This window comes from Mustela erminea, chromosome 10 (assembly GCF_009829155.1).
Source record: "Mustela erminea isolate mMusErm1 chromosome 10, mMusErm1.Pri, whole genome shotgun sequence".
Classification (NCBI taxonomy): domain Eukaryota; kingdom Metazoa; phylum Chordata; class Mammalia; order Carnivora; family Mustelidae; genus Mustela; species Mustela erminea.
Window position 1 is genome coordinate 22,595,919 of NC_045623.1, and position 72,089 is coordinate 22,668,007.

Genomic DNA, 72,089 nt, shown 5'->3' on the forward strand with positions numbered 1-72,089 from the left:
GAGCAGTGGGCAGAAGGAGAGGGAGAGGCACTGAACAGAGCCAAATACCGGGCTCGATTCCAGGACCCTGGGATCATGACCTGAGCCAAAGGCAGAGGTTCAACCTAGTGAACCATCCAGGTGACCCTATGCCTATGATTCATTTTGACTTAATTTTGGTATATGCTGCAATGTAGGTATTGAAGTTTCATTTCGTTAATAATATCTGATTGATCCAGTATATTTTGTTGGAAAAAACTATCCTTTACTCATTGAATTGTATGTGCACCATTGTCGAAGATCAACTACGTGTGTGTGTGTGTGTGTGTGTGTGTGTGTGTGTCTGGACTTTCTATTTTGCTTTATTGGTATATTTGTATATCTTGATGCCTTTAACAAATTTTTCTGATTACTGTATCTTTCTAATAAATGTTGAAGGCAGATAATACAAAATCCTCCAAATTTATTTTTTGTATTTCAAAGTTATTCTGCCTAATTATGACTTTTGCATTTTCATATGAAACTTAGGAGCAGCTTGGCAATTTGTGCAAAAATTTAAAAAGGACTAATTTTTATTACAAATATAGATCAGTTTATGGAGAATTAAGATCTTAACAATGTTGAAACTTTTGATAAGGTGTATATGTCTATTTATTTTGGGATTCTTTAATTTCTCTTAGGAATGATTTACAGTATTAATGTATAAGCCTTACAAGTCACTCATGAGATTTGTCCCTGTGTTTCATATTTTTGCAGTACTTAGTATATATTTTTTTTAAATTTCTGATTGTGTCTTGCTAGAAACAAAAATAAAATTGAGTTTTTGTATCATGCAAATTTGCTGAACTCATTAATTAGTTTTTGTAGATTTTCGGAGATTAAACATTTTTTATGTCAGTGATTTATGTAATCTGGAAATAACAGTTTTCATTCTTTATTTCCAAAATGGATACCTTTTATTTCTTTTTCTTTCCTTCTTCCATTCATTCAAACTTCAGTAAAGTGGGAAATAAAAGTGGCAAAAGTTGATATCTTTGCCTTTTTATTAATATTAATTGGAAATTACTCAGTTTTGATCTTCAGTTGTATCATTAACTGTAGTTTCCCATAAATGTCTTTAATTAATAGAAGGAAGCTTTTTTATATTCCTCCTTTGTCAAAAGGTTTTGTCATGAGTGGCTTTTTTTGGTCAAATGTCTTTTTTACATCTGTTAAAGTTGTTATGCATTTATATTTTTTTCAGTGTATGGAAAATTACTCTGTTTGCTTTTTAAATATTAAAGCAACCTGGATTCCTGGCATAAACCCAATGTGGTCATGATTAATGATTCTGTTATGTATGTTGGATTCAATTTACTAAATTTAAAAAAATTAGTTTGGCAACAATGTTTAAGAGACATATTGCTCTGAAGTTTTCTTTTAATGACTTTTTCTGGTTTGAGTAAAAGAATAATATGGATTTCATAGAATGAATTGGGAAATATTTTCTCCTCTTCAATTTCCCAAGATAATTTGTATAGAATTAGCATAATTTCGTTCATGAAAGTTCTCTTGGATTCACAAGGGAAAACACGTGAGCATGAATTCTTCTTTGTAAAAACGTTCCTAACTAAATTTTATTATAGTATTTATTTATTCACATTAGTGACAATGTATTCATAATTCATTACTATTATTTCCTGAGTTGGGCAGTTTCTATCTTTTATAGAATGTATCCACTAAACCCAAATTGTCAAATTTGTTGACATAAAGCTTTTAATAACATTACCTTATTATTCTTTTAATACTGGTGAATCTCCAGTGATATCTTCTTTCCCATTTCTGATATTGGTGGGATTTGTATTTTCTCCTTTCATCTACAGTAGTATAGTTACACTGTAATCAGGAGAACATACTTGTATGATTTAAATTGTATTAATATATTGAGACATTTTTATAGCTCAGAATATGATTTCCTCGGTAAATAATCCATGTGCATTTGATAAGTGTGTGTATTCTGATGGTGCTGACTGTAATGTTTTATACATGCGAATTAGGTCAAGCTTGTTGGTAGAATTTAAAAGAACTCTGTATACTTATTGATTTTCTGTCTACTTGCTTTATCAATTATTAACAGAGGTTGCTGAAGTCTTCAACTATAATAGTCAATTTATATCTTCTTGCAATTTTAACTAGTCATCTTATCTTCCCCAGTCTTCCAGATCCATCTCTACCAGTTTCTCTCTTTTTACAGCATTTCATAATTCTTTATTAGCTTTCCCTTGAGTTATTTCCTTGGTTGATTATTATAATTAGTGAGAAAGATCAGGGAGAAGCAGGTCTATGCCACCTTTTTGACTGGAATTCAGAATCAACTTTGAAAGTGAGTTCAGGCTAAGCAGCCCACAAAATCACATCCCTTATAGAATGATATTTGAGGAATGATTATTTCCATTACTCTTTGCAGTAATGGAGCAGAACAGAACAACATATTTCAAGAGTGAGATACACAAGAGAAAGTAAAAAAAAAAAAATAAAAATAATGACAAGAAAGGTGTAAAGTAGCAATGTAAGTCAGAAAGTTGACTTACTTAATAGTGGTACTTGTGATAGAAACTTGGAACTCCCAACCTCACCTGATGACGGAAGCATGAATTTCTTGACTTTAGTACAATTTTCTCAAAGCTTGAGAGGACAATATACAACCCAGAGTTAGGACAGATGCATTTTTAAGTATGAAAGTGCATTTGTTACATGAAGAGAGTTTGCTGGAATCCTCATATCAGTGGAGGTGGAAAAATAAATCAAAATTTGTTTTTGTTTTTGTTTTTATATGAATTTGGTCAGTTTTCCAGAAAACTGAGTTATTCTTTTTTGTCAAAATAAGGCTAACTGTGTACTCCCAGAATATCTTCAGATACTGGCATTTTTTCCCCCTGAACTCCTGACCTTTTCTCCTGGGAAGACTAGTTCAAAATCTAAGAAATCCCAGGCCAAATCACCATTAACTGCTGGTCACAATCAAGTCTTTGCTATTTGGTAGGAAAATTGAGTACACAGTTAATCCTCTCAAGCATTCTTTATTTACTCACATTTAACTAAAAGTAGAATTTTTGTTCCCACGGTAGTTTGGGTGTCAGAAATAATAGAATGTTCAGGTATATTTCTGCTTTGCACCCGTAGATAAATTAGCAAAACAAAATAATCAAACGAAACTGATAGAACATGACCATAAGCCAACAGAAAGCTGTGACGTTAAAAATCAGTATTTTAAAATTGCTGTAAACTAGAAATAATGACATTGGACTATCGGGAAATTATTGTTTAGTTGTTGAAGGCCAGATGTGGATACAAATTAAAAAAATCAGAACACTGTTCTTTACATGTTAAGAATTTTTTGTGAAGAAGTTGAGCTTAGATAATCTAAATAACTAAATGATAAGCTCCCTTCTTTGGAATCTTCCCAAGTACACTCAAAAGTACTTCTTATTCAAATATAGTATGTTATGTGGCAAGACATCTGTTCAAAGCTGGCATCAGGAAAAATGATGTATGAATAAGTATGCTAATTCATAAGTCTCCCTCCCTGTTCTTGATGTGACAGTGGGCCTTTGGCTCAGTGAATGAGGCTTTTTTAACACCTAATTTCCTGAATTAGAGTAAACAGCAGGAGGGAAAAATCAAGAACGTTCTTATGTTTCCACATGGATGCTCCCAGTTGTGAAGTTTTTCTTTCATTTCAAGAGTCATAGCAGTTCACACAAAACAATGAGTGACGCATCAGTGTAACTGGCCATTGTTATTCATTAGAAATGTGTTGAAAAGCTCATTTGAGTAGTGTAAAATATCAAGACTTCTGCTCGAATAGTTAAGGCAATCCTGCATTCCTTGACTTTTAGTAGTCCATTATGACTATATCATGTGATGCACTGTTCATGTAAGTCAGTCTTTCACACTGAAAAAAAAAAAGAAAAAGTTGGGTCACCCGAGTGTTATTTTTAAACACAGATATAAATAAAGAACATTATGTAATTTTTATTATTCCTATGTGTAGAAGACAGACCCTAAGGTGATCCACATTAATTTCTACCTCCTGATTCTGTGTAATTGTTTCTTTTTGTGTATGCGAACTTTGATTTTTTCCTAACCATAGAATATAGCAAAGATGATAGAATGTCTTCCCATCATTGTACTAGTATATGTGTAATCCATCCTCCTACTTGACTCACATTCTCTTTCCCTATATTTTTTTTTTAACTCTGCTAACTTTTAAAAAAGTAAGATGTCATGAGGTAAGGAGTACCCATGAGTAGATGCTTACATGGCAACAAAGGTTAAGGAATCTCCAGGTCTTGAGGGTGACCTCCAGAACAAAGCTGAGACCCCTAGTCCTGCAACCATAAGAAAATGAATTCTGTCAACAACGAGGGAGCTTGGAAACATCTTTGCTCAGTTGAGCCTCTGATGACACTGCAGCCCCAGTGCCAACTGAATTGCTATAATTCTCCATTATTTGCTTTTTTTATTTTTTTCTTGAACATGTTGAAGGTTATTTTAGGATAGATCTCATATCTTTATGAGATTTATGGTCTTTGTATTTGTTTTCTTGGATTTTATGTCATAGGTTGGAATTACACTAACCTTTTAAGACTGTAAAATAGGGGCACAAGGATGGCTGGGTTGGGCCTCTGCCTTCGGCTCAGGTCATGATCTCGGTATCCTGGGATCAAGCCCTGCATCGGGCTCTCTGCTCAGTGGGGAGCCTGCTTCCCTCTCTCTCTGGCCTGCCTCTCTGCCTACTTGTGATCTCTCTGTCAAATAAATAAATAAAATCTTTATTTTTTTTTAAAGATTTTATTTATTCATTTGACACAGAGAGATCACAAGTAGGCAGAGAGGCAGGCAGAGAGAGAGAGGAGGAAGCAGGCTCCCCGCGGAGCAGAGAGCCCGATGCGGGACTCGATCCCAGGACCCTGAGATCATGACCTGAGCCGAAGGCAGCGGCTTAACCCACTGAGCCACCCAGGCGCCCAATAAATAAAATCTTTAAAAAATATATAACTGTAAAATATTGTTTATAAAACAAATAAAATACTGTAGGAGGGTCTAGATGATGTTATCCTCTACCACAAAGAGTCCAGCATTTTTTCTAGTAGTCAGAGAAATGGGAACCTGGTTATTTTCATCCAGATATGGATTGATATGAGTTAAGCCTGTTAGAATATTAGTAAATTCATTCCACCTTCTGTTAGATTCTGCTCCTAAGATGTAGCCCTCTATAACTGTGGAAAGAACCATGATCTTATTGTCACCAGGAATCCTTCCCCTATGAAGACTTGAGCATTATTATCTTCTCTGCCTTCTGAGAACTCTATTCTGTTTGAAATGCCTTCTGCTGTGTTTCAGACATTTGCTTCATTTAGCTTCAAAATTCAAATATATATTGATGGAAAAAACAGGCACAGATTTGAGGGCTCTTAAGTTTCCAACTTTGTATGTCCAGCTCGTCCTGGCGAACATTAAAAGCTCTGCTGATTTCCTTGTCATTCTAGAAATGGCCTTTGTTTCTGTATATTCTGGAATTGAAAATTCTTGGTTCTCAGTATTCTGTCATGTGTGCAGAAATGGAAATTTTTCCTAGGGAAAAGTGTCTACACAGTGGCAGTTTAACTTTCATGTTCTTTCCTCTCCAGACTCTTGGCCCATTCTTTCTTTATGTTTTGGAATCTTTCTGATGCCTTTAAAGCAGATAAATAGTATTTTCCTATCTTTTTCCATTTATTCTAAGTGGATGCATTGGTTTGATGTAAGCCACTCCAAAGTGCCTAAAAATAAATCACTTTCACATTTATTTTCATTTCCTAATAAATAGATGAGATTGAGAGACACAGACAGACAGAGAGACAGAAGAGAGAGATAGAGATTTTTCTTGCAGACATGAATTTATGAGATTATTTTCTTAAATGTTGTACTGGTACTTAATAATTACTCATAAATTCTTCAGTGAATTTATGACATACTTACAAATCATTTTTCAAAACACTTATGTTTTTGACTTCTTTTACTTCCATTTATATTCCTAAGAAACAGTTACACAGCATGACATCCTATAGATTTTTCATACTTTCTTACTACATTTCTTAAGAGATATTTTGTCACATTGTTTTAAGTTTTTTCATTTTTTTCCTGTGATCTGGATATTTCTTATACCCTTTTTTATTTTGCTAGTAATTATATATCTGAAAGCATATGCTTTTCTCTGGTGTCTAAAATAAAATACTAAAAACAAGAATAAACAAATAAGTAAATTACTAAGATAAAATAGTTTGTATTACTTTTTGTTTTTCTTGGAAAACCTTATGACTTTAGATATAGATTATTATCATCAATTTGTTTTTAAAAAAATTTGTACCTTAAAATAAATGATAATTCTTAAAATATGTTCTATTTATGATCTCATTACAGAGAATGACTTACATATTAACTCTTAAATTTTTTTATTCCCCACCATTTCTTTTAAACTTACATTTCTTATTCTTGCATTCTTTATGTGATTTCTTTCTCAAAATATTAGAATATTTATCTGACATTTTTACTGATCAGAAATATAATACTTTTTACTCCTTATATTAACTTCTTTCACAAGTACCTATTAGTCTGGCTGAATATATCTTTTTTTCACAATATTTTTTGGGGGTTAGGGGAAGAACTGCTGTAGATATATGGTTCTGTTGTGTTCCCTAACCACCACTCACCATCCTGATTCTCTGCACACTTGAGAAGTATATTACTTTCTCTGAAACGCTAATAGTGGTACAAAACAGCAATGGTTTCTAATGTTAAATTTTTTTTTAAGTATTTTATTCATTTATTTGAGAGAGAGAGAGCACACAAGCAAGGAGAAGCACAGAGAGAGAGAAGCAGACTCCCTGCTCAACAGGGAGCCAGACACAGGGCTTGATCCCAGGATGCTGGGACCATGACCTGAAGTCAGATACTTAAACAACTGAGCCACCCAGGCACTCTAATGCTTAATTTTTACATAAAGGAGAATTCATTAGATATCATGGGGGATTTGAGATTAGTAAAATTTCCTGGGAGTTTCACTATGTCTCCTCTTTGATACTTAAAAAAGAAAAAAGTCATTGTCGTGGCTTATTGATTCCGATTCTTTTGCTTACAAAGGAGAAATTCTGGATGAGGGACATTACATGTTATTTTTGGCATGTGGGAGAGGAGAGTTGCACATTATTTTCTGCTTGGATCCTTAGGGAGTTTCTCTTTCTGGAAAAAAAAAAAAGTAATAATACAGCTGTGTTTAAAACATGTTGAATGATCATTTGTGACTCTTTTTGAGCTTTTTCATATTGGAGACATTTTCTTTTATAGCTTCTTTAGCAACTGCTTCTCTCTCTCTCTCTCTTTTTTTTTTTTTTTTAAAGATTTTATTTATTCATTTGTCAGAGAAACAGAGAGAAAGCACAGGCAGAGAGAAGCAGGCTTCCCACTGAGCAGGGAGCCTGATATTGGACTCAGTCCCAGGACCCCGGAATCATGAATTAAGTCAAGGGCAGATGCTTAAGTGACCAAGCCACCTAGGTGTCCCTAACAACTGTTTCTTTTATGTGGCTATATTTTCTTATTGTTTAAGTATTTTTATAAGTAGCAGAGTTTTCTTGACTTTCCCCATATATTTAAATTTTTGCATGTCATTTTAATCTCTCTATGCTTTCCCACTAAATATTTATTGAACATGTTTTATAAATTACTGCTTTCTTCTATGTAACATCTACCTGATTTATATAATATTATTTATTGTAGTTTATTCTCTCAATAAATATGTATTATGTGATCTTTCTTTAAAAAGAGTATGTGATCTTACTTTAAAAAGAGCCATTACTCAAGTTTGAAATCCTTAGTAAGACTTTTTGGCTACCCCTTCATGCTATGTGAGTGTAGTATAGGGGATGGTGTCAGCAGGCAACTACAGGGTGTACAAGCAACGGTACAGACACGGATGATGTTTGCTTTACCTGTCATCACATATCCTTATTTAAGCATTGGCTTATCCACATTTCTCAGAGCCTACAGTTGCAGTAGTGGTACCAGTGGAGGGGTGAGGGGTAGTTCTCTTTAGGAGAAGTCTCATCTTCTCAACTCCCAGGCAAGTTTTTCTTTAGCAAGTGACGCGTTAGTAATTTCATACTGAGTTCCATTTGAACTGAATATGAATGTCTCCAAGTTTCTGGCATAGTCAGTCGTTTTTCACTTTCCGCTCTAGATTGAACTTGAAGTAACTAGAATCAAATGTGTAGGTTCATATACAAACCTCAAAATCTAAGGGTATGCTTTGTTTGTTTGTTTTGTTTAGATTTGATGTTAATAGATATACCAGCATCTCGTACTAATACAAAGATGAATAGCCATGTCCTTTCCATTTACATTTATGAAAAGGCAGAAAATAAATACATGGCTTTCAAAGGAGTAAAGAAAAGGAATAGTGTTTTGTTTTGTTTTGTTTTGTTTTGTTTTTCCCACAAGGAGGATTGTTGTAAGGATTATGAGGTAGTTAGAAAGTGAGAGTAAAAAAGAAAAAAACAAAGAAAATCACTAGGTTTTAACTTGAGTAACTGATTGTGAAAGAGACTGAAAAGGAAGCATGAAGGCATGGGAAAGCAATGAAAGAATTAACTTTGCAGGGACACCTGGTTGGCTCAGTCAGTTAAGCGACTGCCTTGGGCTCAGGTCATCTGTCCTGAGATTGAGTCCCACACTGGGCTCCCTACTTGGAGGGGTGGGGGTTGCTTCTCACGAGCAAGGACTTTTGTGTGCTCTCTCTCTCTCTTCCTTTCTCTGACTAATAAACAAACAAACAAATAAATAAATAAGCAAATCTAAATAAAAAAATTCATTTGTAGCCATTAACATTAATATGATGGTCAAAATTACAGGACAGTTGTCAGGGTGCTACTAGATCAAGGACTGGAGTCATGGTATAAATTGGTGTAAATGCATGGCACTGTTTGAGATTCTCAAGGGGTAGTATGTAACAGAGAGAGAGAGAGAAACAGGTCTAGATAGAATTCCTTAATTTGGAATATTATCTTAAGGGTAGTATAGGCAATGTATTCTGAGTATTAGCTGAAATTAATCAAATTGCTATTGATCTAACATTTTGTGATCCTGTTTCTTACACAAAAAGGATTACTAAAATATATAGAAAGAGTACCATGTGCCCGATGGCATTCTAAATGGTTTATTTGAACTAAGCCAAGTTCTGTGGTTAAATTCTAAAATTAACTCTGTTTAAAGGATGGAACAACCCAGGCTAAAGACAGATAATCCTTTCAAATATGCTCTACTGGTAGCTGGTAGAACCAACACTAGAATCCAGGCAGTTTGACACTGGAGCTCACGACCTTATTTTACCTCAAAAGTCATTATGTTTGCTTAGTATGTACATTGTGCTTATCCTTCCAGAGGCCTAGCAGTAAATTTCCTGGAGACAGGAGGATTTTTGGTGAATTAGTTAAGAATCTGGCCCCAATTGTCTACCTATATCCATGTCTGTTGAAATGTGATTTTATAGTTCAGTTCCTCACATCAAGAGGTGGTTTCTATTTACCCCTACCCTTTGAAACTGTGAAACCCATGCAAAATACTTTGGCTAGCACAATTTAAATAGAAAATGACTTTTGAAATAGGATCACAAATATTAGGTCAATGTCAGTTTGATTGATTTCAGATCCTACTCAGAATTCATTGTGCCTATAGGCTTTTAATATAGCATTTCAAATTAAAGAAAGGTATATAGGGAAAGATGAAGTTAGAATTACTTAGGATCAGGACATATTTTGAGATTAGTCCTGATTTGCTGTTCATGTGGAGACTTTTGGGATTAACTAATATAGAAAACAGAAGAATAAACAGATTTGAAAGGTATGAATTTGTGAATCTGGGTCCTACTTTGGGTTTGTTTTGGCATATAGAATCAATTTTCTGAAAGATATTTGGGTGTATGAGCCTAAACATTATAAGAGATGCCATAGCTAGAGAAAAATATTTAGGAGTCATCTTACTTAGATGGATATATAGATAGAATAGTCAGAAAGAAAGGATAATGAAACATCCTAATTTTTAATGTCATTAGTTGAAGAAAAAACAATTTACTACTCATACTAAAAAAGAACTATTTGAATAGTGAGAGAAAATGGATAAGATGTATAATAGCAGAGTCTCACCAAAAGGGTTTGACAGTTAAGACATGGTGTTGGTTCTTCTTAGAAATGTTTCAGCGCAGGGGTGGGAGGAAAGTTGGATCGGCTTGTAGACCTGGATTAAGGAATGGATTGGAAGCAAAGAAATTGAGATCGAAAAATGTAAAAGTAATGAAAATGAAAAAATTGAGATTGTATATATATATATATATATGACTTATAATGCATATTTAATAATTTCAAATTCTACATTTTCCTTATATTTCTATTTATTTTGTGTGTGTGTGTATGTGTGTGTGTGTGTGTGTGTGTGTGCACTACTTTGTTTCCAAAAGGTAGACTGAAAAGAGGAAAATGGGAAGCTGGAAGGGAAGGTAAGATTATAATATATTTTTTTCAATTGGGAATGTCATGGATATATTTATAGATTGATTTAAAAACAATGTCAGTAAGGACAAATTGTTAAAAATAAAAAAGAAACAGATGTAACTGATAAACCAGATACTTGAAGAAGATGGGAGCAGGTGGGGTAAAATCACCCATTAAAGAAAGTGTTAGTTGCGGTCAATATTGAATATGTGCCAAGAGATAAGCATGGAGTTTTCTTACTTATCTGATGCTCACAGAACTATGATACTAATTTTAGATGTACGGATTTTTAAAAAGCAAGTTTTATTGTGGCTAAATAATGTATTGAAGATCAGAGAGTTATGTAATGATAGAGCTTGCATTACAACTTGATCCTTTTTTCTATGTGCTCTTCTCTTTTATCAATTAAGTAATCTAATTCAGATATCTGGTGGAAAGTAAACTATTATTGAAATAATTTCAATTTACCTTGGTCCATTCATAATTGCTTATTTCCTGGGAGCCCAATACAAAATGACAAAAGAACAAGAAGAGTATCATTCTGAAAGGCGTAGAAGTGTTGTCTTAAAATATTTTTTTTCTAATTCCTTCTGCTTCACTCCTGGATTTCTTCTGTTTTGCTAAGGTTACTGCCTTTTTGTCCAAGTAAAGAAGAGATTTCAGAAAAGTAAGACCAAAAAAGAGAGAGACAGAGAGAGAATAAGGGCTCATTTTCTAAGAAACAGCTTTTAAATGTTAAAACAACAGAAAAGAAAAAAAGATTATATGTATTTCAAGAAGTAGGTAAAGAATGGCCCATGCAGTAGACACAATTAAAGCATTTTAAAGAAACTGTCCCTGTCCCTGTCCTTGCTAGACAGGAAAGTAACAAAACTGCTTTGTAGGAATTTCACTAACATTATTAGCAATCAAGTCTTAATCTATTAGTATAAGATTCTTAAATCTTCCTCTATAGTTTGGCTCTTCTGAATACAATCCCTGTTGATCATTGTGGGCTTTATAATGGACAGATGAGTTTCTCATACTGTTTGCATCATTAAAAAAGAAAATGTTCCTACCTCAAAGGGCTGTAAACCACTGCAAAGTAAATAAAAACCTGAAAGTTTTCTTTCCCCAAAAGCCTTACCATCTGCAGCAACATATTACAGTGTTATGTGCAGCTCTTTCTGGAGGCAGGAAATACCTGAAATGTACTTACTAAAAGCTACAGTTTCATGGATATAAATGAACCTATACGTTACTATGGTAGGATGGAAAGAAAATTTTAAAATGGTAGTGCCTCAAATTTAAAGAATAAAGACAACAAGTAAACACTGTAACTGATAAAACTGTACTCATATTAGGGGAAAGTAAATAATTTTTAGCTACTAGGCACTTAATTTAGATTGTTTGTTAAGATAAATAATACTAATAAGACCATTTAAATCACTGAAGCCCTAACTTTTTAAGAAGTTCTTGCCATATACCCAGCTTAAGAAAGTTGAAAATTATAAAATCTCTTTCAGATACATATGATAAAAAAAAATTACAGCTTGTTTTTTAGAGGGGCAGTGTGTGTATAAGTAGTAGGGGAAGGGCAGAGGAAAGGGAGAAAGGATCTTAAGCAGGTTCCAAGTCCAGTGCAGAACCAGATGCTGGGCTCAATCTTACAACCATGAGATAATGACCTGAACCAAAATCAAGAGTCAGTTGTTTACCTGACTGAGCCACCCAGGTGCCCATACAGTTACTTTTAAAAAGGTAATCAAAATAAATTCCTTTTGATTCCATGTGCCTTTTTGAGATGATATGGACTGCGTTATAAGTCAATAGCGATCAATCGCACATAATGTGGAGGTAGTACTGACATTCTCAAATTCTCATCTTAATGTATTTAATATGTAGCTTGGAAAATCAGTAATCTGGCATGGAGCAGATTATTTGCACATATCATAACACAGAACAGAGCTATAATTTTCTAAAAAATGATAGATCCTCGTATTGACAAAAGATCTCAATTGTTAGAAAACAGTGAACATTGACCCTGAACAAAAATCAATGAATTAGTATTTTTGTATTCTTTGGGTAAATCCCTAGTAGGGCAATTGCTGGATTGTAGGATAGTTCTATTTTTAACTTTTTGAGGAACCTCCATACTTTTATCCAGAGAGGCTGTACCAGTTTGCATTGCCACCAAAATTGCAAGAGGGTTGCGTGTTCTCCACAGTCTCACTAACACCCGTTGTTTCTTGCATTGCTGATTTTAGCCATCCTAATAGGTAGAGGTGATATCTCATCGTAGTTTTGATTTGTATTTCCCTAATGATGAGTGATGGTGAGCATCTTTTCATGTATCTATTGTATGTCTTCTTTGGAAAAATGTCTGTTCACATCTTCTGCCCATTTTTTAACTGGATTGTTTGTTTTAGGGGGTGTTGAGTTTTAGAAGTTCTTTATATCTTTTATATACTAACCCTTTATCAGATATATCATTTGCAAATATCTTCCCCATTTCATAGGTTGCCTTTTAGTTTTGTTGATTGTTTCTTTCACTGTGCATAAGCATTATCTATAATAGCCAAGTTACGAAACAGCCCAAGTGTCTATCAACTGATAAATAGATAAAAATGAAGTGGGGTGTGTGTGTGTGTGTGTGTGTGTGTACATATATAAAACAAAACAAACAAGCAGAGGAGACAAAAGCAGGGGGAGGGGTGACAAACCAAGAAAGAGACTCTTAACTATAGAGAACAAACTGATGGTTACCAGAGGGGAGGTGGGGGAGGGCATGGGTCAAATAGGTGATGAGGATTAAGGGTGCACCTATGATGGGCACTGAGCAATGCATAGAATTGTTGAATCACTATATTGTACACCTGAAATTAATATTACTCTGTATGTTGACTAACGAATTTAAATAAAAAACTTTTAAAAATTATTGGGATCCTCAAAATATTATAGCCAGTGGCCTAGAGTATGTAATGTTTTATTTTGTTTTGTTTAGTGATCTGAAAACAAAGAACCTCTAGCTTTGTGTTTCAGTTATGCTTCTAAATAATCAAACAGTAATTCTCAGTCTCTGAGCTGGAGCTTTAGGAACAAGTCTTAGGCAATGGAATGGATAGACCTGTGGAATTCAGAACACAGGACAGCTCTTTGGTGTGCTCCAAAAGGAGAGTTATCATGCAGGTAATACATTTGGTCATGATTAACATTTGACTAGTCAGATGCTCCTCTTTCCCTTGCTGAATCTCAAAGTCCCTCAGAACCATCCTCACTGACTGAATGATTATTTGTGGTAACCCTGCATCAGCCACATGTAAAGTGAATTCCTGAAATGATATAATTTCATATGAATGTTTTTTGTAGTTGCCTAAAGTTGAGATCATACTGAAAATAATTTCTATTCCTGCTAGTTTCCCAATAGTCACATATTTCTTTAAAATATTAAAAAAATTAATCTAGTTTTACTTATTTGTCAGAGAGAGCGAGAGTGAGCACAGGCAGACAGAGAGGCAGGCAGAGTCAGAGGGAGAAGCAGGCTCCCTGCAGAGCAAGGAGCCCGATGTGGGACTCGATCCCAGGACACCGGGATCATGACCTGAGCCGAAGGCAGAAGAAGCAACAATGTCAACTGCTTTCCAAATTAATGTCCTTGTTCCAGACATTTGAACAGAGCACCCACCCATCTAACAATTACTACTGCAAAGCTGCCACTAAAATGATGAAATCAATTACTAATCACTCATAGAGTGTTTAACTATGGTTTAAATGGACCTGAAATTATTCTCAACACTTTGGCAATATACATTACACGCACACACAGGCTTATGCAAATTAATTAAATTACTATAAACTTCTTAATATTAAGGATTTCTTTATTGCAGTTTGTAGATTTCCACATGCTACAAAATTTTACAAATGAAAAGGCTTTGGTATTTATAAAAAGTAAAAAAAAAATGACAAAATATAGACCAATTAAAAGAAGAAAAGGTACATGTAACAGAAAGCACTGCATTTTGCTGTGACTTCCTGACAGATAATGGGAACTCACAGATTTCTCTAGTTCACATTTTATTGCCATTGTACAGAAATTCTTTAGTATGGACATTTTTTGTGGCATAAAAGAAGTTAATCTTAAGTATTTTAACTTTTATAGGTAAAACTTCTCCAGAAACAATTATCAAATAAAAGCAAATCTGGACTGAGTAGGCACTTTATTCAAAAGAAGGAAAAGGGATTCTTGGAATGGGAAGAATACTGTGAAAGCCTCTGAAAAGTTAAGAGTATTTTTGGTTTTTTGGTTTTGTTCTCTTGTTTAAAGTTTTAATAGAGAGAATTAAGGCTAGAAAGAAACAGATGTGAAGAATAAAGCAATGGAGGGATTGGATAGTCCATGAGAGAATTTTTACCCAGAGACTGGCCTTTTCTTAGGAGGGCTGTATGCTAGCTTAAATCCAGGAATTTATGGGAAGAAGAAAAGCCTAAGGGTAATTCAATTAACAAGTGTTTTCTTCCCATTGATCAATGGGGACAAGAAATTCAGCTAATCATTCATGATGCAAAGATTGGGAATTTGAAGTCTTAGTCAAGAAAGGCCATCTGTGATTCTTATCTAACTCTGTTGGGGGAAGGGCAGATCTTGGCAGTAAACTATTTCCCAGAATACAAAGGGTGGGGGGCTTTCTTAACATTTGTGGTCTTCTAGGATCATGAGGCCTGGGTAACCTTCAACATTCTCACATTGTAACACTCTTTTTTTTTTTTTAAAGATTTTTTTATATTTATTTGATGGACAGAGATCACAGGTAGGCAGAGAGGCAGGCAGAGAGAGGAAGGGAAGCAGGCTCCCTGCTGAGCAGAGGGCCTGGTAGGGGGCTCAATCCCAGGACCTTGGGATCATGACCTGAGCCGAAGGCAGAGACTTTAACTCACTGAGCCACCCACATTGTAACACTCTTCAAATGACAATTCTTTTAGTGATAGTGTAAAAGTTGACAATATTCATTTTAATTTTAATAAAATGTTTCTGATAAAAAGTAAATGCACTGGGTAGGAGAAGAATAAATGAAACAAGATGGGATTGGGAGGGAGACAAACCATAAGTGACTCTTAATCTCACAAAACAAACTGAGGGTTGCTGGGCGGAGGGGGGTTGGAAGGAGGGGGGTGGGGTTATGGACATTGGGGAGGGTATGTGCTTTGGTGAGTGCTGTGAAGTGTGTAAACCTGGCGATTCACAGACCTGTACCCCTGGGGATAAAAATATATGTTTATAAAAAATAAAAAATTTTAAAAAAAAGTAAATGCACTGTAATCTAAGTACTTTCTTTTTTATTTAATAAAGAGATTTGGTTAATCTAGAGAAATAACCAGTTAACATGTTGTAATGTTCTGAATGTTTGTGTCTTCCCAAAAGTGGTTTGTTGAAATCTAAAAGCCCAAGGTGATGGTATTAGGAGGTGGGGTTTTGGGAGGTGTTTAGGTTAAGAGGGTGGAGCCATCGTTAAGAGAATTAGAGCTGTTATAAAAGAGCTATCACAGAGACTGATTTTACCATGTGCGGTCCTATAAAGAAGGCGATGGCTGTGAACCAGGAACAAAGGCCTCACCAGAATGCAATCCTGCTGCGGCCTTGACTAGTGTGAAACTTGAACTGTGTGAAAAAACTCTGTTGTTTATAAGCTACTCAGTTGGTGGTATTTTGTTAGAGCAGCCCAAACAAAGACATATGTTTATCATAATCTCTATCTCAAATATCAAATTAGCTCAAATAAACATTTGGCAAATGCTAGGTTGATTAAATCAATGGTTGAGTTCTCTGAAAAACATTTGAAATGCTGGAGATCTGTGCTTTTGACTGGCAAGAATTTTGTACATTTATGTCCCATATTAAGAGAAATAAGGTTTTATTTAATTAATACTAATTAAGTGTTTGATATATGTCAGAAAATATGTTGAGGCAATGTTCTTTTGTTCAAAAAGTCATCACTTATGTTTTCTAAGTAGGAGAGTAGTATTGTTAAATTGGATTTAAAAAATAAAAACAATAGTGTGGAATTTATATTGTAATAAAATGATCAGTGTGACGTTGATCCACATAAGGATACTCTCATTTACAAACATTGGCCAGCAATGCCTAGGTGGCTCAGTCAATTAAGCATGTGACTCTTGATTTCAGTCCAGGACATGAACTCAGGATTGTGAGATCAAGTCCCACTTCAGGCTTCACACCCAGCACTTAAGATTCTCTCTCTCTCTCCCTCTGTCCCTCTTCCTGACTCTCATTCTCTAAAAATAAATAAATAAATAAATACAAATAAAATAAGGTAAAATAAAAATGACCAATAAAAACACCTTTCTGCTCCTCTCAGATAAATAAATATAATTTTTCTCACATATTTGTACACATGTTTAATTGGAATTTCAGAATTCAGTGTCTTATGAAATGGATTTTTTTTTTTTTGGCTAGAAAAATAATAAAAACCTTCAAGTGCCTTAAAATAATCTTGGCATGGACTCAATAGTATGCCTAATTTTTCCAGGGCTGGCATATTGATGAGCCTTAAACAATCTACTTCACAGTCTTTTATTGAACATGTATATATCATTCATGGGAGATGCTGGTGAATTATTTACTTCTTAAAAAAATGGCCAAGTAAGTGTGGGACAGGGAGGTAATAATAGAAATGTTAACAGGGATAAATCGTTTTCTGTTTAGAATCAACAAGATATACAACCAAGCAGATGGAATACAGTTAGGACATCCGTAATATGGCTGAATTAGATGTCCATTGCTTATATCCACTTCAATGACAACAGCTTGACACCCGTTGAAGGACAAAAGTGACTTTGTGCAATTTAGGGATCCTAAATTGAAACTGTCCTGTGAAAACTCAGGACAGCCCAAGACCTAGGAAAGCCATATAAGGAGCACAGCCTCATATCCAGGCTGCTGACACACCAGCTGTGGATTCTGCTATAGACCCCAAAATAGTTCGATATCCCTGAGGACTCAGCTACAGATCCGGCTTGGTTCTGTCACCAGCATCATATATCGAAGGACTTGGGGGCAGCCGTGCTCATTCATGCATCAGGAGACAAACATAAAAAATTCAAGCTGCAGACCCTGAAGTGGTTTGTGAGCTGGCTTCAGCCCCTCTTGGCCACTGTGCCTGGAGGCAAGCACAATTTCAGCTAGACTGTAAATCCTGACAGTTCCCTGCAATAGGACTCCTGTCCCAGCTACCATCCATAAATAGGTTTGCTGGTACAGAGTCCCTAAGGGGACAGTACTATATGACCCTGGAGATCCTGAAAGGGCTCTATATGGGGTTCCAGCTTCCTCACTGCCACAGTTTACCAATCTGCCAGCAGTCCTCAGGGCCCAGGGTCTCAATGGGAGACATACACTCAATTCCAGGATCTTCTTAGTCATAGCCCATGAAGAGGCCTGCTGGCACCAGGACCCAGCAAGAAAGACTCCTGCCTGAACTCCCAGAATGTTAAAAAGGCTGTATACAAATGCACGGCTCTCTCCCAGCCATAGGTCACAAGCAGACCTGCCGCCACAGGGATCAGACAGGAGACATTCACGTTTGTGCCTCAGAGTACCCTAAAAAATTCTGCACAAAAAGAGAAGCAATCAATAGTGTGAAGAAGAAAACTATGGAATAAGAGAAAATATTTGCAAACTATATACCAGATAAGAAATTAACATCTAAAATATGTAAGGAACTCATACAACTCCATAGCAATAAATAAATAAATAGATAAAAATCCAAATAATCCAGTTAAAAATGAGCAAATGACCTGAATATACATTTTTCTAAAGATGACATAGAAATGGCCAACAGGTATGTGAAAAGACACGTAACATACTAATCATCAGGGAAATGCAAGTCAAAAACCACAATAAGTTATCACCTCATACCTGTTAGAATGGCTATTGCCGAAAAGACAAGAGATAATATATTGGGGAAGATGTGGAGAAAAAGAAATACTTGTACACTGTTGGTGGGAGTCTAAATTGGTACAATCCTGTGGAAAACTTATGACAGTTCCTCAAAAAATTAACTGTAGAGGTGACATTTGATATAGCAACCCCATTTTGGAGTATATATTTGAAGGAAATTAAGTCATTATCTCAAGAAGGTATCTGTATCACCATGTTCATTGTGACATTATTCATAGAGCCAAGACCTGGAAATATCCTAAGTATCCATCAAGAGATGAATGGATAATAAAAAGTGTGATATGTACACACAATGGAATATAATTCAGCTATAAAAAAGAATTATATCCTGCCATTTGAAACAATGTGGAGAGACCTTGAGGGCATTATGCTAAGTGAAACAGTCAAATAGAGAAAGAAAAATGCTGTCTGATCTACTTATCATGGTGAGCATTGAGTAATGCATACAATTGTTGAATCATTATATTGTATACCTGAAATTAATACATTATATATCAACTATACTTCAAAAATAAAAATAAAAATAATTTTTCAAGTAAAAAATTGGGAAAAAAAATCACATGAGTTCACTTACATATGGAATTGGGTCCTGGGATTGAGGCACACATCTGGCTCCCTGCTTGGCGGGAAGCCTGCCTCTCCCTCTCTCGCTCCCCCTGCTTGTGTTCCCTTTCTCACTGTGTCTCTCTCTGTCAAATAAATAAATAAAAGCTTTAAAAAAAAAAAAAAAGTGGCATGCTGTATCTTCCCTGTTAGTGCCCTGTAAAATAAATGTAGATTATTTTATTTCCATGTTCTCAATATAGCATGAGGGCCAGAAATTATGTTAAGCCTATCTTTTTACAGTCCAGGAGCATAAACCACTTCTTGAGGACCTGACTTTGATCTCTCCTTTAATATGTTTTCTCTGCTCTATATACTAGGTGTCTTTTCATTTATTTGGGGATATTCTACCACAATAGACTGATACTCATAAGCCTGAGGTAATTTCCTAATGTGGCATGAAGTTTTGTAGCCAAAGCTTACCTTAAAGTATATCATCATTATTCAGCACCACATCATTTCTCTCACCCATCATTACAAGTTCAAAGAGTGAAAAGATTAGGGCACCTACTGGTTTGGACACAGTTTTTATTAGTATATTCCAAGAATGAAGAATTTGACCTGGAGCTCTCAATGTGTCTCCTTGTTTCATATTCTTATTCTCTCTGGGGATCCCAGTACATTTATTTTTTCTTGTCCACAGTACTTTTCAGTTATTATTTCTTGTGGAAAGAATTAGCTTTCTGTGGTTATGATAACTGCATTTTCTCTCCACCTGTCCAGACAGGAAAGATAAAGTTTTGAGCAGCTGTAGTTTCTTCTGCTTCTGTTGAGATAGTTTGGTATTAAAAATAAGAGATTTTTCAGGGACAACTCCATGAGCATTATAACGGGAGATGTTTCTGGGTTTTGTCAACCCATCTGCTTTCGCAAGTGCTAGGAAGGAAGAGCTTGTCTTTAAATTAAAAATGGTTAAAGGGTGCCTGGGTGACTCAGTTAAGCATCCTACAGAGAGAGTCAATTATCATATGGTTTCACTTACTTGTGGAGCATAAGAAATAACATGGAAGACATTGGGAGATGGAGAGGAGAAGTGAGTGGGGGGAAATCGGAGGGGGAGACAAACCATGAGAGACTGTGGACTCTGAGAAACAAACTGAGGGTTTTGGAGGGGAGGGGAGTGGAGATTTGGGTGAGTCTGGTGGTGGGTATTATGGAGGGCATGTATTGCATGGAGTACTGTGTGTGGTGCATAAACAATGAATTTTGGAACACTGAAAATAAAATAAAATTAAATTTAAAAATATCAAATCAAACAACAACAAAAAACCCCAGTCTTCTTAAAAAAATTAAGGCAACTAATTTTGCACCAAAATGAGAAAAAAGGTTTCTGTCTGGGCTTTGCTAAAAAGCTTTTTTCTTTATTTCTTTTTAATCCATAACAACACTAATCATATTAAAAAGCTGAAAGATGAATACAATGAGCACAATTATATTGACTATCTTGAGGGGTTGTTTTTTTTTTTTTCATTTTTTTCCTTTACATTTGTTAAACTGAATCTCATGGTAGGAGAAAACCGTAACTTGATTTGTAATTTCCATATTATATATATTTTTGAAGATTTTATTTATTTATTTAACAGAGAGACACAGCGAGAGAAGGAACAGAAGCAGGGGGAGTGGGAGGGAGAAGCAGGCTTCCTGCGGAGCAGGGAGCCTGGTGCAGGGCTTGATCCTAGGACCAGGGAACATGACCTGAGCTAAAGGCAGACTCCTAATGACTAAGCCACCCAGGTGCACTGAATGTCCATATTTTAAAATCATGTAGAAATGAATATGAACTTCAGTTATAAAATAAATGCCACAGGGATGAAAAGTCACAGCATAGGGAATATGGTCAATAATATTGTAATAGCGTTCTATGGTGACAAATGATAGCTACATTTATTGTAGTGAGCATTGTGTAACGTGCAGAATTGTCAGATCACTATGTTGTACACCTGAAATTAATAGTAGGTCAACTATACTTCAATAAAAAAAAAATGAGTAGTCATCACAAAGAAAATCAGAGACAAAATCAGGTAAATGTTATTTCTTTCTCCTATTACAAGATTTTGGAGCGTGTGAATCAGTAGAGCTTAAGGGCTCATTATGCTAAATTTAACAGTATCTCTTTTGGTCACATTTTCAATAAACTAAAATATTAGATTCATGGACATGCTGCTCATGAACATTTTGAGAAACAATGATCTGATGACTTATTGCTGCACAATGAATTACATCGAATCTTAAAATCAGAATCTATTATTGCTGTTTACAATTCCATGGGTTGACTGGACTCAATGGAATAGTTCTTTATTCTTTTTTAATTTAAATTCAAGTTAACATACAGTGTAGTATTGGTTTCAGGAGTAGAATTTAGTGATTCATCACTTACATAGAACAACACCTAGTGCTCATCTCAACAAGTGCCCTCCTTAATGTCCTTGGCCCATTTAGTCCATCCCCCCAACCACCACCCTTCCAGAACCCTTAGTTTCTTCTCTGTAGTTAAGAGTCCCTATGGTTTGTTTCCCTCTCTGTTTTTATCTTATTTTTTCCCACCCTTCCTTCCATTCATCTAGTTTATTTCTTAAATTCCACACATGAATGATATCATATAATATTTTTCTTTATCTGACTGACATTTCACTTAGCATAACATACTCTAGTCCCATCTATATTGTTGCAAATGGCAAGAGTTCATTCTTTTGATGAATAAATGTATAAATATTATATATTTATTATATGTTATATCATCTGTATATACCACTTCATATACATATACATATATATATATATATATATATATATATCACTTATTTATCTATCAGCTGATGGATATTTGGGCTCTTTCCATAATTTGGTTATTGTGGACATTGCTGCTATAAACATTGGGCACATATGTCCCTTTGAATCAGAATTTTTGGATCTTTAGGATAAATACCTAGTAATGCAATTGCTGGGTCCTGGGGGTAGATCTATTTTTAATTTTTTGAGAAACCTCCATGCTGTTTTCCAGAGTGGCTGCACCTGTTAGAATTCCCACCAATAGCATATAAGGGATTCCCTTTCTCCACATCTTCACCAACATTTTTTGTTTCCTGTTAATTTTAGACATTCTGACAGGTGTGAGGTGGTATCTCATTGTGGTTTTGATTTGTATTTCCCTGATGATGAGTGATGTTGGGCATCTTTTCATGTGTCTATCAGCATTTTTATGTCTTCTTTGGAGAAATTTGTCTGTTTTTGTCTTCTGCCCATTTCTTAAGAGGACTATTTGTCTTTTGGGTGTTGATTTTGAGAAATTCTTTATAGATTCTGGATACTAATCTTTTATCTGCTATGTCATTTGCAAATATCTTCTCCAGTTCTGTAGGTTGCCTTTTAGTTTTGTTGATTGTTTCCTTCACTGTACAGAAAATTTTTATCTTAATGAGGTCCCAGTAGTTCATGTTTGCTTTTGTTTCCCTTGCCTCCAGAGACATCTATAGTAAAAAGTTGCTGTGTCTGAGGCCAAAGAGGTTGCTGCATATTTTCTCCTCTAGGATTTTGATAATTTCCTGTCTTACATTTGGATTTTTCATCCATTTTTTAATTTATTTTTGTGTATGGTATAAGAAAGTGGTCCAGTTTCATTCTTCTGCATGTATCTGTCCAGTTTTCCCAACACTATTTGTTGAAGACACTATCTTTTTCCCGTTGGATATTCTTTCCTGCTTTGTCAAAAGTTAGTTGGTCAATGAAATAGATCTTGCTCAGGGATCTCATGAGATTGCAGTCAAATAGCAGCTGATGTGGAAGTCATTTATTAAAAACTAGATTCAACTGAGCTGCATGTGAGTCATGAGCTCACATGACTCTAACTTGATAAAAGGTCATTGGCCAGGAGCTCAACTGAGGATCTTGACTGGAGAAAACCCATGTGTCTTTCCATGTTGCCTGGGCTTCTCACAGCACGGCAGCTGATTCTAAGAGTGAGGATTCCAAGAGACAGGAAGTGGAAACTGACAGTTCCTTAGAGACAGGTTCAGAAATTTAAACAGTGTCATTTCTTTTATATTCTATCGGTCACAGAAGTCAATAATCTGTCCATATTCTAAGGAGAAAAATATAGCTCATACATCTTATGGGGAGATTTGTTAAGAAAATGTCATCATCTTTAATCCACAACATACAGAGAAGTTATATACTAATGTATATGCTATAACTGTAAATATTTCCCTACATACCTTTTACTCTGACAATATCAATTATATATTCCCCCAATTCCATATGTGTTTCCAAACACTATTTCCTCTGCCTGGAATATTTTACTCTCTCTCCTTTCTTTTTGAACTAAGTCATCCTTAAATACCTGGGTTTAATAGTAAATGCTATTATATCTATTAGTGAAGTAAAATTTATGAGAAAGCAAACAAGAATATACAAGGAATTAAAAAAAAACAACTTAGAGTCTAGGATTAGACCTACAAGTCAATATTACTCTTCCTAACATACAAAATATATTATGGCCCCTGCAAGCCATAGCTTCCTTTTAAATGTTTTCTCTTAGCTTGCTTATCCAATCTGGGTTTAATAATTAGAAGTGTAGTAGAATTTTCTTGTTTACTTTAGTTAGTAGAAAACTGGTTGACAAACTCTTTTTTAAAGGTCCAGATAGTAAATGTTTCCTGCATTGCAGGCCAGTATAGTCTCTGTCACATCATTCAGTTCTGCCCTTGTACCATTAAAACAGACATTAATAATACATAAGGAAATAGGTATAGCAGTGTTAAAAAAAAAAAAAAACACTTTGGTTATCAAAACAGATAGCAAGCCAAGTGAGGCACACAGACTAGAGCTGGAATATCTCACAGCTGTAGAATAACTCCACAGGTGCTGAGAAAGACATTCCAATTAGTTTGCATAAATTAAAGCAAGAGGTGGGGAAATCACAATTACCATGAAAAGAGAGGCAAATAATATTATTTAGAATACTTAATATTTTCTTTCAAATTTTTTTTTCTTAAGGAAAATAAAATACAAAAGAACCTGTCAACAACGTTTTTCTTTTTCCTTTTTCCGTTCTATAAAAAAGTGATCTAACATAGTACATTGGAATGGATATTTGATATTAAGTCAGAATATCCAGATTTAAAATATGATTTCTATCTAGTGATATCAAAGTAAGTTTTGGAACATAATCTTATCTACTTAAGTTATTTTTTTCTTTTATCTTCAAAAATACAGAGTGGTTGTGAGCTTCAAATAAGATGTAAATATATTTTGTATAGTATAACAGCTTTTATGAGAGAAATTTTACTTATAAAGTTGTTCCAAAGACAATTTTAGTGTTTTTTTTAAAGATTTCATTTATTTATTTGACAGGCAGAGATTATAAGTAGGCAGAGAGGCAGGCAGAGAGAGAGGAGGAAGCAGGTTCCCCGCTGAGCGGAGAGCCCTATGTGGGGCCTGATTCCAGGACCCCGGGATCACCACCTGAGCCGAAAGCAGAAGCTTTAACCCAATGAGCCACCCAGGCACCCCACAATTTTAGTATTTTATTTAGCTTACTTATTTGGGGAAATACATCAGTTTAAGATTGATACACAATTTTTAAAAAATTATGTAAAAGTATGATAAATAAAGTTCAAAAAGAGTAGAATTGGGCCCAAAAATATCTCTGTCCATCATGTGCAAAATGAATGTAAAAGTAGCTTAACTTAATGAAATCATTGGTATTTGTCCCACACAGAACCTCTGCTCATTCATTTCCTACATAAAGGAGAGAAAAAGAACTGTCAGAGAAAAGAAGTACAGTTGTACATATAACAGATTTTCTTATTTTTCTTTCTCTCCAATTACAACAGCCATAACTTCACAGAGGTTAAAAAAATGCTATGGGAATTTTTATTCTATAAAATCAGAAGGCTCAGAAATCTGATAAACTTGGGGTGCCTTGGTGGCTCAGTTGGTTAAGCCACTGTCTTCAGTTCAGGTCATGATCCCAGAGTCCTAGGATTGAGTCCCATGCCAGGCTTCCCTTGCTCTCCAGTACCCCTGATTCTTTCTCTCCCTCTGCCTGCCAACTCCCCCTTCTTGTGCTCTCTCTCTCTCTCTCTCTCTCTCCCTTCCTTGCTCTCTGTCAAATAAATAAATAAAACCTTTTAAAAAAAGTTAAGAAAATAAAAAATAAAAACAAGTTTAAAATATTGAAATTTTATAAAGATAATCAAAATAGCTAAAGGTTACTTGTTACAGCTGTGTAGCATTAAACAGAAGAAGGAACTGCTAATTATAACAATTAAAGCAGGAAATTAAGAGGTAACAGGTATATAGGGCTTATTATTTTATTTAAAGATACCCTTTTTTTTTAATTAATTTTTTATTTTTTATAAACATATATTTTTATCCCCAGGGGTACAGGTCTGTGAATCACCAGGTTTACACACTTCACAGCACTCACCAAAGCACATACCCTCCCCAATGTCCATACTCCCACCCCCTTCTCCCAAACCCCCTCCCCCCAGCAACCCTCAGTTTGTTTTGTGAGATTAAGAGTCACTTATGGTTTGTCTCCCTCCCAATCCCATCTTGTTTCATTGATTCTTCTCCTACCCACTTAAGCCCCCATGTTGCATCACCACTTCCTCATATCAGGGAGATCATATGATAGTTGTCTTTCTCTGCTTGACTTATTTCGCTAAGCATGATACGCTCTAGTTCCATCCATGTTGTCGCAAATGGCAAGATTTCATTTCTTTTGATGGCTGCATAGTATTCCATTGTGTATATATACCACATCTTCTTGATCCATTCATCTGTTGATGGACATCTAGGTTCTTTCCATAGTTTGGCTATTGTGGACATTGCTGCTATAAACATTCAGGTGCATGTGCCCCTTTGGATCACTACGTTTGTATCCTTAGGGTAAATACCCAATAGTGCAATTGCTGGGTCATAGGGCAGTTCTATTTTCAACATTTTGAGGAACCTCCATGCTGTTTTCCAGAGTGGCTGCACCAGCTTGCACTCCCACCAACAGTGTAGGAGGGTTCCCCTTTCTCCGCATCCTCGCCAGCATCTGTCATTTCCTGACTTGTTGATTTTAGCCATTCTGACTGGTGTGAGGTGATATCTCATTGTGGTTTTGATTTGTATTTCCCTGATGCTGAGTGATATGGAGCACTTTTTCATGTGTCTGTTGGCCATCTGGATGTCTTCTTTGCAGAAATGTCTGTTCATGTCCTCTGCCTATTTCTTGACTGGATTATTTGTTCTTTGGGTGTTGAGTTTGCTAAGTTCTTTATAGATTCTGGACACTAGTCCTTTATCTGATATGTCGTTTGCAAATATCTTCTCCCATTCTGTCAGTTGTCTTTTGATTTTGTTCACTGTTTCCTTTGCTGTGCAAAAGCTTTTGATCTTGATGAAATCCCAATAGTTCATTTTTGCCCTTGCTTCCCTTGCCTTTTGCGTTGTTCCTAGGAAGATGTTGCTGCGGCAGAGGTCGAAGAGGTTGCTGCCTGTGTTCTCCTCAAGGATTTTGATGGATTCCTTTCGCACATTGAGGTCCTTCATCCATTTTGAGTCTATTTTTGTGTGTGGTGTAAGGAAATGGTCCAATTTCATTTTTCTGCATGTGGCTGTCCAATTTTCCCAGCACCATTTATTGAAGAGGCTGTCTTTTTGCCATTGGACATTCTTTCCTGCTTTGTCGAAGATTAGTTAACCATAGAGTTGAGGGTCTATTTCTGGGCTCTCTATTCTGTTCCATTGATCTATGTGTCTGTTTTTGTGCCAGTACCATGCTGTCTTGATGATGACAGCTTTGTAATAGAGCTTGAAGTCCGGAATTGTGATGCCACCAACGTTGGCTTTCTTTTTCAATATCCCTTTGGCTATTCGAGGTCTTTTCTGGTTCCATATAAATTTTAGGATTATTTGTTCCATTTCTTTGAAAAAGATGGATGGTACTTTGATAGGAATTGCATTAAATGTGTAGATTGCTTTAGGTAGCATAGACATTTTCACAATATTTATTCTTCCAATCTAGGAGCATGGAACATTTTTCCATTTCTTTGTGTCTTCCTCAATTTCTTTCATGAGTACTTTATAGTTTTCGGAGTATAGATTCTGTGTCTCTTTGGTTAGGTTTATTCCTAGGTATCTTATGGTTTGGGGTGCATTGTAAATGGGATTGACTCCTTAATTTCTCTTTCTTCTGTCTTGCTGTTGGTGTAGAGAAATGCAACTGATTTCTGTGCATTGATTTTATATCCTGACACTTTACTGAATTCCTGTATAAGTTCTAGCAGTTTTGGAGTGGAGTCTTTTGGGTTTTCCACATATAGTATCATATCATCTGTGAAGAGTGATAATTTGACTTCTTCTTTGCCGATTTGGATGCCTTTAATTTCCTTTTGTTGTCTGATTGCTGAGGCTAGGACCTCAAGTACTATGTTGAATAGCAGTGGTGATAATGGACATCCCTGCCGTGTTCCTGACCTTAGCGGAAAAGCTTTCAGTTTTTCTCCATTGAGAATGATATTTGCGGTGGGTTTTTCATAAATGGCTTTGATGATATTGAGGTATGTGCCCTCTATCCCTACACTTTGAAGAGTTTTGATCAGGAAGGGATGCTGTACTTTGTCAAATGCTTTTTCAGCATCTATTGAGAGTATCATATGGTTCTTGTTCTTTCTTTTATTGATGTGTTGTATCACATTGACTGATTTGCGGATGTTGAACCAACCTTGCAGCCCTGGAATAAATCCCACTTGGTCGTGGTGAATAATCTTTTTAATGTACTGTTGAATCCTATTGGCTAGTATTTTGTTGAGTATTTTTGCATCTGTGTTCATCAAGGATATCGGTCTATAGCTCTCTTTTTTGGTGGGATCCTTGTCTGGTTTGGGGATCAAGGTGATGCTGGCCTCATAAAATGAGTTTGGAAGTTTTCCTTCCATTTCTATTTTTTGGAACAGTTTCAGGAGAATAGGAATTAGTTCTTCTTTAAATGTTTGGTAGAATTCCCCCGGGAAGCCGTCTGGCCCTGGGCTTTTGTTTGTTTGGAGATTTTTAATGACTGTTTCAATCTCCTTACTGGTTATGGGTCTGTTCAGGCTTTCTATTTCTTCCTGGTTCAGTTGTGGTCGTTTATATGTTTCTAGGAATGCATCCATTTCTTCCAGATTGTCAAATTTATTGGCGTAGAGTTGCTCATAGTATGTTCTTATAATAGTTTGTATTTCTTTGGTGTTAGTTGTGATCTCTCCTCTTTCATTCATGATTTTATTTATTTGGGTCCTTTCTCTTTTCTTTTTGATAAGTCGGGCCAGGGGTTTATTAATTTTATTAATTCTTTCAAAGAACCAGCTCCTAGTTTCGTTGATTTGTTCTATTGTTTTTTTGGTTTCTATTTCATTGATTTCTGCTCTGATCTTTATGATTTCTCTTCTCCTGCTGGGCTTAGGGTTTCTTTCTTGTTCTTTCTCCAGATCGTTTAGGTGTAGGGTTAGGTTGTGTACCTGAGACCTTTCTTGTTTCTTGAGAAAGGCTTGTACCGCTATATATTTTCCTCTCAGGACTGCCTTTGTTGTGTCCCACAGATTTTGAACCGTTGTGTTTTCATTATCATTTGTTTCCATGATTTTTTTCAATTCTTCTTTAATTTCCTGGTTGACCCATTCATTCTTTAGAAGGATGCTGTTTAGTCTCCATGTATTTGGGTTCTTTCCAAACTTCCTTTTGTGGTTGAGTTCTAGCTTTAGAGCATTGTGTTCTGAAAATATGCAGGGAATGATGCCAATCTTTTGATACCGGTTGAGTCCTGATTTAGGACCGAGGATGTGATCTATTCTGGAGAATGTTCCATGTGCACTAGAGAAGAATGTGTATTCTGTTGCTTTGGGATGAAATATTCTGAATATATCTGTGATGTCCATCTGGTCCAGTGTGTCGTTTAAGGCCTTTATTTCCTTGCTGATCTTTTGCTTGGATGATCTGTCCATTTCAGTGAGGGGAGTGTTAAAGTCCCCTACTATTATTGTATTATTGTTGATGTGTTTCTTTGATTTTGTTATTAATTGGTTTATATATTTGGCTGCTCCCACGTTGGGGGCATAGATATTTAAAATTGTTAAATCTTCTTGTTGGACAGACCCTTTGAGTATGATATAGTGTCCTTCCTCATCTCTTATTATAGTCTTTGGCTTAAAATCTAATTGATCTGATATAAGGATTGCCACTCCTGCTTTCTTCTGATGTCCATTAGCATGGTAAATTCTTTTCCACCCCCTCACTTTAAATCTGGAGGTGTCTTCGGGCTTAAAATGAGTTTCTTGGAGGCAACATATAGATGGGTTTTGTTTTTTTATCCATTCTGATACCCTGTGTCTTTTGACAGGGGCATTTAGCCCATTAACATTCAGGGTAACTATTGAGAGATATGAATTTAGTGCCATTGTATTGCCTGTAGGGTGACTGTTACTGTATATGGTCTCTGTTCCTTTCTGATCTACCACTTGTAGGCTCTCTCTTTGCTTAGAGGACCCCTTTCAATATTTCCTGTAGAGCTGGTTTGGTATTTGCAAATTCTTTCAGCTTTTGTTTGTCCTGGAAGGTTTTAATCTCTCCTTCTATTTTCAATGATAGCCTAGCTGGATATAGTATTCTTGGCTGCATGTTTTTCTCGTTTAGGGCTCTGAAAATATCATGCCAGCTCTTTCTGGCCTGCCAGGTCTCTGTGGATAAGTCAGCTGCCAATCTAATATTTTTACCATTGTATGTTACAGACTTCTTTTCCCGGGCTGCTTTCAGGATTTTCTCTTTGTCACTGAGACTTGTAAATTTTACTATTAGGTGACGGGGTGTGGGCCTATTCTGATTGATTTTGAGGGGCGTTCTCTGAACCTCCTGAATTTTGATGCTCGTTCCCTTTGCCATATGGGGGAAATTCTCCCCAATAATTCTCTCCAGTATACCTTCTGCTCCCCTCTCTCTTTCTTCTTCTTCTGGAATCCCAATTATTCTAATGTTGTTTCGTCTTATGGTGTCACTTCTCTCTCGAATTCTCCCCTCGTGGTCCAGTAGCTGTTTGTCCCTCTTTTGCTCAGCTTCTTTATTCTCTGTCATTTGGTCTTCTATATCACTAATTCTTTCTTCTGCCTCATTTATCCTAGCAGTGAGAGCCTCCATTTTTGATTGCACTTCATTAATAGCTTTTTTTATTTCAACTTGGTTAGATTTTAGTTCTTTTATTTCTCCAGAAAGGGCTTTTATATCTCTCGAGAGGGTTTCTCTAATATCTTCCATGCCTTTTTCGAGCCCGGCTAGAACCTTGAGAATTGTCATTCTGAACTCTAGATCTGACATATTACCAATGTCTGTATTGATTAGGTCCCTAGCCTTCGGTACTGCCTCTTGTTCTTTTTTTTGTGTTGAATTTTTCCGTCTTGTCATTTTGTCCAGATAAGAGTATATGAAGGGGCTAGTAAAATACTAAAAGGGTGGCAACAACCCCAGGAAAAAATGCTTTAACCAAATTAGAAGAGATCCAAAATCGTGCAGAGGGAGAAAGGGGATAAAAAGAGGTTCAAAAAGGAAGAAAGAAAAAAAAAGAAAAAAGAAAAAAAAAAGAAAAGAAAAGAATTAAAAATAAAGAAAACACCTAAGAAAAATGTAAAAAAGAAAAAATATATATATTAGATAAACTAGTAAAAAATCGTTAAAAAAAGAAAAAGGTAACAGTTAAAAAAAAAAAATTTTACCCGAAGACGAGGAAAAAAAAAACAAAAAATGAAAAAGAAAAATAATTAAATTAACTGCAAGACTAAAACAAAATCACAGGGAAAAAGCCATGAGTTCCGTGCTTGGCTTTCTCCTCCTCTGGAATTCTGCTGCTCTTCTTGGTATTGAAACCGCACTGCTTGGTAGGTGAACTTGGTCTTGGCTGGATTTCTTGTTGATCTTCTGGGGGAGGGGCCTGTTGTAGTGATTCTCAAGTGTCTTTGCCCCACGCGGAATGACACCGCCCTTACCTGGGGCCGGGGTGAGTAATCCGCTCGGGTTTGCTTTCAGGAGCTTTTGTTCCCTGAGCGCTTTCTGTCAAGTTCCGGAGGACGGGAATACAAATGGCGGCCTCCTGGTCTCCGGCTCGGAGGAGCCGAGAGCCCAGGGCCGCACTCCTCAGTGCGCCCTCAGAGAACAGCGCCAGTCACTCCCGTCTGCCTGACCTCCGGCAGCACTCCGAGCTCACCGAGCCTGCGACCAGTTCAAGGTAACACCGAGCTGTGAGCTTACTGTCGGCTCTGTCTCTGTAGCCGGCTTTCCCGTTCCAATACCCGCAAGGTCTGCGACACTCAGACACCCCCGATCCTTCTGTGACCCTGCGGGACCTGAGGCCACGCTGAACCCGCGTGGGCTTCGCCCCGGTTTAGCCTCTGGAGCGATGTCCCTCAGCGGAACAGACTTTTAAAAGTCCTGATTTTGTGCTCCGTTGCTCCGCCGCTTGCCAGGAGCCGGCCCCTCCCCCCGGGGTCTATCTTCCCGTCGCTTTGGATTCACTTCTCCGCCGGTCCTACCTTTCAGAAAGTGGTTGTTTTTCTGTTTCCAGAATTGCTGTTCTTCTTCTCTTCGATCTGCCGATGGATTTTCAGGTGTTTGCAATCTTTAGATAAGCTATCTAGCTGATCTCCGGCTAGCTGAAGTAGTCTCAGCCTGCTACTTCTCCGCCATCTTGACTCCTCCCCCCAAGATACCCTTTAAGTAATCCATTAAGGATTATTTAATTATGAGGAATAAAATTTCATGATGACAAATTTGAGCAAAGAAATTTAAGCAAAGAAATGGCCATATTGAAATTGCTATTCGGTCAATGAAATAAAACTTATCCAGGCACAGTATGAAGAGGCATTCAGTTTCCAATTCAGTCTCTCAGTTTATTAGTTACATGTTTAATTATAGAATTTGCACAGGTATACTTCATTTTATTGTACTTTGTGCTTTGTAGATATTGTATTTTTTACAAGTTGAAAGTTTGTGACAACCTTGCATCAAGTAAGTCTATGGGCACCATTTTTCCAACATTTGCTCACTTCGTGTCTCTGTAGCACATTTTGGTCATTTTCAAGGTATTTCATACCTTTGTATTATTATATTTGTTATGGTGACCTGTGATCAGTGATTTTTGATGTTACTATTGTAACTGTTTGAGATGCCATAAACCATGCCCATAGAAGACAGTAAATTTGAAAAATAAATGTGTTTGTTCTGAATGCCCCACCAACCTTCAGTTCCTCATCTTTCTCCATCTCCGCAGGCCTTCCTATCCCCTGAGACACAACAATACTGAAATTATGCCAATAAAAATCCTACAAGGGTTTCTAAGTGTTCAAGTGAAAGGAAGAGTTGCACATTTCTCCCCTTAAATCAAAAGCTAGAAATCATCAAGTTCAGTGAGAAGTCATGTCCAAAGCCAACATAAACTGAAAATAAAGTTTCTTATACCAAACAGATAGCCAAGTTGTGAATGCAGAAGAAAAGTTCTCAAAGGAAATTAAAATTGCTATTCAAGTGAATACATAAATGATTTGAAAGTGAAATAGCCTTATTTGCTGATATGGAGAAAATTGTAAGAGTCTAGATAGAAGATTGAATCAGCTACCACATTCCTTTATGCCAAAGCCTAATCCAGAGGAAGCCTGTGACTCTGCAAGTCTAGGAAGCTGAGAGAGGTGAAGAAGCTGTAGAAGAAAATGTTGAAACTAGCAGAGGAAGTTTCATGAGATTAAAAAAAAAAAAAAAAAAACTCCATAACAAAAATGCAAGATGAAGCAACAAATTATCCAGAAGATCTAGCTAAGATTATTAATGAAGGTGACATGCTAAGCAAAATATTTTTAGTGTAGATGAGATAGCCTTATACTAAAATAAAGTGTCACTTAGGACTTTCATAGTTACAGAGAAGTCAATGCCTGGCTCAAAGCTTCAAAAGACAAGTTGCCTCTTGTTAGCAGCTAATGTGGCTGATAAATTTAAGTTGAAGCCAATGCTCATTTACCATTCTGAAATTCTCAGGGCCCTTAAGAATTGTGCTAAATCTCCTCATGCCAGTGCTCTCTAAATGGAACAACAAAGCATGGATGACAGCACATCCATTCACAACATGGTTTACTGTATATTTTAAGCCCACTGTTGAGACCTACTGGTCAGAAAAAAATATTATTTTCAAAATACTATTGCTCAGGGATGCCTGGGTGGTCCAGTTGGTTAAGCATCTGCCTTCAGCTTGATCCTGGGGTCCTGGGATCGAATCTCACATCAGCCTCCTTGTTTAGTGGGAAGCCAGCTTCTCCCTCTGCCTGCCACTCCCCCTGTTTGTGCTTACTTTCTCTCTCTCTCAATCTGACAAATAAATAAATAAAATCTTAAAAAAAAAACACTATTGATCATTGAAAAGACCTGGTCACCCAAGAGTTCTGATGGAGATGTACAACAAGGTTCATGTTGTTTTTATACTTGCTAACAAAACATCAATTATACAGCCATTGATCAAGGAGTGTTTTGACTTTCAAGTCCTATCATTTAAGAAATACACTTCATAAAGCTATTGCAGTCAGAGGTAGTGATTCCTCTGATAGATTTGGGCAAAGAAAATTGAAAATTTATGGCCAAGCATTCACTATTGTAGATGCCATTAAGAATGTTTTGATTCATGGGAAGTGGTCAAAATGTCAGCATTAATAGGAGTTTGTAAGAAGTCTATTCCATACTTGCAGATAACATGAAACCCTATATAGAAAACCCAAAAGACTCTAACCAAAAACTGCTAGAACTGATACACAAATTCAGTAAAGTAACAGGATACAAAATCAATGTAAAGAAATTTGTTGTACTTCTACAGCTTTCTCTTTTCAAGGAGAGAGAAATCAAGGAATCAAACCCATTTACAATTGCACCAAATACTATAAGATAACTGAGAATAAACCTAACCAAAAAGCTGAAAGACTTGTACTCTGAAAAATACAGAACGCTGATGTAAGAAATTGAAAATGACACAAAGAAATTGAAAAAAACATGAAAAAAAAACATTTCATGCTCATGGATTGGTAGAACAAATATTGTTAAAATATCCATACTACACAAAGCAATCTATGCATTTGATGCATTCCCTATCAAAATACCAACAGCATTGTTCATAGAGCTAGAACAAATAATCCTAAAATTTGTATGGAATCACAAAAAACCTTGAAGAGACAAAGCAACCTTGAAAAAGACAAGCAGAGCTGGAGGCATTACAATTCTAGACTTCAAGTTATATTACAGAGCTGTAGTAATCAAAACAATATGGTAGTAGCACAAAATATATATACATAGATCAATAGAACAGAATAGAAAACCAGAAATGAACCCATAACTATATGGTCAAATAATCTTTGACAAAGCAGGAAAGAATACGCAATGAGAAAATGACAATCTCTTCAACAAATGGTGCTGGGAAAACTAGACAGCAGCATGTAGAAGAATGAAACTGGACCACTTTATTACATCATACACAAAAGTAAATTCAAAATGGGTTAAAGACCTGAATGTGAGAACTGAAACCATAAAAACGCTAGAGGAGAACACAGAAAATAATGTCTTTGACATCAGCAGCAGAAACTTTTTTTCTAGTCTCCTGAGGCAAGGGAAACCAAAGCAAATAAAAACTATTGGGACTACATCAAAATAAAAAGATTCTGCCCAGCAAAGGAAGCAATCATCAAAACTAGAAGGCAGCCTTTGGAATTGGGGGAAGATATTTGCAAATGACATATCTGATAAAGGCTTAGTATCTAAAAAAGAACTTAATAAAACTTAACTTAAATGATCTAATTTAAAAATGGGCAGAAGACATGAATAAACATTTTTCCAAAGAAGACATATAGATGGCCAACAGATGCATGAAAAGATAGTCAACATCACTGATAATCAGGGAAATAGAAATCAAAACTACAGTCACACCTGTCAGAATAGCTAAAATTGACAATACAAGAAACAACTGGTGTTGGTGAGGATGTGGAGAAAAACGAGCCCTCTTGCACTATTGGTGGGAATGCAAACTTGTGCAACCACTCTAGAAAACAGTATGAAGTTTCCAAAAAAGTTAAAAATAGAACTACTCTATAATCCAGTGATTGTACTACTAGTTATTTACCCAAAGAATACAAAAATACTAACTCTAAGGGATACATGCACCCCAATGTCTATAGCAGCATTATCAACAATAGTCAAACTATGGAAAGAGCACAAGTGTTCATCAACTGAAGAAAGGATAAAGAAGTTGTGACATATATACAATGGAATAATACTCAGCTATCGAAAAGAATGAAATCTTGCCATTTGCAATGTGGAACTAGGAAGTGTAATGTTAAATGAAGTAAGTCAGTCAGCAAAAGACAAACATCATATGATTTCACTCATATGTGAAATTTAAGAAACAAAACAAATGAACAAAGGGAAAGAAAGAGAGATGGAAACCAAGAAAGAGACTCTTAATAATAGAGAACAAACTGATGGCTACCAAAGGGGATGTGGGTAGGGGGATGGGTTAAACAGATGTTGGGGATTAAGAAGCACACTTGTGATGAGCACCAGTTGTTGTATGGAAGTATTGAATCTCTGTATTGTACCAGACACTAATATTACCTTGTATGTTAACTAACTGGAATTTAAATTAAAAAAAAAATAAAGAAGAAGAAGAAGAAGAAGTTGATTCCAGCCCTCATGAATGACTTTGAGGGGCTCAAGACTTCAGTGGGGGAAATACCTACAGATGTGGTGGAAACAGCAAGAGAGCTAGCAGCAGAGCCTGAAGATGTGACTGAATGGTAGCAATCTCATGATAAAACCTCAACAGCTGAGGAGTTGCTCTTCATGGATGAACAAAGAAAGTGATTTCTTGAAATGGAATCTATTCTTAGTGAAGATACAGTGAAGATTTTTGAAATGACAACAGGGAATTTAGAATATTATATCCAAACTAATTGATATAGCTGCAGCAGCATTTGAGAGGATTGATTCCAATTTTGAAAGAAGTTCTGAGGGTAAAATGCTATTGAGCAGCATTGCATGATACAGAGAAACCCTTCATGAAAGAAGAGTCTATTGTTGTAGCAAACTTCATGGTTGCCTTATTCTAAGAAATTGTCACAGCCTCCCCACCCTTCAGCACCACCACCCTGATCAGTCAGAAGCTATCAACAATGAGGCAAGACCCTTCACCAGCAAAAAGATGATGACATACTGAAAACTCAGATGATGGTTAGCATATTTTAAAAATGTGTTTATTTTAGACAAAGACAGAGAGGGCAAGCAAGCGTTGGGGAAGGTAGAGGGAGAGAGAGAATCTCAGGCAAATTCCCCGCTCAATGTGGAACCTAATGTGGGGATTAATCTCACCAGCTGAGCTGAAATCAAGAGCTGGATGCTTAACTGACTGAGCCACCCAGGAGCATTACGGTCAGCATTTTTTTAGCAACAGAGTTTATTTTAATCAAGGTATGTATTTTTTATACATAATGTTATTGCAAACTTAACAGACTATAGAATAGTGAAAATATAACTTTCATATGCATTGAGAAACCCAAAAGGTTATTTGACTTACATTGCAATGACTTATTGCAATATTTGCTTTATTGCCACGGTCTGGAATTGAGCCCACAATATCTCTGAGGTATGCCTGCACCTTTTCCCAAACCAATCAATTACAGCCTTTCTTACTGCAACACTATTCCAGAAGTTCTTAAATTTTGTCTATCTATGACATCCGTAGGGTCTCAATTTTTTTCATGATATTCATAGGCCAAAAGAAATACTCAACCATTCTGTTTATTTAATAATTAGCTTCCAAAAACTTAATGTTTATATCCTAAAAGTATAGAAGCTATTTGAAAACTAATTGTGCTTAAATTGAAAAAAAATTTTATTTCATTCTTAAATAACCTCACTAACTTATTAATGGGATGTGTGCCTGTTGAGTGCTGTACTACTTGTTGAGCTTTGAATTAGATTGGATGTTGCCACCCTTATTTTCTCTTTCAAATTTATTTTTGACTGGTAATTGCCTCTTAAAATGTTTTTTCTTATAATACTATTTTTAGAGTTCTTTCAAATTTATAGCAAATTCGAGAACAAGATACAGAGATTTCCTATTTCCCCCATGCCCTCACAAGCATAGACTGCCCTATTATCAATATCCCCTACCAGAGTAGTACCTTAATTATAATTGTTGAACCTATGACAACACATTACAGTCACCCAAAGTCCATATTTACATTAAGGCTTATTCTTGGTGTTTTGCATCTTATGGGTTTGGACCAATGTATAATAACATATATCCATCATTATGGTATCACACAGTTTTCACTGCCCCCAAAATCATCTATGATCCATCTGTTCATCCTTCCCCCTTCCTCCAATTCCTGGCAACAACTAATCTTGTCTTCATAATTTGTCTATTCAAAAATTTCAGTTGAAATAGCATAGTGAGTAGCCTTTTAAATTACCTTCCCTGCTTCATAATATGCATTGACATTTCTCCCGTATCTTTTCATGACTTGATAGCTCATTTCTATTTATTCATTTATTATTTGTTTATTTACTGGGAAAGAGCAAGTGTGTGGGGGTTGCTGGGTAGAGGGAAAGGGAGAGAATCTTAAGCAGACTCCCTGCTGGATACAGAACCCAACCTGGGATCCATCACATCACCCTGAGATCATGAACTGAGCTGAAACCAAGAATTGGTTGCTGAACTTACTGAGCCACCCAGGTGCCTCACTAGCTCATTTCTTTTTAGATCTGATTCCCCTGTAAATGTGCCACAGTTAATTTATTTATTTACCTACTGAAGGACACCTTGGTTGCTCCAAGTTCTGTCAATTACAGTTAAAACTGCTACCAAACTCCATTTGCAGGTTTTTACATGAACAGTCAATTTTAAGTCCTTTGGGTAAATACCAATGGGTATTGAGTGCTAGATTGTATGGCAAGAGTTAAAAATGGTTTTGTAAAAAAGCACCAAATAGTCTTCCAAGTGGCTGTACCATTTTGTATTCTCACCAACAATGAATAAGAATTCTTGTGGTTCCACATTCTCACCAGCATTTGGTTTTGTCAGTGTTCTGGATTTTGGCCATTTTATTGGGTGTGTAGTGGTATTTTATTGTTTTAATTAGCGTTTCCCTAATGGCTTATGATGTAAAACATCTTTTCATATGCTTATTTGCCATCTATGTATCTTCCTTGGTGAGATGTCTATTGAGGATTTTGGACCATTTTTTAACTTAGATGTTTTATTTTCTTATTGCTGAGTTTAAGAGTTTTTTGTATATTTTGAATAACAGTCCTTTATCAAATGTGTCTTTGGCAATTTTTTTTCCCAGAAAAGTTCCAGAGTTAGAACTTTTCTATTTCTCCTGATGCTCTTTCTTATAGAGCAGAAGTTTTTAATTTTAATGAAGCCCAACATATCAACTCTTTTTTAATTTATTCATTTTTATTAACATATATATTATTATATGTTATATACATATATTATATATTATATATGTTATATATATATACATATATATATATATGTGTATATATATATATATAATATTATTGGCCCTAGGGGTACAGGTCAACATATCAATTCTTTCTTTCATGGATCACACACACCTTTGGGTCGTATCTTAAAAAGCCATCACCATACAAAGATCATCTAGGTTTTCTCCTATCTATATTCTATTCTATATTCTTCTATCTATAAAACTAGGAGTTTTATAATTTTGAGTTTAACATTTATATCTATAATTGATTTTGAGTTAATTTTGGAAAATATGTATGGTCTGTGTCTAGACTGGTAATTTCATTTGACCACAAAAAACCCACCAGAAACCTAGCTTAGCAAACATATTATCATTCAAAAGAATGTAGTACAATTTAATATTGAAGCTATAAACTTCCTCAAGAAAGCATTTTACACATTGTTCCACAGGTGTTCTGTGTTGCTCAGAATTTCCTTTGAAAATGTAAAATATCCTGGAGCACCTCTATGAATTCAGTGAGGTATCCTGGAATGGCTCAGGGCAGTTTGGGAATCAGGTCTATCTGCCATTGATGGAAAAACCAAGGTATGTAAACGTATAAAAAAATAAACTACAGGCACCTGGGTGGCTCAGTGGGTTAAAGCCTCTGCCTTCAGGTCAGGTCATGATCCCAGGGTCCTGGGATGGAGCCCCACATTGGGCTCTCTGCTCAGCAGGGAGCCTGCTTCCCCTCCTCTCTCTCTGCCTGCCTTTCTGCCTACTTGTGATCTCTGTCTGTCAAATAAATAAATAAAATCTTAAAAAAAACCCCACAGAGTACATTTGTAGTACATAACACAAATATGGAATCAATATCCACGATGTATAAAGAAATCCTACAAATAAATGATAAATAAGAAATAATCCAATAGAAAGATGAGTAAAAATCTTACATAATTTTCAGAAAAAGTCCTAAAGTACTTTAGAAGGGAAACATGAAAATGCAGTTAATCCAATTAACAATCAAGTAAAGGTAAAGTAACACTATAATAGATACCATTTTACACTCACTGTAATCAGTATCTATTATACATCTTTTAATACATTAAATCATAAACAATTCTATTTCTCCAAAAGTGTAGAGCAAAGAAATTTTGATGTACTTCTGGTAATATAAACTAGCATGCTGACATTAGGAATAAGTTTAAAATTAACTGGTCAAATTAGAAATTCACATATCCTATCAAACATGATTCCACTCCAAGTGTACACTCTTGACAAATGAATGCTCAATTACCCTATGATACATAAGTTGGTTATATTAAGAAAATGAAACAACCCAAATATCTGTCAATAATAAAGAATTAAATTGTATATTCATAAAATGACACACAATATATCAAGGACATGTGCAAACTATATATTTGAATTTAAATAGTACCATGTCAACTGAAAGACACTTTAAATATACAGTGTATGATTCCATTGATATGAATTTCAAAAATGGACAAAACTAGGGTCACCTGGCTGGCTCAGTCAGTGTAGTATACAACTCTTGATCTCAGGGTTGTGATTTTGAGCCCTATGTTGAATGTAGAGATTACTTAAAAATAAAATCTTAAATTTAAAAAGGGCACAGAACCAGGGGCTCAATCGGTAAAGTGGCTGCCTTTGGTTTGGGTTATGATCTCTGGGTCCTGGGATAGAGCCCCACATCAGGCTCCTCATGGAGCCTGCTTTTCCCTCTCCCTCCACCTGCTTCTCCCTCTGCTTATGCTCTCTATCAAATAAATAAATAAAATCTTTAAAAAATAAAATTTAAATTAAGAAATGGACAAAACTAGACTTTACTACTTATGCATAGATGGAGACTAAACCTAAATGATTGTCATGGGAGTCAGAGCAGTGGTATTTTATTTCATTGACCTTGTCTTGGACTGAATCTGGAAACTGGCTGCTGCCCAGTGCACAAACTCTTCAGGATTTTTGGTTTTCCACAGCTTTGGAGGGGGATCTAGTTTCCTGCTGATGGAACATCTCTCCATAGTTATGGCAAGAAGTGCAAACTCGAGTTTTTCATTTACTCAGCTCCCCAAGTTTCCATAGCTGTAGCTGACCCCCTACAATTCCACCCTCACCACCAACACCACCCTGGAGCACTCTGATTGTGCCTTCATGGTAGACAATTTGGCCATCCATTACATCTGTAGTAGAAAATTCAATATTGAATGCCCAACCTACAATAACTTGAATAAGTTGATAGGTCAAACTGTGTCCTCCATCATTGCTTCCCTTGGATCCCTGAATGTTGACCTGACAGAACTCCAGACCAACCTTGTGCCCTGTCCCTGCATCTACTTCCCTCTGACTATACATGTCCCTATCATCTATGCTGAGAATGCCTCCCATGAAGAACTTCCTTTAGCAGACATCACTAATGCATGCTTTGAGCCAGCCAACCAGATGGTGAAATGTGAACCCTCCCCATGGTAAATACATGCCTTCCTGCCTATTGTACTGTGGTGACATGGTTCTCAGTGCTGCCATCAAGACCAAGCGTACCATCCAGTTTGTGGACTGGTGCCCCACTGGCTTCAGAGATGGCATTAATTACCTGGTGGAGACCTGGCCAAAGTACAGTGAGCTGTGTGCATGCTGAGCAACACCACAGCCATTGCTAAGCCTGAGTTCACCTGGACCACAAGTTTGACATGATGTATGCCAAGTGTGCCTTTGTTCAATGATATGTGGATGAGGGTATGGAGGAGGGAGGATGTTCTGAGGCCTATGAGGTCAAAGCTGCTCTTGAGAAGGATTATGAAATGGTGTGGATTCTGCTGAAGGAGAGGGTGAAGAAAGACAGGAATACTAAAGTTAAAAATATCACAAAGGTGCTGTTTTTGCAGGAAAACTCATTATGTCTTGAACATTGAAAAGTTGTGCTCTGATCAGTTAATTTGTATGTAGCAGTGTATATTATCATATATAATTACTGTCTTGCGCTTTAAAACATGACAGTGTTATAGAACCGATCTGTCCATTTTGCTGATGGGTTTGAATAAATATCTTGAATGAAAAAGAACATGGATAAAAAACTAGAAAATACAAACTCAAAATGCCAAACACCTTAGAGTTGATTAAATGGAACTCAATATATCCATGTTGTTTTTGTTTTATAAAAGTTAGGTTTAAGTGTAAATGGCAAAAATTAGCATTTGTAATTTTGGATGGAGAGAAATGAATTTTGGTTGTATTTTCCACTTTTCCAGTGTTTTTTTTTTTTTCTCTCTCGCTCCAAGAAACATCAACAATAAACAAACACATCAAAATAGGTCATGTAAACCAAGAGTGCACACTGACTCTCAATACCGTCTGTAGTTGTCCCTAATGCATAGTGTAAGGATGTTTCAACCTGTTGTTTGTACAGGTTTTATAGATTGTAGAGTCCCATGAGACAAGAGTAAGCAAGTTCTGTGAATCAATAGATAGAATGACCTATGTAGGGAGGAATGCATAATAGCAAATGGTATGATAGCAGATTTGATTGGTAAAAGAAAAAAGATTTGGGAATATGTCTGTATAAATAAATTACATAGGTAAAGATCAGGTTGTTTCATCAATACAGAAAAGTTAGGAGAAAAATCCATTGTATGTGAAATTTGTTTGCTAGGTAACAGATAGGGAAGATCTACATTTTGAGAGGGAATATAAGATGTAAATTTTGTAAGTATTTATAATCCAATGAAACAATTACCATTTGTGATATCCAGACTATGATTGTCTTAATCGGATAAGACATATAATCATATAGTTTGACAGTGACAAAATGTGCTGAGTAAAAACTGGCTGGTAAAAAGAAAAATTTTAATATATTTTATATGTTGATAACATGCATAATCATTATTTTTTTGACTTGATTTATAATAAGTCTACCCTAAGACCTTTTCTGTAGTCCTCCTGCAAAAGTGATCATGCTAAGAGTAATGCCTTTCCATTCAAACCTACTGTTTCTGGATCAGGAAGAGAAGAACAAATGGACCAGTAAAAAGAAGTTTGTTTAAGGACTCTGTCAGCCTAGAGGCAAATCTTTTTATCAAAGAGAATCATGGCTTCAGCACCATCTAGATCACCCCATCCCCTACATCTCTTAAGCTACATGCCTTGTAAAATATGTAGCCTGCAAAACTGCATGCAGTTGATGTAGGCAGGCTGGTTCCGAGGACCCCGAGTGGGGTCCCTGAGGACCACCAAGAGGATCCTTGGCTTCTCCCAAAACAGAAATCAAACAGACGCCAGAGAGAGTGAAAGCAGAGTTTACTGAATAGTGTAAATGACAGATAGAGAATAGCAGGCAGTTTCTGGGAGACTTGGAAAGGAAAGAATAATGAATCTCCCCCACACATGGCATTAGGAATTTATACTGAAAAGGGGACTAGGGGGCACCTGGGTGGCTCAGTGGGTTAAGCCGCTGCCTTCGGCTCAGGTCATGATCTCAGGGTCCTGGGATCGAGTCCCGCATCAGGCTCTCTGCTCAGCAGGGAGCCTGCTTCCCTCTATCTCTCTCTCTCTGCCTGCCTCTCCATCTACTTGAGATCTCTCTCTGTCAAATAAATAAATAAAATCTTTAAAAAAAAAAAAAAAGAAAAAGAAAAGAAAAGTGGTCTAGGATATCTGTTTCTCCAGGAATCCAGGGTAGGGTCTGATTAAAGGTGAGGCTCAGATGAACAATAGGTATTATTCTATAAATCACTAAATGTAGGGGGTATTGACGTCATATTCATTCTAGAATCCTAGAACAAGTCCTAGAATATGTTTGGGGTCCTGTTCTTCTTAGATATTATCAGGTGTTTGGGGGCCCAAGACAAAACTCAGAGAGTGATTAACTTTCTTACTTCCTCCTTGAGTGGGAACATGGCTTCTTTGGTTTTTACTCAAATGCAAGCTGAAATAGAGAACATAAGTAAATAGGACCTAGATGAAAAAGAGTGGAAATGGAATCTTTCTAAAGTAGAGTCCCTTCAGCTCCTCTATTTCACAATCATTCCAAAGACAAGGAAATCCAGGCTCAGGCACTATTTTAAGATATACTGCTTAAGCCACGAATGTGACAGTTATGTTAAATATTTTATATAAATACATTATATATAATATATAAAAATATATATAAAGCTGTTTATTTTAAAACATATAAATTTATTTAATTTCTATGTTCTGGTGAGAGAACTGTATTACTAAATGTTTTACCAAGTCTTTTTTTTTTCTGAAATACTATTTTCAACAATTTCTCCTCAGACCAACAAATCACAGTGTTTCACTTCCACCCTTTTTGAAGAGTCTAGTATCATAACTATGTTGTATTGTAATTTATTTTGCTAAGGTTTCCTGTGAATATCATGAATTCTGTTGTTTGTGACTCAGGACAGATTTGTTTAAAAGTCAAATATTTTTATGTAGATGAAATAATGTCCTTAATAGAGCCCGTGTGTCCTACATGAAAGCAATAGTGCTTCAAAGTTCTGCTGCAGACAGCTATTTCCTACTTTAAAACCTAAAAAAAGAGAAAAGAAAAAAGTTTACAGCATCATAAATGGCATGTAATAAATACTTTTCATGATGTGACTATGTGACTGTGGTCTCAATAAATACATTATTGTCCCAAGACTCACAGCTCATTAGAGAAATGCTACCAGCTTGTAAACAAATACACAAGCCATCAAGCTTTTAGGTCAACCTTAATCACCAGAAGAATTTTAATTGGAAATGGCTGAAATCCCAAATCACTGATATGAAAAAAAGTAATGTGAATTAGAAGCTTTGGAATAGAGTAAAATTTTTCTTTCATTGATTCCTTAAAAAAAAAAACCAACTAAGGATTTTTATAAAGATATCAAACAAACATTTATTTTAAGTCCTTCTATCTATAATAGCTTGTCCGTGGCTTCTTGGAAGCAGGAATGATTGGTTAGGATTGTTTCCATAAAAAATAACAAATATTTGTTATGAGTAATTACAAAAACAGAGACACAACCAGGAAGTGTTGTTATTGTTGTTTTAAAGATTTTATTTATTTGACAGAAAAAGACACAGCCAGAGAGGGAACACAAGGAGAAGCAGGCTTCCCGCTGAGCAGGGAGCCTGATGTGGGGCTCCATCCCAGGACCTGGGATCATGACCTGAGCCGAAGGAAGTCACTTCACCACTGGGCCTCGGTGCCCAAGGAAGTGGTTTTTAAGGTCTTTATTTATGAGGCCAAATTATTAAGACAAATGAAATAATATGATTAAATCCCTTTTTTAGACTGTAATACGGAAAATTTCATCATATTGTTGCCGAACCTGGACTGGATCCTGGTGGAAGAACCAAGCAGCACTGGGAGACTTTGGAGGATTGGAGGTTTATTTAACACTGGTGGGCTCAGACGAGGCTGTTCTCCAAAGTCTGAGCCCTGAGCACAAGCAGGGAGGGGGGTTTAAACCCTTCTACTTCCGCATACTTGGTATTTTTGGTGTGCTCTGGAAACGGGGTAGGAAAGGAGAACCCAGAAGGGCTTTGAGACAAGGACTGGAATTCCCTTGCTGGTTTGGTCAGCCATCTTAGAGCACAGATTTTCCATATCAATATCAGATCACTGGTTACTCTCTAGGGTACTAATTTTCCAAATATTCTATAATGTAACATACAGTACTTGATTGTTAAATTTTGCAGACTCTTGTTTCTGAGTAGATAATCTTTTGGTGTTCCTTAGAAAATGGCTTTTCAATCTTTTTGACTGAGAAACATGAGGGAAAACACATATGAGTATGTATGTGTAAGCATAAACAAAAATTTACACACATAAACTCACACACACACACAATGACCTTACTAAGTGAAATAAGCTTGTATATAATCTATGCTATGCTACTTGATCTATTCTTCAATTTTCATTAATAATAATATCATTCTATTATTTTTCATTGAGAACAATTACGAATCCTTAAGATCTCATGTCTCCCCAGTTTTACTGACTATACTGCAAGTTTGGGAAACATTCCCTTTGAGTACCTAAATCTGGACTGTTTAGTTTAGTGGTTAAGAACACATGCCTTACATAACAAGGAACACTTGATAAACACTAATGAATAAATAAATGGATGGTATTTAAAATCTCTCAGTTGCAATTAGAGTCCAGCCCTACCTTTCTGAGACAATATCCCACCCAGTATCATTGACTGAGATTTTCACATGTTAATCAAACACCTTACAGTTCATTTAAACCCACTCTCTGGCTACTTCTGCAGGGGGTTGTTGCAGGTTAAGTGTTCATTTTACTACTAAGAAGAAAACAAAAAAAGAAATTTTAAAAAAGTGCCTTTGAAAGAAGACCCAGTTTTTCCCTTAACGGCACCCATTGTTTACCTCAATCTGTACTTTCTAAATGATTAAGTTCTTCTTTCCAGCTTTTCTTTCAGGCAAAAGACCTAGCAGGCAAAGCATCCAGGGAGGGGAACCAAAACTACCCCCTCAGCAATAAGGACTTCCCTGGCACCAGCAAGAGCCCACTTGATTGACCCCAAGACAATGACCAAACTGAATTTTATTGCTCAGATGCACAAACCCACTGACCTTTGTCACACATTTCCTTATGTAAACATAGAAGTTTTACCAGCCCTTTGGGGATTGACTTTGGGACACTAGTCCCATCTATGTCTTCCTGATGTTTGCCTCACTGAAGTAAATTCCCTTCTTGTTTCACTGCCACTCATTTCTCTGCCTTTGGATTTTGTCAATGGCAAATGACTTAATCTGGTCTGTCTGGAACCCCCTGAGCCAGGGACTCTTGGTCCTGAGCCCCAGGTACATCTTTTTTTTTTTTTTAAGATTTTATTTATTTATTTTACAGAAAGAGACACAGCGAGAGAGGGAACACAAGCAGGGGGAGTGGGAGAAGGAGAAGCAGGCTCTCCACCAAGCAGGCAGCCCTATGTGGGGCTCCATCCTAGGACCCCAGGATCATGACCTGAGCTGAAGGCAGATGTCTAATGACTGAGCCACCCGGGTGCACTTTCCCCTCCCCCCCGCTATGGTCTTAAAGCCAAGACAGTGGGGATTATATTTAGATATCAACTCTGCCATGCATTATCTGTTAATCTCTGAGATTTCTTCCTCATTTATAAATCTATACTACTAATAATTAACATTTAAGTTTGTTATATAGATTACATTACATGAAGCATGTGAAACACTGAATTTCTGGAAAAGTCAATACATGTTAAGTGATGTTAATACTGGTGGCTATCTTGTAATATACAGTATTTCTTCTGCAGACAATTTTGTGTGTGTTCTGTTGTCCCTTTTCTTCCTTTATTGTATTTTTCTCTATCTATTTTCGTCTTATATACTTAGTCAATTTAAACAACTGCCATGAACCCATTAATATGAATCATGAGCTCTGATTAAAATAATTTCTCTATCAAATGTATGATCACAATTTTAACTTTATCAGGTCAAAAAAACTTTGTTAATAATGCTAATTAAAACTGGTGACCTGATTACACAGAACAAAAAATAACACATATGTGACTTTATTAGACATATACAATATGAGTAGTCTTTGGTAGAAATACCAAAAAGTAGCTATCATAGGATTGGTCTGTTACAACCATTCAAAAATTATTTCCCAGGTTTCAAAACAACAACAACAACAACAAAAACCAGTGATCTCTCCTCTTGTCATACATTAAAAAATATGTTTAGCGAAAAATAAGAGAAAAAGGATATTTCATTAACACTTACTCAAATACAAAATAGACATTGTAGTATAGCATCTTGAAACTCCTGACATTATGTTTTCACTTTCAAATCCCACATTTTGGGCAGCTGGGTGGCTCCATGGCTTAAGCGTTGACCTTGGGCTCAGGTCATGTTCCCAGGGTCTGGGGATCCAGTTCCACATCATGGTCCCTGCTTCTCCTTTTCCCTCTGTGCCTCCTCTCTGTTCATGCACATTCGCTCACTCTCTCATAAATAAATAAAATCTTAAAAAATAAAATAAAATAAAATCCCACGTTTGGAAGATGGCAACCTTCTGCTTCTGACTATGATGGAGTAGCTTATGTCAAAGGAACCATTCCACTAGGAACAATTAAAAAACCTGAATAAAAATGATGAATTTAAAAAAAAAAATTCTTTAAAGGCAATAAAGAGTAACCAGGAACCATCTGCACCCTGAGTGTGTTCTGAGTTAGGCAAAACAAAGACTGGTGCCTTGCCCGAATCATTCAGGTGCATATAAACACAATTCTTTGATAAAAAGCCCTGCTTTGCTCCTTGCAGATACAGGGAGCGCATCACAGCCTGGAAATGTAGGCTGGGCTTCAAGCCAACAGCAAACCAGGGAGCCTGGTGGCAAGGGCAAGTAAAAATGCTATTAATGTTTCCCAATCATTTTTAAGTTGCCTTTTTCTTGACCAGCACTTGCAGGACCTTGATATATTAAAATGATGCTTCTTCAAGTTGGAGCCATTGAAAATGCGAAGGAGGAATCAGCATCCACAATCTCCTTAGAAGGCCACCCTGTCTAAGGATTTGTCTTGGAAGTATTTCTTTTTAAATGTAGGTATTCTTAATAACCGCTTGAAAACCAGTGATGCAAATCCATTTTACAAAGAAGCAAAAGGAAGCTCAAAGATGTGAAGTAAATTTTCTGACACCATTGGTAGGAAAAGGCAAACCTGGAACTTAATTAAACCTGAGTATTTTGTCTTCTTTTATGCCGCTCTTTCCACCATGCTTTTCTGTCATCTTCCCCGCCCCCCTCTTTAATCCACAACTATGACACCAATGAGTTTCCATTGAATTTTGAAAATGATAATGGGCATGAAAGTAACAGCAAAAATGATAAAATTGGTAACACAGTATTAAGGGAACTCAGACAAGTAACAAATTAATAAAATACTAAGTAGCTCAATAAGAATTAAGGTGGAGAAGTTCTAGAATAAAAACTAAAATTGGTTTGGCATTATGTACTAGTTTGTACATCCATGTTCTCCAGCTTTCTATCTATTTCTGTTGTCACATTAATACTCATTTTTAAGGTTTCCCCAAAAAGACCAAAATAATGAAATTGTAGTGGTATACAATACCCACAACTTAACTTCATAGGAATTTTCTGTGATAGTCAAAAATGTTCTACTTCTTCCTGCAAGTAGATACAGACATCCAATTCTTCATTTAGACTTATGAGGTTTTGTGGCCTATAAAACTCTGCCCACCACCCCCAAATAAACATTAGATCTTTGAATTATCAAACTTCTGTCAAGGTACTTCAATTTAATGCATTGATAATTTTCAAACTTACAGTTATCTTGACTTATTCTGAACTTCAGTTATACTATTAATATTTGAATCATTTATTATTGTGTATAGTCTGTCTAAGGCTCTTGGCCTATTATTTTACTTAATTAACTTGAACATATCAGACATTTTATGAACATTACTTGCTGCCATGCTACTTTTGATATTTTGTTGCTGATTTTTCCCCAGATAAGCCTCCACAAATTCACACAACAAACTGATAATCAAATTTGGCAAAGTGGCAACGAAAACCACAATTTGGCAGGTATTTTAAAAATAGATAATATATGCTTACTTGTTGCTTTATAAATTTTCCTATAGTAATAATAATAAATGGTAGCATTGAAGGTATTCAGGTCAGGACCCTCAGAATGTGCCACTTTAGCATGTAGATTATTTTGAGCTTCAAGAAGGCACTTGAGACCATAGGGTTCAAGAAAAAATTCTGCCCCTCTCTTATCTACATAGAAGAATCTAAATTGGGGGTAATTCCCAGAATAAGAATTGTTTCGCAGAGATAAATGTTATCTGAGTGACCCATCTGCATGTCAGGATGGGAGCATCTCATTACCAAACATCTACTGTTCTTACTGTACTATGAAGTGCACTCCTTTCCCCTGAAGTCCCAGACCTTTATCCCCTGTCCTTGGTTTAGAATGACATATATACCTCATTTTGCCTGTCTTTGTAATTTCCATGTCTATGTGGCTTCCCCATATATACACCTATTAAATTTGATTTTCTCCTGTTAATCTGTCTCGTGTCATTTTGATCCTTAATTTAGCTAGAAGGATCTAGAAGGGGATAGGAGTTCATGCTCCCCAAGAAGGAGACAAGGCATTCTTGCTTCCTGACAGCATAGATGAAAGTTTATAACCAAGATACATTTTCATATGACCATATGATCATATTTCTATAGATTTTTTTTCAAAAAAGAGCAAACTTGTTTTTCTGCCCATATCTTTATACACAGGTATTGAATTAGTGCATCATTTCATAAATCTCATTGCAGATAATAATTTAAAATTGTTCACCTTCATAGACTACAGATACGAGTTTAAAATCCCTACAGGGAATTTTGAAGTGGTTTCTACATTTATTCCAAAAGCAATGGTCTTCTCTTTAATAAGCTACAGATTTTTTTTATCATGTCTCCTAAATTTTTTGCTTTATAATAATTTCTCACACCACCTAAGCTCTCCACAAGTAACATGACATTATAAAGATTGTCTAAATACATATAAATGTGGAAGATATTGCCATTTCAATTCACTCCGAGATTGTAATAGCTCATTTTTCTAGGGATTTCATTGTTCAAAACTGGAGCTTCCTCAAAATAGCTTTGCAACTGCTATTCAATATTCATTCACTGGAAATGGTACAATGAGAACACCACATGATGAAATGTTGTGCAAAAGGAACCAAATGTTCTATAACTCAGTAAGAAAAAGTGAATTTTAAAGGATATGCACTAAATAAATGAGGCATGAATTTCCAAAATTTTTTTTTTTTTTACATTTTGTATGGTAGTGTCTCATATCACTACTTTAACTAGCCATGATTCACAAAATGCTAATTTTTATGGAGTGAAAAAAGCAGGTGTTCTCTGTGAATACTGATCTTTACTGCTCTTCTCATGTTAATTACACGAATAAAGCCCAGCTGCATTTACACTCGTGTTTTACGTTAAATTTTCTGGGAAAAGATTTTTTAACATGTAGATGATATAAACTGCTGGCACAGATATAAGATCTTTTATTACTTTGGGATTTGTTTAACCTTAGACATACAAAGCCTTTGTTTTGTTTCTAAAATATAAAGTTTTATTGTCAATGCAATAGGGATATTACTCGTTTTTTTGTTTTGTTTTGTTTTAAGATTTTATCCATTTATTTGAGAGAGAGAGAGATCACAAGTGGGCAGAGCAGCAGGTAGAGAGGGGCGCGGGGGAAGCAGGCTCCGGGCTGAGCAGAGAGTCTGGTGTGGGCCTCCATCCCAGAACCCTGAGGCCATGACCTGAGCAGAAGGCAGAGGATTAACCCACTGAGTCCCCCAGGCACCCACTCAGGTGTTTTTTTTGTTTGTTTGTTTGTTTGTTTGTTTTTAAGAAAATACCACCCCAAATTCAATCACACTCTAGAAAAATAATTGAATTGTGTCAATTGGCCTACTGGACTGATTCTTTAATCTTTATATTTCTTTTGAGAATGTTAGTGAATCAAGACATTTGGTTTCAAGGGTCAAATTTTTGATGGCTATCTGTGACAAACCTCTTTCATTCTGATGGAAGGCCTTTAACTTGTTAGTCTATGAGTTTATTTAGTCAATTTCTCTAAGAAGAATTCAGCTTTTCAAAGCTATGTAATAAAAACTGGAAAATTTAGAACTAAACATTTAACAATGACATGAACATCTGATGCATTTCATAAAGCAATTAACGCAGGCAAGAATTTGATGGCTACCATAAACGCCAGATTCCTAAATCATTTAGGTATGATATTTTCAGATCACAGCTTTCTGCTTTGATAATTATTAATTTATGATGACAATGTGAGGAGCCTAAAAAGCTCCTGATATTTATAGACAGTAGAAGCTCTCATAAGTATATTGAAACATCTTGTTCAATTGATAAAAGAAATTTGTATATCAAGACCCACAAAATGGAGAGTGCCCAAGTGGTAAGGCCTGTATCACAAATCTAAACCCAAGTCACCCTTCACATAATGGGAAACACCTCACCATCTAGGAATCCTAACAAAGAACCAATCACAATCTTCCAACTCAGCTTTAGTTAGCTCATCTTGCCCTATAAAACAGGACCTGCTGGGGTGCCTGGGTAACTCAGTCTTAAGCCTTCCCCTCCGAGTCAGGTCCTGAATCCATGGTCCTGGGACCCACGGAGCCCCCACTCCAGCTCCTGCTCAGTGGGGAGCCTACTTCTCTCTCTCCCTCTGTCCCTCCCAATCCCTTGTGCTCTCTCTCCTATCCTTGTGCACTCTCTCTCAAATAAATAAATAATACCTTAAAAAAAAAAAAAAAGAACAAAGCAAAAGAAACAAACAAAAAAATGGAAATAAAAACAAACAAAAAACCAAACAGGATCCTGCTGGGCTTACCAGGAAACCCCAACATCTTAAGCAATAATGTCCTGTGCTTCTAATGTTCTATAAACCCCAGATTTAGCCCTAAATCTCTCCAGGGTGCTCCCCTGCTTTTGAGGTGCTGTACTCATCCTGTCCGTGGGAGGAGCTTCCCCCTAATTAAAGGACATCAAACTCATTACTAAGTTGTATTATCTTTGTCACTTGCTACAGTATACTTAAAACTCTTTGCTATTAAAATCTATATTGTTACTGTGTTATCGTGCCCACAGGGTAGGTTAAATATACAGTTTTTAAAATAGTATTACAGAAACAAAAGCCATCATTTGTGATATCTGGTGGGGCTCAGGACAGCCTGCCCCTAAGTTATGCCACACTAGCATACTGATTATTTTGATTTAAAGTTACACAAAAAGCAGCAGTGCAAGAAGGGCATCTTGATCCCTTGTCTCCGTGAATGCAGGAAATAAATCTCCCATGTGAACGGTGCCCCGCATCCATCTAGAGACTAAGAGAAGCCATCTTTATCACCAGAGATGGGAATTCAGGGCCAAAGAAGCCTATGTAAACAAACTTTGTTACTTTAACTAATTTCCTACCCCAGCTCAAATTCTGTGTAGAATGTCTTACAAATTGAAGCTCCCAAACATAGATGTTCTTTGTCTTGCCAATTCCTCACAGATTTATGTTACTTTGTCTAAAAAGTATAAAAGCTCCCTGCCTTTGTCACTTCTTAGGTACCATATCTATGAGACCTCCATACTTGAAGAAAAAAGGATTATTTTAGGATGGTTTGTTTTGTTTTGTCTTGTGGGGTTTTTGTTTGTTTGTTTGTTTTGTTTTTTTTCAGGAAACAGAGAAAAAGCTCTGGTAAGTAAGTAGAAGTTACCCTTTTGTAAAAGGCCTACATTTATAAGGGAAATTTCCATTTGTAAGGGTGTCTCCCTCCTAGTCCAAGGTAGGGAAGGATGTCTTTAAAGTCTCTAGAAATCCTTACCAAAGGAAAAGGCGGAGACTTAAAGCTGCACAGCCTGGGTGGCTCAGTTCCTTAAAGGTCTAACTTCTGGTCTTGGCTCAGATCATGTTCTCAGGGTCCGGGGATCTAGCCCTGCCTTGGGCTCCCTGATCAGCAGATTCTCTTCTCCTTTGCCCCTACCCTCACTCTCACGTGCTCTCTCTCTCTCTCTCAAATGAACAAATAAATGCTAAAACGTACATGCACACATACACACACAATCTTACCCTTCTTTACTATGTTTTTCCTAGTAAGCTCCCACGATAGTCCTCCAACCCCATCTTATTTTGTCTTTAGCTGGAGGTGGTATATAAGGTGATAGCTCAGGCCATTTCAGGGAGTTACTCAGTTTTTCTGGATATTTCCCATGTATATAGGAGTTATACTGTTATTAAACTTCTGTTTGCTTTTCTCCTGTTAATCTTTTTATAGAGGGCATCTCAACCCAAAACCTAGATGGATAGAGGGAAAATTTTTCCTCTCCCATAAATCCTTCTGTTATTATTTTTTTCCCCTGACTTGTCTTATTTTATTCAATATGCTTGGAATAATCACTCACAAATTTAACCTATCCTTAAAAATAGGCAGTACTTACTTTAATATAATCCCATTTTGTACAAAAAAAAAAAACCCTTCACATATTCCCATTTAGGTAAATGCACAGAAAAACATAAAAAGCTATATATTATTAAATGCAAACACTAGTAACCTTTGGGAGGGTAATGTGAGGAGAGAGCATAATGTTTAATTACATATATTTCAGTAGGTTTGAATTTTTCACTACAAACATGTATTTATGGATTACTCATACTACATTTTCATATTGCCCCACAGGCCTTTGAAGCTCTGTTTATTTTTTTAAAATCTATTTTCTCTTTCTTCTTCAAACTGGATCATTTTTACTGATCTAAGTTCAAGTTTATAGACTTTTTCTGGTTCCCCTCAATCTTTGCACAGACAGATAGGTCGAACAGCATAATATATATTTTCTTGCTTGGAGGCTGACTAATTTGCTGATACAAAATATTTTCCTGGATGTTTATTAATGGCTGCTGTTTTTTCAAAAGGTAAAATATTTATATATAAGATAAGGTTTTCATTCTGGTATTGTACAACAAAGTCATTTTTTTATTTTTTAGCTTCATACACTTTCATTATCAACCTCTATTTTGAGTCCTCTTTGTAGAGGCTGCTTTTAGGCAAACAGGCTAGAGCAACTCAATGTTGAAAGCTTCCACAGCAACACCACCTGGCTGCATACAGACAGGCCCAGGAGGTGACCCACCTCAGCATATCCATAAGCCCTAACTAACCAATGGGCTACTTACAACCAGACACAGTTACCATAAAAAGGGAAGATTCCATAAGTCACCATATCTCCTCACCTTCCCCCTTTAAAACAGCCCCAACCACTGCCTCCTGGCAGACAGCCTCTCCTCTGCTGTCCTGCCCTCTGATCCCTTGTGGTGCATTCAATCAACTTCTATCTTCTTTGTTCTGTTGTGGCTGGATCCTTTCCCCATCTGTGCTACTGGATTCCACCTGATCATAGCCCCACACTGGGGGCCCCTACCCAAACAAAGGAGACACCACATTCTATGCAACCTTTTTCTTCTTCCTCTTCTTTTTTTTTTTTAATTTAATTACTTTATCACTTTTTTTTTTTATTTCCAGCATAACAGTATTCATTATTTTTGCACCACACCCCGTGCTCCATGCAATCCGTGCCCTCTATAATACCCACCACCTGGTACCCCAACCTCCCACCCCCCGTCCCTTCAAAACCCTCAGATTGTTTTTCAGAGTCCATAGTCTCTCATGGTTCACCTCCCCTTCCAATTTCCCCCAACTCCCTTCTCCACTCTAAGTCCCCATGTCCTCCATGCTATTTGTTATGCTCCACAAATAAGTGAAACCATATGATAATTGACTCTCTCTGCTTGACTTATTTCACTCAGCATAATCTCTTCCAGTCCCGTCCATGTTGCTACAAAAGTTGGGTATTCATCCTTTCTGATGGAGGCATAATACTCTATCCCCAGGGGTACAGGTCTGTGAATCACCAGGTTTACACACTTCACAGCACTCACCAAAGCACATACCCTCCCCAATGTCCATAATCCCACCCCCTTCTCCGAAACCCCCTCCCCCCAGCAACCCTCAGTTTGTTTTGTGAGATTAAAAGTCACTTGTGGTTTGTCTCCCTCCCAATCCCATCTTGTTTCATTGATTCTTCTCCTACCCACTTAAGCCCCCATGTTGCATCACCACTTCCTCATATCAGGGAGGATATGATAGTTGTCTTTCTCTGCTTGACTTATTTCGCTAAGCATGATACGCTCTAGTTCCATCCATGTTGTCGCAAATGGCAAGATTTCATTTCTTTTGATGGCTGCATAGTATTCCATTGTGTATATATACCACATCTTCTTGATCCATTCATCTGTTGATGGACATCTAGGTTCTTTCCATAGTTTGGCTATTGTGGACATTGCTGCTATAAACATTCAGGTGCATGTGCCCCTTTGGATCACTACGTTTGTATCCTTAGGGTAAATACCCAATAGTGCAATTGCTGGGTCATAGGGCAGTTCTATTTTCAACATTTTGAGGAACCTCCATGCTGTTTTCCAGAGTGGCTGCACCAGCTTGCACTCCCACCAACAGTGTAGGAGGGTTCCCCTTTCTCCGCATCCTCGCCAGCATCTGTCATTTCCTGACTTGTTGATTTTAGCCATTCTGACTGGTGTGAGGTGATATCTCATTGTGGTTTTGATTTGTATTTCCCTGATGCCGAGTGATATGGAGCACTTTTTCATGTGTCTGTTGGCCATCTGGATGTCTTCTTTGCAGAAATGTCTGTTCATGTCCTCTGCCCATTTCTTGATTGGATTATTTGTTCTTTGGGTGTTGAGTTTGCTAAGTTCTTTATAGATTCTGGACACTAGTCCTTTATCTGATATGTCATTTGCAAATATCTTCTCCCATTCTGTCAGTTGTCTTTTGATTTTGTTAACTGTTTCCTTTGCTGTGCAAAAGCTTTTGATCTTGATGAAATCACAATAGTTTATTTTTGCCCTTGCTTCCCTTGCCTTTTGCGTTGTTCCTAGGAAGATGTTGCTGCGGTTGAGGTCAAAGAGGTTGCTGCCTGTGTTCTCCTCAAGGATTTTGATGGATTCCTTTCGCACATTGAGGTCCTTCATCCATTTTGAGTCTATTTTTGTGTGTGGTGTAAGGAAATGGTCCAATTTCATTTTTCTGCATGTGGCTGTCCAATTTTCCCAGCACCATTTATTGAAGAGGCTGTCTTTTTGCCATTGGACATTCTTTCCTGCTTTGTCGAAGATTAGTTGACCATAGAGTTGAGGGTCTATTTCTGGGCTCTCTATTCTGTTCCATTGATCTATGTGTCTGTTTTTGTGCCAGTACCATGCTGTCTTGATGACGACAGCTTTGTAATAGAGCTTGAAGTCCGGAATTGTGATGCCACCAACGTTGGCTTTCTTTTTCAATATCCCTTTGGCTATTCGAGGTCTTTTCTGGTTCCATATAAATTTTAGCATTATTTGTTCCATTTCTTTGAAAAAGATGGATGGTACTTTGATAGGAATTGCATTAAATGTGTAGATTGCTTTAGGTAGCATAGACATTTTCACAATATTTATTCTTCCAATCCAGGATCATGGAACATTTTTCCATTTCTTTGTGTCTTCCTCAATTTCTTTCATGAGTACTTTATAGTTTTCTGAGTATAGATTCTGTGTCTCTTTGGTTAGGTTTATTCCTAGGTATCTTATGGTTTTGGGTGCAATTGTAAATGGGATTGACTCCTTAATATCTCTTTCTTCTGTCTTGCTGTTGGTGTAGAGAAATGCAACTGATTTCTGTGCATTGATTTTATATCCTGACACTTTACTGAATTCCTGTATAAGTTCTAGCAGTTTTGGAGTGGAGTCTTTTGGGTTTCCCACATATAGTATCATATCATCTGCGAAGAGTGATAATTTGACTTCTTCTTTGCCGATTTGGATGCCTTTAATTTCCTTTTGTTGTCTGATTGCTGAGGCTAGGACCTCAAGTACTATGTTGAATAGCAGTGGTGATAATGGACATCCCTGCCGTGTTCCTGACCTTAGCGGAAAAGCTTTCAGTTTTTCTCCATTGAGAATGATATTTGCGGTGGGTTTTTCATAGATGGCTTTGATGATATTGAGGTATGTGCCCTCTATCCCTACACTTTGAAGAGTTTTGATCAGGAAGGGATGCTGTACTTTGTCAAATGCTTTTTCAGCATCTATTGAGAGTATCATATGGTTCTTGTTCTTTCTTTTATTGATGTGTTGTATCACATTGACTGATTTGCGGATGTTGAACCAACCTTGCAGCCCTGGAATAAATCCCACTTGGTCGTGGTGAATAATCTTTTTAATGTACTGTTGAATCCTATTGGCTAGTATTTTGTTGAGTATTTTCGCATCTGTGTTCATCAAGGATATCGGTCTATAACTCTCTTTTTTGGTGGGATCCTTGTCTGGTTTTAGGATCAAGATGATGCTGGCCTCATAAAATGAGTTTGGAAGTTTTCCTTCCATTTCTATTTTTTGGAACAGTTTCAGGAGAATAGGAATTAGTTCTTCTTTAAATGTTTGGTAGAATTCCCCCGGGAAGCCGTCTGGCCCTGGGCTTTTGTTTGTTTGGAGATTTTTAATGACTGTTTCAATCTCCTTACTGGTTATGGGTCTGTTCAGGCTTTCTATTTCTTCCTGGTTCAGTTGTGGTCGTTTATATGTTTCTAGGAATGCATCCATTTCTTCCAGATTGTCAAATTTGTTGGCGTAGAGTTGCTCATAGTATGTTCTTATAATAGTTTGTATTTCTTTGGTGTTAGTTGTGATCTCTCCTCTTTCATTCATGATTTTATTTATTTGGGTCCTTTCTCTTTTCTTTTTGATAAGTCTGGCCAGGGGTTTATCAATTTTATTAATTCTTTCAAAGAACCAGCTCCTAGTTTCGTTGATTTGTTCTATTGTTTTTTTGGTTTGTATTTCATTGATTTCTGCTCTGATCTTTATGATTTCTCTTCTCCTGCTGGGCTTAGGGTTTCTTTCTTGTTCTTTCTCCAGCTCCTTTAGGTGTAGGGTTAGGTTGTGTACCTGAGACCTTTCTTGTTTCTTGAGAAAGGCTTGTACCGCTATATATTTTCCTCTCAGGACTGACTTTGTTGTGTCCCACAGATTTTGAACCATTGTATTTTCATTATCATTTGTTTCCATGATTTTTTTCAATTCTTCTTTAATTTCCCGGTTGACCCATTCATTCTTTAGAAGGATGCTGTTTAGTCTCCATGTATTTGGGTTCTTTCCAAACTTCCTTTTGTGGTTTAGTTCTAGCTTTAGAGCATTGTGGTCTGAAAATATGCAGGGAATGATCCCAATCTTTTGATACCGGTTGAGTCCTGATTTAGGACCGAGGATGTGATCTATTCTGGAGAATGTTCCATGTGCACTAGAGAAGAATGTGTATTCTGTTGCTTTGGGATGAAATATTCTGAATATATCTGTGATGTCCATCTGGTCCAGTGTGTCGTTTAAGGCCTTTATTTCCTTGCTGATCTTTTGCTTGGATGATCTGTCCATTTCAGTGAGGGGAGTGTTAAAGTCCCCTACTATTATTGTATTATTGTTGATGTGTTTCTTTGATTTTGTTATTAATTGGTTTATATATTTGGCTGCTCCCACGTTGGGGGCATAGATATTTAAAATTGTTAAATCTTCTTGTTGGACAGACCCTTTGAGTATGATATAGTGTCCTTCCTCATCTCTTATTATAGTCTTTGGCTTAAAATCTAATTGATCTGATATAAGGATTGCCACTCCTGCTTTCTTCTGATGTCCATTAGCATGGTAAATTCTTTTCCACCCCCTCACTTTAAATCTGGAGGTGTCTTCGGGCTTAAAATGAGTTTCTTGGAGGCAACATATAGATGGGTTTTGTTTTTTTATCCATTCTGATACCCTGTGTCTTTTGACAGGGGCATTTAGCCCATTAACATTCAGGGTAACTATTGAGAGATATGAATTTAGTGCCATTGTATTGCCTGTAAGGTGACTGTTACTGTATATGGTCTCTGTTCCTTTCTGATCTACCACTTGTAGGCTCTCTCTTTGCTTAGAGGACCCCTTTCAATATTTCCTGTAGAGCTGGTTTGGTATTTGCAAATTCTTTCAGCTTTTGTTTGTCCTGGAAGCTTTTAATCTCTCCTTCTATTTTCAATGATAGCCTAGCTGGATATAGTATTCTTGGCTGCATGTTTTTCTCGTTTAGGGCTCTGAAAATATCATGCCAGCTCTTTCTGGCCTGCCAGGTCTCTGTGGATAAGTCAGCTGCCAATCTAATATTTTTACCATTGTATGTTACAGACTTCTTTTCCCGGGCTGCTTTCAGGATTTTCTCTTTGTCACTGAGACTTGTAAATTTTACTATTAGGTGACGGGGTGTGGGCCTATTCCTATTGATTTTGAGGGGCGTTCTCTGAACCTCCTGAATTTTGATGCTCGTTCCCTTTGCCATATTGGGGAAATTCTCCCCAATAATTCCCTCCAGTATACCTTCTGCTCCCCTCTCTCTTTCTTCTTCTTCTGGAATCCCAATTATTCTAATGTTGTTTCGTCTTATGTTGTCACTTATCTCTCGAATTCTCCCCTCGTGGTCCAGTAGCTGTTTGTCCCTCTTTTGCTCAGCTTCTTTATTCTCTGTCATTTGGTCTTCTATATCACTAATTCTTTCTTCTGCCTCATTTATCCTAGCAGTGAGAGCCTCCATTTTTGATTGCACTTCATTAATAGCTTTTTTTATTTCAACTTGGTTAGATTTTAGTTCTTTTATTTCTCCAGAAAGGGCTTTTATATCTCTCGAGAGGGTTTCTCTAATATCTTCCATGCCTTTTTCGAGCCCGGCTAGAACCTTGAGAATTGTCATTCTGAACTCTAGATCTGACATATTACCAATGTCTGTATTGATTAGGTCCCTAGCCTTCGGTACTGCCTCTTGTTCTTTTTTTTGTGTTGAATTTTTCTGTCTTGTCATTTTGTCCAGATAAGAGTATATGAAGGGGCTAGTAAAATACTAAAAGGGTGGCAACAACCCCAGGAAAAAATGCTTTAACCAAATTAGAAGAGATCCAAAATCGTGAGGGGGGAGAAAGGGGATAAAAAGAGGTTCAAAAAGGAAGAAAGAAAAAAAAAGAAAAAAGAAAAAAAAAAGGAAAAAGAAAAGAAAAGAATTAAAAAAAAAAAAAGGAAAACACCTAAGAAAAATGTAAAAAAGAAAAAATATATATATTAGATAAACTAGTAAAAAATCGTTAAAAAAGAAAAAGGTAACAGTTAAAAAAAAAAATTTTACCCGAAGGCGAGGAAAAAAAAAAAAAAGAAAAAGAAAAAAATTAAATTAACTGCAAGACTAAAAAAAAATCACAGGGAAAAAGCCATGAGTTCCGTGCTTGGCTTTCTCCTCCTCTGGAATTCTGCTGCTCTCCTTGGAATTGAAACCACACTCCTTGGTAGGTGAACTTGGTCTCGGCTGGATTTCTTGTTGATCTTCTGGGGGAGGGGCCTGTTGTAGTGATTCTCAAGTGTCTTTGCCCCAGGCGGAATTACACCGCCCTTACCCGGGGCCGGGGTGAGTAATCCGCTCGGGTTTGCTTTCAGGAGCTTTTGTTCCCTGAGCTCTTTCCGTAGAGTTCCGGAGGACGGGAATACAAATGGCGGCCTCCTGGTCTCCGGCCTGGAGGAGCTGCGAGCCCAGGGCCGCACTCCTCAGTGCGCCCTCAGAGAACAGCGCCCAGTTACTCCCGTCTGCCTGACCTCCGGCCGTGCTCCGAGCTCTCCGAGCCTGCGACCAGTTCAAGGTAACACCGAGCTGTGAGCTTACTGTCGGCTCTGTCTCTGTAGCCGGCTTTCCCGTTCCAATACCCGCAAGTTCTGCGACACTCAGACACCCCTGATCCTTCTGTGACCCTGCGGGACCTGAGGCCACGCTGAACCCGCGTGGGCTTCGCCCCGGTTTAGCCTCTGGAGCGATATCCCTCAGCGGAACAGACTTTTAAAAGTCCTGATTTTGTGCACTGTTGCTCCGCCGCTTGCCGGGAGCCGGCCCCTCCCCCCGGGGTCTATCTTCCCGTCGCTTTGGATTCACTTCTCCGCCGGTCCTACCTTTCAGAAAGTGGTTGTTTTTCTGTTTCCAGAATTGCTGTTCTTCTTCTCTTCGATCTGCTGATGGATTTTCAGGTGTTTGCAATCTTTAGATAAGCTATCTAGCTGATCTCCGGCTAGCTGAAGCAGTCTCAGCCTGCTACTTCTCCGCCATCTTGACTCCTCCTCCTCAAGCTTGCTTTTTTTTTTAATCACTTTTTTCATTTTTTTCTAAAGCTACTTAAAATTTTGTCAAAACCTTCAGGTGTTGGTGAGTTAGAGAAACATTTCTTTTCATGCCATCAGAAAGACTAGATTTTCTTTTTGGTCTATATAATTTTCAGGTAAGGAGAAAATTATGGCATGTATGTTCTAGAACACTAGCTCAGTCTTGTTCATAATTCATTCATCTAAAGATGATCTGTAATTTTTATGACTACTCTACTCTATTCCCCTTCTACCCACAATGTACGGTGGTAAATTATCGGTTTAGTAGTAGCTCCTGATCTTCATGGTCATTCTTCTCAACTTTATTTTTTAAGCCTGCTGTTCAGATCCCTCTCTCAGATGTGAATGTCTGTTAATCTTGTTGCGTATTAAAGAATCTGCTCTTTTTTCCAAGTTCTTTTTGGAGATAACCTCTACATCCTCAGAAATTCCTGAGTGATGAGTCTTTTTTTTTTTTAATTCAAGATATGTTTATTCAATGAATGGATAAATGGATAAATGAGTGTACACATGCTTTGGGGAATATACTCTAGCTAATGATAGTTGTTTAATAATTTGGGTCTCGCATAAAATAATTTCCACTTATCAAATCCATTCTAGTTTTATGTACTAGCCTCAAAGCTATAATACTCACTGCAGACAAAACAAAAACAGACAGAAAATTAAAGATAGAAAAAAATGTAGAAGCTGAGCTAAAAAAAGAAATGCTAAATTAATTTCACACTATTATTCAATTAGCTGACTCTATATTTTAATACAGCAGAAAGCATCAGTTTAGAAAATCTATAAGGTAGAGGCACTAGCTGAGATTTAAAATGTAGTGTTAAGCATAACGTTTTTGGACTAGTGGACCAAATAGCAAATTACTTAGGAAAAGCCAGGTTTAGGACTTTATTGAAATAAACAGATTTGGGATTTGCTATGATATCCTCACTCCCAGTACAGGGAAGTTATTTTCATGTGGAAAATTAGGAGCGACTCCCTCATGTCTACCACAGAAAATGTTTGATAAATAATTGGCTCTTCTTTCACTTCTTTCCTATCACTATATCAACAAATTTACAGTTAAAAATATAATTGCAGGTTACGGGAAGAAAACATAGGCAAAAATGATCCACTAATTATCTACAAGCACAACTTCTTAGGCTATTTTGAGGCTGCTTCCTCTACACTACCAAAAAATCACAGTGAAAGAGTGAGACACCCATAAAGCTTATAGAAGGGAAGCAAACATGATAGAAACTGAGTGATAGAAGTCTCATGTTTTCAGGGAGACGTACGGTGGACTGGTCCACCACATCTGAGTTTATGCTAATGAATTCACACACAATGGTGACAGGCCAGAAAGACCAACCACCTCGGCACCAGGTAATATAAACCTAAACTTCTCCAGGGAGAAAGGGAGGGCTGGAGATTGGGTTCAATCACATGACCAGTGATTCAAGGAATCTTATGAACATAATGAAACTTCAATCAAAGCTCTGGACACTAAAGGTTGGGTGAACATTCTGGTTAGTAAACACAACATTGGCTGAGAGGGTAACTCATACTGTTTTGATGGAGCAAGAGCACAGAAATTCAGACTTCTGAACCATCCCAGACCTTTCCCATGTGTCTCTTCACTTGGCCCGTCCTGATTTATATCCTTAAAAATATCACTGTAATTGTGAATATATTAGCACTTTTCTGAGTGCTATAAGGTATTCTAGCAAATTATTAAATCTGGATGGGTTGTGGGAACCAATTATTATAGACAGTTTGTCAATGTGGGTGGCCTGGGGACTCTCAAATTTGTGGCTGGCATCTGAAGTGAGGACAGTCTGTTGGGGACTCACCTAATTTGTGTACTCTGTGCTAAATCTAGGTGATTAGAATCAAAGTGGCATTTTAGTATTGCAATCTATGAGTCATTTTCACAATCACTAAATTTTACTGGAAAGACGTGTTACAATTCTTACGTATAAGCCTTATATTTTTTACTCACAGTTGTTACTTATAAGAGTAAAATGGAAAAGTGTACTTAAGGCACATTCAATGTTCGGCATTTAATATACATTCAGCGAGTGGGAAACGTTTTTATTTTTATAAGTGATTAGCAAAAATTAGGGCTCACAAGACATCAATCCCCACCTCTTTTGGAGGCACGGAAGATTGACAGTATTGACAACAACATGGCAGATTATTCTGGCTCACCTTTTTGCAAAAGGTTGAGCTGTTCTGAATTTAGAGCTTTGAATTCATTCGAGTTTTATACTCTGATCACCTGCATGCATTATAAAGTTAAATGAGAAATTATGTAAGTATATAAAATGAGGTATTTCTTAGTTTGGTAAAGATAATGAAATTGAAATATACTTTGTTCTCACTGAAACTTTGAGTGCATGAAAACAATAAAGAAAACAGAAAATCATCATCAGAACACACAGCAATTATTGCCATGAACTAGATTTACAGTGTTGCTAAAATTAGTGTGCAGAAGTTTGAGCAGAAGCAGAATGCTTGTCTCAAAGATCTATGCCTCAAAGATTTCTCCCATGAGGCATTATGACTAGATGCAAAGTGAGATTGGAAATTTGCTCCTGGAATAAAGAGGGGACACTGGTAGAAAAATTATTGAAGTTCCAATAAATTTTGCTGTTTACTTAGTAGCGTTATACCAAAGTTAATCTCCTGGTTTTGATCATTGTTCTATGACTATTTAAGATGTTAACATGAGGGAAGGCTGGGGGGGGATATATACAAAAACTCAGTATTATGATTGCAAAATTATGTAATTCTAGAATTATCTCACCATTTGGAACATTTTTTAAAGGCATAGCTTATTTCTGGTTGCTTTGTGCAGGGGTAAGAACATGGACTCCAAAGGACACAGGGAACTTTTGGGGATGATGAAAGATGAAGAGGCGGGTGACTCTATTGGTCAAGGTCCCTACATAGGGGCTCCTCCAACAGACAATTATACCACTCTCAATTGTATACTTACACAACAAGGAAATGAGAAACTGGCAGTTGTGTGGAGTTACTAGATCTCACTATAAGGAGATCTTATGGTTACTTACTGTGGAGAGCCATCCAGCAGATGCAAGGAGTCACGTAGACGAAAATGCCTGAAGGTTGAGGAAGTGAGAATGATTGGCTAGGTAGGGTATGGATGCGCTCGTGGCTGACACATGAACAGCACCAGGAGCCAAGAGAGAAATGCATGATTACTGCTTGAAAACAATAGAGCCCCACACGGTTACATAAGGGTCCACGAGGAGACCGCGTGCACGGGGCTGTGATTGGATAGTTGGGCTGGACCGCCTACATGTATATATTGCCAGAACTTGCTTGAAGAAGAGAGAACAAAGAAACCCTAATAAAGAAGCTTGCCACTCATCACGTCTGCGGGTCGTTCTTGCTGGCGAGAGCGACAACTGGTGCCGAAACCCGGGACTTGTCTGCATCGCAGAACGGAGATTGAGGTAGAGCAACGATCAGGTAAGGAGTGCACCAATTGCTGTCTATTGACAGGGAAGCTCCCTGGGGACGATCGGAGGTTAGGCGGTTTGTGACGATCTCCAGGGACGATACGAGTAAAGGTTCCCTCGGCAGGGACGATACAAGTAAAGGTTTCCTCGGGATGGGGAACGATCTTAGTAGACGTAGAATGGAAGATCCCCTAAAAGACGTTCTCAAGATGAACGGTACCCCCTTATAGGCACAAACAGCCCGGGCCTTCTTGAAAGAAGTGGGAGAGATTGCCCCCTGGTTTATAGAAGAAGGGCTCCTAAATGTGCCACAATGGGAACACCTGGGCGAGGACTTAAAACTCTGCCCCTCTACATCCCCGGGGACTCTCGCCGTGTGGTCCCTGGTGAAAGTATGTTTGCAATCCCCCCGAGAGCCCCTGCAGCGAGCAGTACTACAGGGAGGGGAAGTTCTTGAGCAAGTGAAAGAAGAATCCCGTGAGGGCTCCTCCCGAGACTCTGACTCCGAAAGCGAAAGCTCAGAAGGGATGTCAGAAAGCGAGTTGCAGGAGCTAGGAAAGATAGAGGCAAACAACAAGAAGGAGGAATCTCCCGGTCTCCAGACAGACTTGGAAGCCATGAGGCAACGACTTGAGGATAAGGAGGCGGAATTGCAAAAAGCATTAGGAGAGTTAAGAGTGCAGGGAGAAGTAATGGCGCAGCTGAGAGCAGGGGCGGAAGCCGCAGTTGTGGCGCAGTCGAAATTAAAACCAGAAGTTACGCCGCTTCCGCATTCTAGCCCCACGGCGCCACCCCATGAGTGGCCCCCGCCTTATAAGCCCAGCTGCACCAAGACGTGCTATTGTTCGGGCTGCGCCGCGGAAAATTGGAGAGAGGTCCTTGGCCCGGGAAAAGGCTTTTTTCCAGTGTTAGAAGATCAGAATCAGCAGAGGTACCACCAGCCACTAGATTTTAAGTTGGTAAAGCAGCTGAAGGAGGCAGTTAGCGGTTATGGGCCCCAGGCAGCCTTTACGGTCTCCCTTGTGGAATCGCTGGGAGCACTCTACCTCGCTCCCGAGGATTGGGCCAACTTGGCCAGGGCGGTATTAAGTGGAGGACAATATCTAGAATGGAAAATCCAAAATCAGGACAATTGTCAGGACACAGCACGGAGAAATGCAGCCGCAGGTAACCCGCAATGGAATTTAGAAATGCTGACGGGTCCTGCCTGGAGATTCGAGATTAGACTCCCCAAGAACTCTTACCCCAGCTGCCATTAGATCATTGCAGTTGGTTGAAAGCAGACTAGCCTTAACAGCAGCAGATAGATGTGACCCGGAAAAGCCTATAAATGCCATAGTTATCCCATCCCCTGGATCACCCACAGGAGCCTTATGGCAAGGAGGACCCCTGCTATGGATCTACCTACCCCATAATCTTAGCCGCGTCATCACCCCGTATGCTACAGCTGTAGCTATGGTGGCAAGCAAAACACTCAAAGCTAGCATACAAGTCCTCGGGAGACTGCCCGATGTATGTATAATCCCTTATGACAAAACCCAAATGAACATTCTGACGCATGAAAATGATGATTGGGCCATTTTGACGGTTGCCTACCCTGTTACATTTGATAATCATTATCCCTCACACCCCCTAATTGGGTTCTACAAAAATACACCCCTCATTTGGCCTAAATCCTGCCGATTGGAGCCATTGGTCGGGGCCCTCACAGTGTTTACAGATGGTAGTAAATCGGGAACTGGCGCCTACGTGGTGGAAGGAAAGGTAATTCCGGTTGTTGTGCCATCGACCTCAGCTCAAAGAACAGAGTTGTTGGTAATTATGTGTGTTCTACAAAGGTTTCAAAATCAGCCTATCAACATTATTTCAGACAGTAAATATGCAGTTGCAGCTACCAGATCTATTGAAACTGCTATTATCTCAGCCAGTCAATCAGAAATTTCCTCCCTGCTGACTGAATTGCAAGACCTCATACTCTCCCGTGGTGCCCCTTTTTATATCGGACATCTCAGAGCACACTCAGACCTTCCGGGACCTATGGCTGAGGGAAACCGAATGGCTGACGCGGCCGCGCGCTTTTATGTTTGTAGCGCTCTGGAAGATGCTAAAAGATATCATAAAAAATGGCATGTTAATGCCTTAACATTAAAGGCGCGCTTTCACATCTCAAGAGCTGACGCACGAGACATCGTGAAGTCTTGTGGCAATTGTGTGGTGCACTTGCCCATGCCCTCCTTAGGGGTAAATCCCAAAGGGCTACTGCCTAACCATCTGTGGCAAATGGATGTAACACACGTTCCTTCCTTCGGGCAGCAAAGGTATGTCCACTTGAGTGTGGACACCTGCTCGGGGGTTGTTAGTGCCACCCCCTTGCGCGGGGAAAATGTCAAAAATGTGATGACCCACTGCCTACGCAGCTTTGCCTGTTGGGGAGTACCTAAACACTTGAAAACAGACAATGCCCCTGCTTACACTTCTGCAGGCTTTCGCAGCTTTATGGCCTGCTTTAATATTCAGCATACCACAGGAATACCATACAACCCACAAGGACAGGGCATCGTAGAACGCGCGCACTTAACCTTCAAAACCACCTTGCAAAAAATACAAAAAGGGGGAATTGGAGAGGAGTATCGTACACCCAATGACCTCACCAATCTGGTCACCTTTATTTTAAATTTCCTCACGGTTGACAAGGACGGCACTTCGTCCGCCGAACGTCATTGGGGCCAACAGAAAATGCAGCAGTCAATGGTGAAATGGAAAGATGTCTTTACTGGCTTATGGAAGGGACCCGACCCGGTGCTTAGGTGGCACCGAGGTTCCCTCTGTGTTTTCCCACAGGATGCGCCTGCTCCACTCTGGGTGCCGGAACGTCTCACCAGGCTGGTGGCCATGGAACCTGTGGAGGGTGCTGGTGATGGTGATGATAGCGACGATGACTGTCCTGCAGCCTGTTCCCATGAAGGCGGAGCCAGTTCAACTGTGGTCCAGACAAGAGACTGCCCAGCTTCAAGCCCTTCTTCAAATGGCTCAGCATAGAGTGCAATCTTCTCACCCTAACTCATGTTTGCTACTGACGCTTATTTTAATGCAACACGTGTTGGCAATCCAGGGCTCTTTATATTGGGCATACGTCCCCGACCCACCCCTGTTACAGCCCGTGGGATGGGATATGAGCCCTCTTCCTGTGTATGTCAATGATACTGTATTGCTAGGCCCTCCCTCTTCTGTTCATCTCCGGCCACAGCAGGCTGCCATATCCTACAGGGGCTATTCTGATGTATATCCCATATGCTTTGCGATGAAGCGCACAATACCACGCTGTTTGAGAACGCCACTCATGTATCTCTTGGCTCCGTCAGCGATTGGGTTAGTATGTTATAACAATCAGTCTCATTCCTCAAAAACTGGGCAGGCATAGGAGCCCTGATTATGTTGATGATTCTGGCTCAAGTACTCCTTCTAAAATGCATCTGTAGAATTGCGCGACAACAGCGGCTATAGCAACGGGCTTTGGTCTAAGCCATGATGGCTCTGGAGGCCGGTACCTCCCCCCAAATATGGCTTAGTATGCTGGATCGGTAGCCAAAGACGGGTAAGACTGATCCCTCACCATAGCAACCTAAGACAGGGGCTCCTCGACCGGGGGAGTACCCGATGACGGGTAAGCATGTGTGCTGAGGATTGGCAACCTAAGACAGGCACGATCCCTGCCATATAAACAAATAAAAAAGGGGGATCTGTGGAGAGCCATCCAGCAGATGCAAGGAGTCACGTAGACGAAAATGCCTGAAGGTTGAGGAAGTGAGAATGATTGGCTAGGTAGGGTATGGATGCGCTCGTGGCTGACACATGAACAGCACCAGGAGCCAAGAGAGAAATGCATGATTACTGCTTGAAAACAATAGAGCCCCACACGGTTACGTAAGGGTCCACGAGGAGACCGCGTGCACGGGGCTGTGATTGGATAGTTGGGCTGGACCGCCTACATGTATATATTGCCAGAACTTGCTTGAAGAAGAGAGAACAAAGAAACCCTAATAAAGAAGCTTGCCACTCATCACGTCTGCGGGTCGTTCTTGCTGGCGAGAGCGACACTTACACAACAGGGAAATGAGAAACTTACACAATTGTATACTTAACACAACAGGGAAATGAGAAACTGGCAGTTGTGTGCAGTTACTAATCTCACTGTAAGAAGAACTTTACATGATTCACACAATTCACTTTTACTGTTATCTCCATCTGTCCCCACTAGAACTGAATAACTACGATGTTTGAGGTATCCATGTATCAAAGTCAACTCAGATCTTGTATTCAAAATCCTTAAAATGCTTGAATATTTTCCTTTCCCATATAAATTTTAGTTCATTGACTTTTTCTAGTTATTACCACAAGTTTGAAGATCCTTTAACATCTTTCTCAACCCAATGGAAGCAGACATCATCCAGTTTTTTAACCACTGATTTGGTTAAAAATTAAACAAAATATCTTTGCATACCAAAGGTTCCTAACTGGTCAACTATCTCAGTGTTCATTTACTTTCACACTTTAAAGGTCTCTAAATTTGCTATGTCCTCCTTTAGCTCCTGATTTTCCTATGCATGTTCTGCTAATAAAACTTCCACATCTGGTCTATGCTCTTTCAAAATTTGGTCTCTCATACTGTCTTGCTACAGTTTACATAAATACCTTTTATAGTAGGGTATAATTGAAGCTTACCTATATCATTTGGTAGTTGTATATTTCGAAAGAAGCACACTTCTCTAAGTTAATTTAAACAGTGTCTTGGTTCTCCTTGCTGCCTTTTAAATATTCCTTCTCCAATTCCTTACTAGTTGGCTAAGAAGAAAGATACACAAAATGGTCTCCACAACTCATAGAATCATTGATTACCTTTACTGTATATAAGCTATATAAGCTCAGGGAAATATTCTTATCTATTAAGTAAGGATAAAAATAGATCTCTTCAAATGATGTTATGATTTAAATACACAGTATATAATAAGTGTTGACTACATATCATATTTGAGTGACTTTAGGACATACATTTTTCACATTTTAAGACCTCAGAAGAGATTAGAATTAATTTTACATGGTGTGATGTTTAAGGTTTCTGCTAGCCAACTCACATGTGTCATTTATTTTTATGGAAAAATGTATTATTACCCTCTAGTAAAATAATAAAAATATATATCCATATATGCTTGATTCAGTAATACACAGAACAAGATAGAATCAGACCTATAAATACAGAGAACTGATGGTTGCCAGAGGGTAGGAGAGTGGGGGAATGGGCAAAATGGGTAAAGGGGAATGGGGCTTCCAGTTATGGGATGAATAAGTCATAGGAATAAAAGGCACAACAAAGGGATGCAGTCAATGATACTGTATTAGTGTTGTGTGGTGAGCATAGCATATTATACAGAGGTTGAATCACTCTGCTGCACACCTGAAACTAATAGAGCATTGTGTGTCAAAACACTCAAAAAAATTAAAAAGTACAAGATGCTTGTAATAGCTGAGAATTTTTTTTTTTTATGTCTCCAAGGATATACAAGGTATATTCAAGTGAACTAAATAAAGAAAAGATTTTTTTTGATACTCAGAAATGAAACTTTAGATGCAGGATTATCATTGGACACAGCTTCATCTGGTAGATAGTGATATCAACAAAGGGCAAGGATCTCTTTGTCTTTGACCTCAGCCTTCCTAGGATAGACGTGCTCTGTATAATATTTTTGGTACCTTCCTATCCACCCGCCCCTCACTATACACCATACCCAAACTAAATGGTGATATCAAGATGTTCCCTTATGGTATAAAAATGATTGCAGCCAAGTTGATGTTTACCAGAGAGGAGGTGGGTGGGGGCAATGTGTGAAATAGGTGATGGGAATTCGATAGTACATTTATGATGAGCACTGAATAATGTATAGAATTGCTGAATCACTATAATGTACGCTTGAAGCTAACAAACACTGCATGTTAACTATATAGGAATTAAAATTAAAACAATAAAACTTGAACAAATGATTGAGGCTCTGAAATGATCATAGTATGACACTGATGTTCTTTCAGTGGAATAAATGTCACCTTACGTGTTTGTTACCCTGATATGGCTTGCTTCCCTTCCTGGAGCCATTTATTTTGACTAGGAAAATGGGTAGTATTGATTAAGGTAAGTCGGGGTTGCTCTAGAACTAATATTGGTGTAAATCCCATACAAAATTTAGTAAATTCATTGATACATTTATTTTATTCCCATTACTCTTTGAAAACACTCTAATCAAGGTTATCAAGTACTTCTATACAGTTAATTTGTAGTCAGCTAATTTAGAGTCCTCATCTGATTCGAATATTCAGCATAATTCCTCAAAGTTTATTACTCCCTCCTTCTACAAATACTTGTTTACTAAATTTTCAAGTCAAAACACTTTCCTGGTTTTCTCCCTATCATACTGGATGCAACTTCTTATGCTCAATGAAAGTTGGTTGTTTTGGTTTCAGAAAAAGAAGTTGCAGTGGCAGCCTTTGCACATTTTTCTAAATGACAATTGTTTAGAGAGCCTTAAGGTTAGGTCTGTGATCCTCTCTGTCATCCATTTATGCTTATTCTACAGGAGATTTCAGGTGGTATCATTCCTTTTAATATTCTCTCAGCACTAATGAATCCCAAATGCACATAACCATCCCTGACCTCACTCTTAAACTGCAGATACAGCCAATAGCTGCAATGACAAATTCACTTGGAAAATAATCTTCTTTTAAGCTCAATATAACAAAGATTTAATTCTGTGTTTTTACCATCTAAAATGGACTCCCATCTTCAGTATTACTTCAATCAATAAATATCATTAACATACACTCATCAGCTCAGGGACAGAACCAAAATTCTAATTTGTAAATCCTAGTGACTCTATAATCAAAATATATTCTAAGTCCTACTGCAAATCCTGCTTGTCCAGGATTCACTCTAGTCAGCATCATCATTTCCTTGGATGAAGTCAACTGATCCCTCCTGAACAACTTGTAGAGTGTATTCTGTAAAGAGCAGCCAGTATAACCATAAAAAATGTGTGTCAGATGATGTCACTTTTCTGCTCCAAATCTTCCAGTGGCTTCCTAATCATGTT

At 37.5% G+C, this 72,089-nt stretch overlaps 1 long non-coding RNA gene across 1 annotated transcript; it reads left to right on the top strand.

Moving 5' to 3' along the window:
- The first annotated feature begins 15,933 nt into the window (after positions 1 to 15,933).
- LOC116567577 lies at positions 15,934 to 41,227 on the top strand. The gene is made up of 4 exons (XR_004276264.1): positions 15,934 to 15,944; positions 24,878 to 24,884; positions 25,690 to 25,696; positions 41,151 to 41,227. It is a non-coding gene; the product is annotated as an uncharacterized LOC116567577 (long non-coding RNA).
- Positions 41,228 to 72,089: the final 30,862 nt, after the last annotated feature.